Source organism: Phoenix dactylifera, chromosome 1, assembly GCF_051530095.1.
Source record: "Phoenix dactylifera cultivar Ajwa chromosome 1, Ajwa_hap1_PhDact_Kaust_v1.1, whole genome shotgun sequence".
In the NCBI taxonomy this organism is placed as follows: domain Eukaryota; kingdom Viridiplantae; phylum Streptophyta; class Magnoliopsida; order Arecales; family Arecaceae; genus Phoenix; species Phoenix dactylifera.
Window position 1 is genome coordinate 47947068 of NC_143190.1, and position 60948 is coordinate 48008015.

General features: G+C 38.5%; 4 protein-coding genes across 14 annotated transcripts; 1 reads left to right on the forward strand and 3 right to left on the reverse strand.

Annotated features, from left to right (window-relative positions):
- The first annotated feature begins 820 nt into the window (after window positions 1-820).
- On the forward strand, window positions 821-6783 carry LOC103715942 (ATP binding microtubule motor family protein). Of its 3 annotated transcripts, none has more exons than XM_008803742.5 (7): window positions 821-2045; window positions 2716-2989; window positions 4128-4178; window positions 4270-4362; window positions 4461-4823; window positions 5532-6212; window positions 6514-6783. In XM_008803742.5, the coding sequence occupies exons 1-7, from the start codon at window positions 1186-1188 to the stop codon at window positions 6553-6555; spliced, it is 2364 nt and encodes a 787-aa protein (XP_008801964.4). In that variant the 5' UTR covers window positions 821-1185; the 3' UTR covers window positions 6556-6783. The 3 variants fall into 3 exon arrangements, with proteins under 3 accessions (XP_008801964.4, XP_017700400.3, XP_088560349.2); XM_017844911.5 differs by having other exon boundaries at window positions 882-2045; window positions 6447-6783; XM_088704223.2 differs by lacking the exon at window positions 6514-6783 and having other exon boundaries at window positions 882-2045; window positions 5532-6218.
- Window positions 6784-15052: 8269 nt separating this feature from the next.
- LOC120110367 (MIZU-KUSSEI-like protein (Protein of unknown function, DUF617)) lies at window positions 15053-26028 on the reverse strand. Its single transcript, XM_088704227.2, has 4 exons — window positions 25624-26028; window positions 23210-23598; window positions 23014-23088; window positions 15053-16437 (listed from the first exon to the last, which is right to left on the reverse strand). Exon 4 carries the CDS (start codon window positions 16177-16179, stop codon window positions 15391-15393), a length of 789 nt encoding a protein of 262 aa, XP_088560353.1. The 5' UTR covers window positions 16180-16437; window positions 23014-23088; window positions 23210-23598; window positions 25624-26028; the 3' UTR covers window positions 15053-15390.
- Window positions 26029-28154: 2126 nt separating this feature from the next.
- GEX3 (gamete-expressed 3) lies at window positions 28155-41518 on the reverse strand. 6 transcript variants are annotated; one of them, XM_088704254.1, is made up of 12 exons: window positions 41397-41518; window positions 40133-40352; window positions 35473-35536; window positions 35349-35385; window positions 33969-34298; window positions 31523-31769; window positions 30966-31250; window positions 30745-30831; window positions 30083-30115; window positions 29931-29990; window positions 29716-29858; window positions 28682-29589 (listed from the first exon to the last, which is right to left on the reverse strand). In XM_088704254.1, exons 2-12 carry the CDS (start codon window positions 40266-40268, stop codon window positions 28954-28956), a joined length of 2058 nt encoding a protein of 685 aa, XP_088560380.1. In that variant the 5' UTR covers window positions 40269-40352; window positions 41397-41518; the 3' UTR covers window positions 28682-28953. The 6 variants fall into 6 exon arrangements, with proteins under 6 accessions (XP_026663845.1, XP_088560380.1, XP_026663843.1 ...); XM_026808042.3 differs by having other exon boundaries at window positions 40830-41460; XM_026808044.4 differs by lacking the exon at window positions 28682-29589 and adding an exon at window positions 28155-28438 and having other exon boundaries at window positions 35349-35536; window positions 40830-41460.
- A 1667-nt stretch (window positions 41519-43185) lies between these two features.
- Window positions 43186-59059, reverse strand: LOC103715946 (putative isoprenylcysteine alpha-carbonyl methylesterase ICMEL2). 4 transcript variants are annotated; one of them, XR_015968778.1, is made up of 12 exons: window positions 58682-59005; window positions 57834-57910; window positions 57539-57608; window positions 57328-57408; window positions 57124-57198; window positions 56913-57014; window positions 55438-55575; window positions 51178-51243; window positions 50846-51073; window positions 49235-49325; window positions 46401-46583; window positions 43186-43534 (listed from the first exon to the last, which is right to left on the reverse strand). XR_015968778.1 is itself a non-coding variant. In XM_008803746.3 (12 exons), exons 1-11 carry the CDS (start codon window positions 58912-58914, stop codon window positions 46422-46424), a joined length of 1239 nt encoding a protein of 412 aa, XP_008801968.1. In that variant the 5' UTR covers window positions 58915-59003; the 3' UTR covers window positions 43186-43567; window positions 46401-46421. The 4 variants fall into 4 exon arrangements, 3 of the variants coding, with proteins under 3 accessions (XP_008801968.1, XP_008801967.1, XP_089780875.1); XM_008803746.3 differs by having other exon boundaries at window positions 43186-43567; window positions 50930-51073; window positions 58682-59003; XM_008803745.4 differs by having other exon boundaries at window positions 43313-43534; window positions 50930-51073; window positions 58682-59059.
- Between the last annotated feature and the right edge of the window lie 1889 nt (window positions 59060-60948).

Consider the following 60948-nt stretch of genomic DNA (forward strand, 5'->3'; position numbering starts at 1 on the left):
CTGCATGAATTCTTATATACTCCCTCCATTTAAATCTTGATGTCGTCGCCAGACCAAGGGTCTAAATCTATATAAATCTAATCACAAGCACTATGATTAACCCCCTGGTCAGTCTACATGAACCTATGTTGCAGTGTTTTCAAGTCCATATAGGTCATGGACCGAATTTATTCTGATATTATTTATCACAACTTAGGACTTCACCCAAAAAAATCTAGCCGGAAGGTATTATTTAGGTTCCTTGATCCTATATAAATATCCAAAATTTACTCAGTGCATAGCTAATAGAAGATAAAATGCATGCCTGCATAGATCCTCATAAAAAATATATATAAATAAAAAAAATATATTTTAAAGTTCTCCGGTTTATGCATCAGTTGATTCCAATCAATAGTTATAGTAGCACGATATCTGTTTGAGAAAATATAATAGCATGATACTATGCGTTGATTTCCAATAGATTAAGAAATCTCCAAAATACAGGATATTTTGTTTATAGATGTCCTGAGAATTAATATATATTGTCACATGAAAATTAAATGGGGATTTCTGAAGCTTATGGGCAAATGTCAGTCAAGGCCCACTAATATAAGGCCTACTACAATCGCAATTCCTCACACAGGTAAGTGGCCTACTACTACGAACATGTCTACCCAGCCCACTGCCATCAGAACCAAGTATCTTTTACATCAGCTTAAAGCCAAGAAGACCGGATCTATATGCCCCATTGCCCCCTTTATTTATGACGGTTCACTGTAGCAAAATATATTATTTTAAAAAGAAGATTTTGAAAAGCACCGACCGTTAGAAGCTGACACCCAGTTTCGACCGTTGCACCGTCTCCCAAATTTCAAAGTTCTCTCCCACCTCCCCTTCCAGCCGTCCGTTCCCACCGCAATCAACGCCCTAGATCGACCCCTAAAGATCTTCCCCGAGTCCATCCTCTCTTCGAAACTCTCCTACAAGCTACTGCACTTTGTTCTCTGCTACTGGTGCGAAAGGGCAAAAATCTCCCATCTATTTCCTTCCAAGAAATTCATTTCCCTGGATCTCCACACAAAAATCTGAATCTTCCCACAAAAAAGATTGGATCTTGGTTTTGGGGCATTCGAGAATTCTTCAATCCCATGCCTGAATAGCCCAATTCTTCCACTTCCCCTCCCCCTCGTTTTCTGTGGGTAGAGCATGCCGGTCTCCACCCGGTCGCAGATCTCCGTCAGCCGCGATGAAACAATCTCGGCAGACCACCGGTCGCGGCAGCCGCCGCCGCCGCCGTCCAATCAAGAACCGCCGCTGCACCCGGCTCATGGTTCAGCCCTCCTCCGGAACCCGCACCATGGACTCAAGGAGAAGATGCGGGCCCTCACCCTCTTCTACGAGCAGCACAAGCAGCAGTTAGCCTCCTCCAAGGACCACTCCTCCCGATCGGAGTCCCGGGTTTTGGCGACCCACCACCGGAGCGTGGAGCTCGTCGACTCCAACCGCAAGAAGGGAGAAGAAGAACAAGAAGGTGAAGAGAAGCGGAAGAAGGAAGCTGATGGAGGAGTAGAGTTGGTGATGAAGGAGAATATCGTGATGCCAGGCCAACCGAAGGCGACGACGAATCCCATCGTCTTCCCAAGAACTAACGCCAAGGAGAACCAAGAAGTCGATGGTGGTGACCGCGTCACTGCGTACTCCTGCCCCAAGAAGCCTGCCGCGACGACGACGGCAGCGGCCAGGAAGCTCTCAATGGGGGGCTTTGGTGCGCAGTCCGAAGGGAGATTTACGAGGAGGAAGGCTGGTGGGGAGCTGGGGGCGATTTCAGAGAATAGCCAGTCAGGGAGCCGGATACTTGTGTTTGTAAGGCTCCGGCCTATGGCCAAGAAGGAGAAGGAGGCCGGATCTCGGTGCTGCGTCAAGATCGTGAACAGAAAGGAAGTATACTTGACAGAGTTTTCATCGGAAACCGACTATCTCCGGCTAAAGAGGCTCCGAGGGCGCCATTTTTGCTTTGATGCCTCGTTTCCTGATTCCACAACACAGCAAGAAGTTTATGGTACCACGTAAGAATTTTCGTCGCACTGGCTTTGTTGGTAGTAGATAAGATGTTGTGATATCTCCATTAAAATCATGTCTGTTATTCTCTTCGCTTTTCTTGATGGTAATGGATTCCCCAAGATTTTTTTCAACAAAAACTCATGGATTAGGATTTGTCTTTGGGCATGATTATTTTTGGAAAAAAGGTTGTTTCTTGTTATACAAACAATAAAATTTCCTAATTAGTCATAAATATCTTTTAAAATATTAGGAATTCTTTTTTCTTCTCAAATTTGACCACTAAAAGGTTGTAAAATGTGTCCTTTTGGATCTAAAGTATATGGTTGACCTTTATATAGTGGATGGTCCCAACATTTGTTAACCATCAATTATGGATGGTCCCATCATGTGAACAGCTCTTAATTTTTTTCTATTAATACCTACTTCTGTGCATCTATGCTGCTGCATTCAATTGCCCTCATGCAAATGACTAGTCTTTCTAACTTTCGCATCAAACAAATCTGTGAAAATATCATGACATTTGGTTGCATACGTTCGATTTGGTCAAAGTCTCAATCTTATTTATATTTCAATTCAAAGAAAAATATGAATTATTATACCACATACACTATTAATCTCCTCTACTAAATGCCAAGGTTTTCATGGATTGCTTTGTGAGTGCTTGTATATTTGCAGAACAGCAGATCTTGTAGAGGGCGTGCTACAAGGGAGGAATGGGTCAGTTTTCTGCTACGGGGCAACAGGAGCTGGCAAAACATACACAATGTTGGGAACGGTAGAGAACCCGGGGGTGATGGTGCTGGCCATCAAGGACCTCTTCTCTAAAATAAGGCAAAGGAGCTATGATGGAAACCATTCAGTCCAGCTTTCTTATCTTGAGGTCTACAATGAGACTGTTAGAGATTTGTTGTCCCCTGGTAGACCTCTGATCCTCAGAGAAGATAAACAGGTAGGCTTCAGCTGCCTACTTCGTAGTAACCTCGACATAGTGCAGCTGTCAATTTTGCACTTAATCAACATTTTTTTCTGATTGGTTCTTTCAATTCATGAAATGAAAGTACTTTTCTTGGAATAAACATGGTAAAGCGAAGTCTAATCTCAGAATTCATTCACTGCCTCATGGAACCTATCTTTTATGGTTTTAGTGATTCCTGTGGTTAAGTTCTACAAATTCTACATTCTGCTCTACATTTTGTTGGTTGCTTCAAGTCTCAATTTGTCGAAACATCTTGCTCCTTTCCCAGCACATCATGTGACTAGTTACCTGACTGAGGTGACACTAGGCTGATCATTTTGAACATTTATGTATGGAACTGGCATCTGATGGTAGCTTGGTCCATTTCTCTTTTCTTCCTTACCACCTAATATATGTACCAGAAAATGCTTATGCATTTTCTTTGGAACCTTCATTTGTAATCCTGTGCTTGACTGAGAAGCTTCATCAAACAGCATTTATGAGTTTTAAGGGAAAAAAAAGAAGAAGAAACAGTTTTGTGCTCATTGCAATGCAGCAATCAGTGTTAATTTGTTCTGATCCTGAATGAAGATTTTGACATTTTTTCCTGAAGGATAATTGTTGTCTGTTATCACGCTGTTTGCTTTAAATGTAGAGAGATTGTTTTCTTTATTTTATTATTGCAAGTGAAAACATTTTTGTTGAAATTTTGCTTCCAAAATAGGAGGTCCATAATTCAAAATTTTAACTTGCTGTTATATAGAATAGATTAATCCTTTTTTCTTTTCTTTTCAAATTCATCTTTCTTGTTCTTTCTATTTTTTTTTTTTTTTTTCAAAGTCTAGATGGAATTCCTGTTCTTTGCTATATGCTGCAAAATTCGAACTGCTCTTATTTGACTAAATATAAGATGGAAGCTGCTGAAATTTCTTGTTCAACATGGCCTCTTGTACATTGCTGTGATGTCAGATAAAATGGAAAGTATGATTCTAGGTTGGCTGTTTCATGAGAATAAGTTCACATATTTTGCCACACTTTCATCTAATAAGCTTAGGTGATGCATTATGTTATCGATCTTTTATTTTAGTTCATGTGCTAAAAGAGAAGACAATCTGGTCTGCAAATATTTCAGGGAATTGTAGCTGCAGGCCTTACTCAGTACAGAGCTTACTCAACAGATGAAGTAATCTTCCTCTTCAGTATTCTAATTTCTCAGAAGCTGACTTGCATATAACAAAGCTCACCGAAGATGGTGCTGTTTATCTCTCTTATAGGTTATGGCATTGCTTCAGCAAGGCAATCAAAACCGAACCACCGAACCAACTCGAGTCAACGAGACCTCTTCCAGGTCTCATGCAATACTGCAGGTAATTTTCTTTGTAATTCTCTATTTTTCCATTTGTTCGAATTCCTCAAATATCAAACTCAATATTGATTATGTCAATTGATCTTTTACCCATTGTAGGTCGTTGCCGAATTTAGAGTCAAAGAATCAGGTAATGTTGCATCCCGAGTGGGGAAGCTCTCGCTCATTGACTTAGCTGGATCAGAGAGAGCACTAGCGACTGACCAACGTTCTCAGAGAACAATTGAGGGAGCCAACATTAACCGCTCCCTCCTTGCTTTAAGCAGTTGCATCAATGCTCTTGTGGAGGGAAAGAAGCACATCCCCTATCGCAATTCCAAGCTCACCCAGCTACTCAAGGACTCACTAGGAGGGTCATGCAACACTGTTATGATTGCAAACATAAGCCCAAGCAATCTCTCATTTGGTGAGACGCAAAACACTCTTCACTGGGCAGACCGTGCCAAGGAGATAAAGACGAAGGTTTGCTACTATTGAAATCTCTTGACTAAAGCCTTGAAAAGCCTGTCACGTAGTGTCATTTTGAAATAACTTACACAATCCCACTTCATGAAAGTACGAATTGTTTAATAATTGAAAACATGGAATCAACTAAACTGTAGACTTTCCTGGTATTGTTCGAGTAAGAAATTATACAAACACTTCAAATTGCAACAGATACAAGGAACATTGAATTGCCTTATACTATATCTTTCCACAAAAGTGACCAAAGAAATTATAACATTATCTCTTTTTTTCTTCCAACGTGTTAATAAGTTAACATACATAGATGCTAATATGACAAGCAGTATATGTAATTTAGTAGCTATATTCAAACCCATTTTACCTTAACTATAATTTCTTGCTACTCTACCAATTAATTGATCCTGGTGTTATTTAGAATATCCATGTTACAATAACTTGTGACATGTTTTAGCTGAATTTTAGATGAAAGGCAATTTTGGATTGCAAAATATAGAAAACAACAGCAAGCTACATCTTTTTTGCTCAAATTATGTTTTCTCAAATGTTTGCATCTCACTGAAAGCCATAACTATTTACTATTTTCATTACAAAGGTGGCCAGATTTGAACAATTTCTTACGTCGTCCTTATTTCTATTTCACGATGTCTTAAAGCCTTAAAGGACATGCAGAATTTGCTGAGTCTTTACAAATTCAAAACTTTTCAGGCTTGCAATGCAAATGAGGAAGTGATACTGGTGCCAGAATCTGAAACAGAACAGGCAAAACTGCTACTGGAGTTACACAAGGAGAATAGCGAGCTAAGGCAGCAGTTGGTGCGCCACCAACAAAAGCTACTTACTATCCAAGCTCAATCACTGGCAGCAAACTCCTCGCCAGCACCCCCAGCTGTTTCCTCCCCTCTTCTCTCTCCGCCATGTTCGACCCAACGAAAAGTGAAGCGCTCCATCTTATCTGGGAACTGCTTCAGCACGCCTGAGTCGAAGAAGAAATCGACCACTGATGATGCAGTAGTCCAGGAGCTAAAGAAAACAGTGAAAACTTTGGAGGCTGAGATTGAGAGGCTCAAAAAGGAGCATATGCTGCAGATCAAGCAGAAGGATGATTTCATCCATGAACTGATAAATAAAAATGGTTTATTGCCTTTGGAAGAAGGGGCAAAGAGGGTCGTCACGAGAGCTAGCTTGCGTAAGGGAGCGAGGGCGGCAACCGAAGGAGCGTTGAAGAGCCCAAGTCACCGGTTTGTATCCCCTGTGCCGACTGCTAAGAAGCGCAGCTTCTGGGATATAACAACTGGTAACAGCCCATCAGTTCTTGCGGCTAAAGGCAGAAAGACTAGAAGCCATGTTGCTACTGAAACCCCTCCAGCTCCTTCCATGCTGCTTCAGGTATAGATTCCAGTGCTCTGTAGACGTATCTCTTAGTATAAGGAGAAAAGTATGGGCTCGCTGGTTGTGTAATACATTAGATGGCCCATGTGTAAGTACAGTAGCTGCTGTCAATAATGGCTGTTGGTATACATGGAGAATCTCTTGTATTTTACACCAACTGTTTTAGTTGGAGTCTGCCCATTCTCCTTATCTTATTTACTTCAGTATGTGAGCATTCTCCTACTGATGCAGCTTGCATATCAATGTTTCTGGTTTGTGTTCTTGTTGGGGCCTCATATTGCAAATCACTTCATTTCAGCCGGGCTTCACTCGTCCGAGACCTGATCCTTCCAAACGTTGACACAATATGGAGGAGAAAGATGCAGGAGGAGAAAGAGAGAGGTCTATTCTTTTCTTGTTTGTCTCGCATGCCCCATGTAGTTTGTCAGGGTGATTATTTCTTGCTTTTTTCCCACACCATATCCGAACCTTGTTCCTTGTTGTTCTCGGCTTTTCAGTGTATTTAACCTAGATTCTTCAACATGTAATGAATTCATTTCATCAGGAAAGGCTCACAATTCTTTTGGCATGACTGCACTTTGTTTGTTTATTTAATTTTTTATTTTATTTGAAGAGATGCACAGATCAAAATGAATGTGGAAGCAAAAGGGACACAATCTCAATCTCTGTTATCGGCTGCTGACCAGAAAGAATCATATTTATTTATTCGAGTTCTCCACTTTTATGATTGGTATTATATATATATATATATGTGTGTGTGTGTGTGTGTGTGTGTGTGTGTGTGTGTGTGTCACCTCTTTTCTGGGGAAGGTAAGATGTTTACTGACTGATAAGCCATGATACTACAGTTATACACTGTTTATATCAGAACCTCTCGAACGTAATGAGCTTTTATCTCGTGAAAGGAAACCAAACTTCTGATTTGCATTGATCCTTCATTTCATATTTTGATATTTGTGTGTAAGATATTTTATGTCCCACATGACCAGAAACATTGAATGACTTTTGGTTTATTTGACTCTTAAGTCTTTTGGCTCTTTCAATTCCCCATAAAGTGTGTTAATAGTCTTAAAGTGTGTTAATGGTCCAATTTATGATGAGTTAATTTCCTTTTGAAACTCCCACTATGATGGCGGTAGAGAGTCTTATGGTATGTAAAAGGTTGGAAATGTGATTCTCTCTTTACCCTATAAATGAATACTATCTCCATCATTTTGGTGTATCTGAATTGAGGGCTAAGTGAGAGAAATCATTTTCCTAAAAAGTATCTGCTCTAAAGATTTCAACAGCAACAAGAAGACTTGGTCCAGGTATGTCTTCTAAATTACTTAGCCTTATGTTTATATTTGTGAAAATCAAGATAGTTAAAGGTCTTGGGGTTTATGTTTATTAGATCTCTTATGTATTTAGATCTATCCTATTGATTAACATTGTGGGCAAAAATGATTCGAAAGATGGGCGGAAAAATTGGCAAAAATGATTTGAAAGATGGGTGGAAAAATCATTAACTTAAAATTTTATAACATGCTGTATTTATGTCAGTTTTTTTCTTCTCCATTATGGGAGCTTTCTAGATAACTTAATGGCGATGTAAATATTCAAAGTTTCAAACAAGTCTCAAAGAATTGTAACGGAATTGAGGTATTGGTAGTTTTTAGTGCGTGAGCTCCTATAATCATTTCATATCAGAATAAGAAGATTCAGACATGGTTACGGAGAGTTTAGATTCTCTCTAGTTCTTGGAGTACTTCCATTCTGCCAAACACTACAAAACCGACGTATAAAGATCCTCTTAGCGCTGCTACATGAAATCTCTGCCAACATATATTCCTACCGAGCTTTTCTGCCTTTGAGTTTTCATTTTTTTCCACTTATGTTTCATAGATGTTTTCTTTCTAGCCAATTCTCATTCATTGTAACCAAAATGTGCCTAACCGAGCCAAACCATTCAGTTCAGACAGTACCGAACCGATCCGGTGCGAAACCAAATCGATTCTCCATTTCAATTCGGTTCCCACAGGCCGGAACCACAAAGGGATCGGCTGGTTTGATGCCAACTCAGTACGAACTGGTCAGTTCGCACCGAGTCAACCCAGTTTTAAACTGGATTGTATGGATTCTGGTACCGGTTCGATAGTTCTTGGTTGTAATACTTGTGACACCCACTCTTTCTTCTTCAAGTTCTTATCTTTGTGATTTATGGTAATAAAGTTTACATCTTTTTGGGGGAAAAAGAGTTTGGTCAAACTACTGCATCCTTAGGAGGGCAATTCAGAGCACAACTAAGAAGTTCGAATTCTCTTGCTACATACGTTTTCGAAGCTAGGAAGTTAGATTCTTTGGCAGTTCAAATGTGAATTGTGACAATAATCCCCTATCCAAAGTAATAATGTACACTGACCAATCCTTATAAGGGTAGGCATGTGATTTATCTTGTATTGCTTGCACGTGATGCACTGTTTGTCATTAACTTATGGCCCTCAAATGACTAAAAGACTTGAGGGATTGTGATAACAAAGGTCGTAAGAAAAGTTAATCCTCATTTGATCAAATAAATTCCATATGTTTACTGAGTTTTCTCGCTAATCTTATTTTTATCTCTTGTTTCTTCAAATTCACCATCAACCACAATTTTCAGAATATTGTCAAGAAGTTAAAGAACTAGTACAGAATGATCTATATAGAAAGAAGTCATGCTCCTGTCACACATAACAAGCTTGTTCTAGAGGAAAAGCGTGTTCGAGTTCATTTGTGTTGGATTGGATTGATTTCCACATGGTTGGGGAATCTAAATATTCATTTCCTAACACCACATCATTTCTAGGTTACTAAGAACATTACAGTGGTGGAGGTGGCAAGGATCCGTTCCTGTTGAACTCACCTATCATTGCATACGGCAATAGGAATATTTTAACGCCTAGGAGTGATCCCAGGCGGCATTGTTAGTCCAACGGGCCAAATCCATTACCATACTAACTTGCATTCCACTTAACAAGTTGACATCATTCTCTGACTACTTGAATATTTGGGACCTTTGTATGAAGTGTTTAGTCCTATGTCAGTATGCACTAGGTAAATCTTAATTCCTTATACAAGACCAAAGAACCTAAAAAGTACGTTCTGACTTGCCTTTTTTTTGTGAAATCCTAAATTGTTACAAATGGTATTAAAGCGGCGGATCTGGCCTATGGCTTATATGGACTAAAGGACACTACAACATGGATTTATAGAGATCGATCACCAGCTGATCGTAGCATTTGTGATTAGATTTAAATGGATTTAAACTCCTAACGCGACGAGGAGCCAGAATTTAAATGTAGCATTTGTACATATCTTAGGTATTTATATAAGATCAAAGAATCTAAATAACACTTTTTGATTAGTCTTTTTCATGAACTTTGGAGTTGGTACATTTGTACCCAAAAAGAAAATATCAATTTAATTTTTTTATCTGAGAGGGGGTACTGGCATGTCTTGAATCTTGATATGGTAGACAGCATGATAATGGGCTACCCAAATTTTTTATGAGGTTTGGTGAAGCAATAGTATTCATGTAGCTGTAATCCATCTACCAAAAGAGCTGAGCTCGGTACATGAAGGCTTCTTAGTATCTTCCACATAAAAAATTTTCAATACTCTCAACTGTATGAATTTAAAACCTTTTAGTGCTGCATCATTATAAAGTCCGATTAAGCCAATTAAAGACTATATGAATCCTTCCTGTCCCTCGAATCTTGGTATTTCAATACCTTGGTCGATTTGGAATTAAATATGGCTTAAATTCTGGTATAAAAGAGAGTTTCCTCATCGGTTATCGTGCTTTGCAACGGCAACTTTGGTCATGATGGAGAAATTTAGTAGGAACCGACGAGAGACAATCCACTGCTACGCTGTGATATAAAAGCATCCAATATAGTGTTATTTGTGGTGCCCATTATGATGTTAAATTCTCTCCTATAACCCTTAATTTCGCCCCCTCTTTTTGGGCTCATTTAACCTTGAGTCGACCCCACAGACAAGTGCCAGCTATAAGTTTCATGTTTTCAAGAACTTGATGTTTAAATGGTTGATTTTTTCCCCTTATTTTCTTGAGTGAAAATGTGGCAGGTTACCATATTTATTAGAGACATGTAATAAGAGTTAGGTAGTCGGTCCAAAAGTTGGAAGAATTCATAGCCAAGTTACGTGGGTTGGGTTTTGGATTAAATTATTTGGAGGATTTAGACTTTTTTAAAGAATTTATATTGGAAATAGCACTTGATTATTGAATCAAACTGAAAACCCAACCTGAGTTTCACATTGGGACGAGTCACTTGGCTGAGCCTAGATCGGCAAACGTTATTTGATGTTAATATACCACTTGATTCAACTTAGTGATAGAGCATGGCCAATTTTAGAAAAGAATAAAAAAATATTAATTGAGGCAATCCAAAGTTTTAAGTTTTGAGCGCTTATACAACAATTCGTTAGGATGCGTTTGATTGGAGTAATCTAGTATGGAAAAATAAATCTTATATCAAGTTACCATATTTGGTATAAAAAATAGATGAAAGAGATGGTAAAATAAATGCTAGATCCTAAATCTATTTTTCTGAAAGAGAAAATAAAATAAATATCGCCAGAGTGGTATTTATTTTTCTACACTAGATGACAAAGTGGTGGTTATATGAAAAATATCATTTTACGAAAATGCTCTCACTTATATTAATTACACTAATATATTATATTAATATTATATTAATATATTGACTAATAATATTTATAAAAATAATATATTTAATATATTTATTAATAAAGATTAACTATTAGTAAATAATAACACATATTTATTAATTATCAATAAATCTAACATAGGATTTATTAACAAATAATATATTTATTTGTATATCCAAATAAACTAAAAATTATTTATAATATGAAATATATTTTTAATATATATATTAATTAATTTAAAATATTTATTAACTCATGTAAATATATTTAATAGTCGAAACAACTAATATTGACCGTGTTTATGTAAGTAGGCCATAAATGGCCAATTAATAGACTGAAAAAAATATTTTACTAGAATTATTTATTTAAGGGTATTGTTGAAAATTTGACAATATTTTTATATAAGCTTATCTCCAACCAAACATAGTAATTTTTTTCGATGGTATTTTTTTAAGTATTTTTTCTACAATCAAACATGGTAAAATATATTTTCTCACGTAATTATTTTTTTAGATAAATAATTTTTAGAAATTATCAGATGACTCCTGATCTGATATCCCAACCAAATGAATATTTAGCATCCATAGATTCTTTCATGTAGGTGGTGTAACTCTTAATGTAGGAAAGTCTGGAACAATTGAGGGCCTGCAGATTCTCCCTCTGTATGTGTGTCTGCTGTATCTTTCTGTGTGCAAAATTTGGACTATCACTTATATGAAGAGATATGTCACTCTTAACTGAAGTGGACTTCATGTGCTTCCCTTTGACAATAGAGTAGCTCTAACACATATAATCATTTGAAATGTTCTATGTCTCTCTCTCTCTCTCTCTTAAAAAAAAAAAGATTTCTAAATCAACTACTGATATAATATGAATTAGACTAACTGGTTAGGTTAACACTAATTTATTTTAAACTCAAAGACTGATGTTTAAGGCTTGCAGAGGTTTGAGTTTGCCAATTTTCTGTTTCCAAACCTAAATCGGATACACAAGATTGAAACTGCACTCAATTTGCAAATATGCATCCGTACTTGATTGTTTATCTAATAATTATAGTATTGGGCTTGGACGTGCAATGGATATGTGTGGATTTTAAAAGCTCTCCTGTAGCTCGATGGCTTAAGCTTGTTCCATACACACAAATTAGTTCGAGTATAGACTGAGCTAAGCTTAAAACCAATTTGGCCTAGAATATCTTACGTGTGTCCCTCTAGATAGAGAAAAATCCCACTCAATTTGAAGTAGAGCAACAAACTTAGAGAATTCTGTAATTTTATTTTCAAATTGAAAGGAACTTACGAGCTAGTGTTTCATATAAAGGTCTCGAGGGAGGTTTAGAGAGAGTCTGATGTAGAGAGCTTTTGCTATGATGGTATATATAATGAATGACCTCATGCTGCCATACAGTAACATCCTTAATAAGATGGATTTCTATTGAAGTATATAGTTTAACAATATATAATTTTAAATTTTTATACTACTGGAGCACTTCACATTGTTATACATAAACAACTGATGCTAAATTTTTAAGGATCCATGTGGACATGTATTTAGTCCCACATTGGCTATACAACATATATATTTTGTCAAGAAACTTAAATAATATCTTCCGACTAGTTTTTTAGGTGAAGTTTTCAATCATCACAAATAATATCAGAGCGGATCCAATCCGTAATCTATGTGGACCAGAGGGCACTACAGTAAGAGTTTATGAAAGCTAATTGTGATGCTTGTGATTAGATTTAAATGTATTTAGATCCTTAGTTTCGTGAGAACGTTAGAATTTAAATGAAGAAAGTATGTAAGAATATGTGTAGGTAGGTATTTAGTTTTATTTTCGACCTTAGACATCTGTATAGGATCAAAATTTTTAAATAGCACCTTTCGCTAGTTTTGAGAGGGTTTTTCATGCAACGAGGCAACGTAGATACAGTCGGATCTGATCTCTCCCTCACCCAAAAAGTACGAAAAAACAAAACAAAAAAAAATCGCTCGTCTGTTAACTCATTGGCTAACTAAAGAATTCGAGACTATAAGCCCTTTCCTGCCTCCTAGCTTCACTCTGGTCAGAATTAGGATCCAAGAACTTATGGATTCCTTTATAGGAACTCGTTCCCCCATTTTATCGTTATGCGACACAAAGGTACACAGTCATGATAGCTGCGATAATAACGATAATAATAAACTAATGATGGCCCAACATAGCAAAAGCAGCAAAAGCCTCCAAAGTGGTTCCATGTTCCAAACTTTAGCTTTGAGCCCTTTGAACGACAGTATGAATAAATCCCATGTCTGATAATTCCAAGGGCTCTCCCAACGAGGTCACAATCCATCTAGATTCTCATGTCCCAGCTGTAACCAACACTCTCTGAAATCTCCCTCCCTCACTCTCTCTCTCTCCCTCTCCCTGCTTTGCTTTCGCATGCCTCGGGATGGCAAATCTGACCAAGAGTCCAAATTCCCAAAGACCACATTTCAACACCTCCTTCCCTCTTCCTATTACCTTTCACCCCCCCCCCCACCCCAAAAAAAATGTTTGGCTTAGAGCACCCAACACTGCTCCACAAGTGACAGGATATTCCACTCGAAAGCTATAGATGGGGCTGCACTGTCCCGCTTAGAATTGATTGGTCACATCTATGGTGATGTGAGGATGATGGGCTTGGAGTCATCTTGTGAAAATTGAAATCACTTAACATGAACAAGGAATCCACACGCAACTGCTGATTGATCAAGTTTTGGATGGTTTGACATGATTTAATCCTGACAGATTGATTTAATTTAGTATTAATAAGTCGCTCTAAGGGAAGGTGGCTCTCCTTTTCTAAATCAGCAACAGTTGCCTTCATGATTTGCATCAGCGATGAGCTTCTATGGAAATTAGCAGAAGGTTAGTATGAAAATCCATACCACACATCCATACCCAAAGCCTTGTCCACAAAGTAAGCCAGAGGTCTTCACATATAATTCTCAAGGCTTAATTATGTTAAAGAAAACTTTATTCTGAGCCACAACATAAAACTAAATCTACTTTTATTACTTGGATAAAAATCTCTTGATATGTAAGTTAAAGTGCCCATTAGCTTATAGAAGTTTGCTCCGATGGAAAATTATTAAGAACCATACAGGTTGATCAGCTATTTGCTAAATGGATCCATATATCTATATTGTTAATCAAACAACCAAGATAGCAAGGTTGAAGAGAACCAAGACGGAATCTTTGGCCGGAAGACTTGTGTAGTGTTGCACCTTGCTCGTATTCCGGATCATTATGGAGTACTATAACACCTTAATCTTTCTTCTATAAAAAGGATTACAGCTAAGCAAGAGTGGAGCAATATCTCTATGCGATTGGCCGATAAACCAATAATGGCCAACGCTGAAAGCACAGCATGGGGCATGATGTCGCACGAGTTGCTCTCGAAATATTAGTTTAACTAAGGGCAGTGGTATACATTATTGAGGTATACTTGGTCTACATTGAGTAGGCTGTCTATTCTTCTTGTGTCAAACATGTCCCCTCTATGGCCTAAACCATCATAAAATGAATCAAAGCAAATGCACCAAAACCCATCTTTTCTATGGTTTGTCCTGTTTGAATATAATAACACGGACATCACTTCCAAGTTCAATCCACAGACCAACGAATTGAATATTATTAAGTACCTTCACCCGCTATCATTTCGCCTGCTGTAGGAACCTTGACTACTGGAAATGACGATGCACCACTATCTCTCACGGTTTGACTATGTTCAGGCATTTATATGTCCGGCTATATTTAAATCCTAACCGTTGCAAAAAAAGGACAGTTCATTTATTGGTTAGCAAAAATTAAGAGAAAAGTTGGCAAACACAACTATTCACCCTGTTCATCAAACAACAAAATAGACTTTAAAAAAAAAAAAAAAAATCTCCTCCTCCTGGTGTTGCTGCTCCTGTTCTTCCTCCCCCCCCCCCCCCCCCCCAAAAAAAAAAGAAGAAAAAATCATTTAGAAAAACTAATCCATCCCAAAGCATGGGATGAAGAAATTACTTCTGAGAGATCCATTTAGAAACACTTATCAGAGTGGATTCCTTACCTTGGATCCTCCTATTCTCCAAATAGAAATTATAAGAAAGAGATATAAACACATAAATAGCCAACTACAATATATACTCCCAACTTATACGATGTTACAACAATTGTTTTGACAAACCTTCAAGCCAACCACTAGTTTTAAGCATTACCAGTAGAGCACTATACCGCTATGGAACACCTTATCTACTAAATCTAACAAAACAGTCCCCAAAGCAAACGAGTTTATTACCAGCAGAATGGACGGGGAAAGAAGAAGAAGAAAAAGAAAAAGAGGAGGAAAAGGGCAAAACAGAACCAACCACCCAAAGTACCATGCTTACCAGAAAGAACCTAAATCTTTTTCCATGGCCAAGGAGAGAATAGGATCAGAATCCATTTGGATCATCAAACTCTTAGCAAGTAGATACTGAGCTCAGGGCCGCCATTGTTATCAGGGTTCATCATGTAGAAGGCCTCGGAGTCTTTAGATCCCACCACCCGCTCGAACCTCGCCCTCATGTACATCATCTCCCCCTCGGAGCTGGAGCCGCCATCCCCCGGCAGCACCCCTGCGCCCATCGACACCGGCTCGACCGCCCGCAGCACCCTCCAATCCGCCGGCCCGCACTCGCGCCGCACCGCGTAGCCGCACTTCTTCCCGTTGCAGTACGCGCGCCAAAGAGGCTCCTCCAGCAGCTTCCCCGCCGCCTTCCCGTCCCTCCGCTCGCACTCGAGGGCAATTCGCACCAGCCCCGATGCCATCTCCCTCACGAGCGTGCTCGTCGGCGTCGCGAGCTCGATGAGCAGCGCCGGGCACGACCGGGGGTCCACCTGGAATGCGAAGTGGACGTGGCCCCGGCGGTGCCCGAACAGGGTGCCGGTGACACGGGGACCAAGGCCCCCCAGCCGATGCCGCCGGGCAATTGCCGCTGCTATCACCGACCGGAACCTCGAGACGGCTACGGCAGCAGAGGAAGCCCCCCTTTTCCTTGCAGCCGGTGGAGCAGCCCCCACGGCCTCATCCTCACAACCATTCGATGAGGAGTTGGAGAAAGCGAGAAACTCGTCCTCTGCCTTCCCATCTCCATTCTTCCTCTCCTCACCCCCACCTCCCTTTCCGATAATCCGTTGGAAGTGCCTCTTGGAGAAGGAGAAGGATGACTCATGGGGGGTTCTCGCCATGATGGTCCTCATCTGCAAGGGAGCTAAAGACAACAGGAGTCAAAGAAACGAGAGGGAGGTGCGAAAGAAAAAAAAAAAGAGTGGAGAGCGCGCTGAATGATCGAGGAGTAAAGACAATAGCGAGATTAGAGATTCCCTTCTTGTGTCTCCTTTTGGGCTTGGGGCTCATTTATTCCATGCTTCTGGTCCTTTTTGTCAGCCGCTGGGGTCCGTACTGGGAGATGGCTAGAGGATACTGACAGCAGGAGGGAGGTGACCAGACCCACCAAACTGTTTACAAGAAATAATTAAAAAAAAAAAAAAAGCAAAACAAACACAAACAGTACCAGATACAAGAGAGAGGAGGAAACAAAGGAGGGGCGATCGAAAGTGAGATAAGACCGTTGGTGTGAAAACCTTGGGATGGGTGGGCGGAGGTGGGCCCAGAGATGAGGGGAAAGTAAAAGAGCAGCTTTGACTGGCTGAGGTGCATGGCAAACACCTTAACTGCAGGTGAAGACACAGCAACCGTACTTAGCCTATGGGAGACAAACACCACAGCTGCTGTCTTCCTTGTGCTGGTCTCCGATTTGATAGGGGTCGGCTGATGGTCCCGGGGTTTCGAGGGAGGGGCACTTGGAGGTGCGGCACAAGCATATGACATGTCTAATGTATCCATATATAGAATCCTTTCTCGCCGAAGAACCTCTAAACTCTTCAACAGGCTTCTAATTTGAGGTCTGGTCTCGAATTTGGAGTAGATTGCAGTACTACCAACCACTCATTTAGATGCAAAAGCTGTCCTCCTTTCGCATCTTTGTGCATGCTATGTGATGCGAGACATGATTAGTTTCTCATTGTGCACTGTGCACAAGAAGACTGGTGTAGCAATTCATCAGCAACCATCCGATCGGAGACGATCGGTATTGTCAAAATTATTGTAGGTCTATTGACTTATTTGTGATTGATTGTATCAAATATAGCCGTTCTTATCAAATTTCATCAACTTCTTACTACTGTTCTTATAAATATAATTCTCTTCTCAAAAAAAAAAGAAAGCAATCAATGATCCTACAGCCATCACCAAAAACATCTCTCTCGTAACTGGAAAGACCGATACAGGACGAACCGTTCATGACAAATACAGCTAATGCTAAACCTGGATCAATAATTTTAGCAACAAAAAACTTGGGAATATGGGCATGGATGGGAATAAGCAAACATAAGCGGCACTAAGATGGCACGATACACAAAGGAGTACTGCATCCGAGTACCTATCCTTTTTCTGTTGAAATCCTGGTAGGCTTCCATGGCTACAGTTATTACAAACAGATTAATGAATGCAGGCTCATTCATACACCGTCCCTCTTTGTGATTTCGCCTCTAGTCTGGGGTTGCATGGACAGGAATCCTTGGGGTCCAATTCTTGCTACCAGTCTATGATATCAAGGTGATAATAGAAAGCCATGCTAAAGAAGTATGAATTGGGGCAATGTCAGAGAAATCCATTTGAAATTTCGCCGGGATGGACTTCATCGTTTCGATGAAGATGACCTCTCCGAGCTCGTAGTTAGTAGAATCAACTTGCAATTGCGAAAGATAAACTCTAATGATTAGCTGATATGGAAGAAGTTTTTGACACACCTTGAACTGGAAAGCCATCATAGCCGAAGTCATGAGCAACCGGCGGTCCTGGCAGTTCGCCTAATTTAGGGTTGGAATGTTCCTAAAAGGCAAAGGTACATTGGTCCATGGAAACTCAATTATCCTCTTCCCTGGAGGTTCCAGTCAAGCACACCCTGTTCATTTATTTTAGCCTACTAGTTGGCATATCTAGGCTGATCTTACACTACATAAAAAAGACATTCTCAGAGTTAGCCAACACATGCCACTAAAAGATTTAACGAATATGCACACTGATATACATAATATAGGAAATTGAGTAAGACTCTTCATTTTTAAGATTGGGAGACTGATTCAGACATTGTAAAGATAATTAAGAGTACCTTCCGAGCATTCTTTGAGGTTGAAATCAAAATATGAGATGGCCTTTAAATGATCTAGCAGTTCTGCTGCTAAGAGTTATGGAGTAAAAAGGATATCTTTTATCCCCAAAGGTCGCAAAACAGTTTTTCCAGCACCAAATTGATCATTAAACAGTGCAAAAGGCCGTCGTTGCAGCAGGGTTCAGAAGTTGTTCGACCAGGTGTGAGCAATGACAGGAGCATGATGCAAGATACATATAAAAGTTAAACAGTACATAGAATAAAAATATGGAAGCAAATGGCAATGTTTCTATAAATGGACTAAAGCCAAGAGAAGGAAAGTTGATAGGCTTGTCTGATATTGTCCGAGTATAGTTGCTCCCCAAACACAGTCAGCCTGATGTCCTTAATGTTCGGAACGAAACAGAGATATTTAATAATGTGAAAAACATAGTAAGACAATGGTACGAATGGACAAGATCCTAGTCAGAGCAATATGTTGGAAAAACGACCCAGATTCATGAGCCTACAGGTGAAGGAAGACCTTCAAACCTTGCACAGACTATTGACTGATTTTTGCATCCACAATGCTTCTCACTATTTTTGTTCACAAACACCTCCTTTTCCCCCCCTCTTTTTAGAGAAAAATACCTGCATGTTTGGACATGCAGTAAGGTCACAGATTCTGTCCAAGTCTAGGGAATGTTTAAAGGATTACTCTTGCACCTCAGTTGCATGAGCATAGACTATGACCGATAATGTCAGCCTTCCTAAATGTCAACCAGCCTTCTAGGTTCAGCATAGGCCCTCTTTTGTCTAAAGTTGCATTGGCCTGTATGCTGAGACCCAATTTTAGAAGGTTGATGTCAGGTTGACCACTTAAAACAAGAATCAGCTTAGACATTCCAAGGAGCCTCTACGGGTTAGAATTATGCTTCCCTAGACAACCTATTTTGATGAAAAGGTTGGATGGTAATGACCATCTTTTTGACACTGTTATATGAGCTTATGCTGATGACTGCCTACCATGTTTTAAGTTTGTGGATATAGGGAAGAAGAAAAAGGAAATGCATGTCCAACACTACAGTGAATTTGGATTTATACATTAAGTTGTTATGGAACTTTACAATAGATAAGATATCACATAAGACTTTAGGAACATAATCATACCTAAACTGAGTTCGGGTTATCATTAGGGCTTCTAGATCACTTTCATGGGAACTTACTCCCTCAAATCTCACGCGTGAACAGAAAAATGGATGACAAATATCTGCATGGAATTAATACTGAGAAAAGAAGAACAATAAGATCACAATGGCATGATTCATATTGCAGGAGGAGATACTGCAATTCTATTGTGATTAAGTTGTGATTTCCATTTGTAAGGTTGGAGATAATATCGTTGTCAAAGTACCTGAGATCTTCTCAACAGACAAGATTTGAAATCAAGATGTGCGGATCTTTGCCTTTTTGATACACTAACACTGCCTGTGGTATAGCATCTATTAGAAAATTCCCCTACATTCTACAACCTCTCAGAAAGTCAAAAAAGTGTCTTGAACTGTGGAATCAATATCAAATCAGTGGAGAAGGCAGTGCAATACAGCAAGATTCAGATGTTATCAATCCAAACTTGAAAGACAAGGGGGAAACAAAAGATAAAATAACATTTTGGAAGCAAATGATATGTTTCAGAAATTGGAAAAGAATTCAGGATAAATTGTTCGAGCTCTCTTATGCAATTTAAAAGTAGCTATCTCCTTTAGTCTACATGATTAGCATGATATAAAAAAGCTTCCAAGTACGGAGAGAACTATATCTACAAAGTAAAGGCCAGCAATGACAGAAGAATAATCAGCGAGATATTAAAATAAGCAAGCAAAATCCTATCATACATCTCATTAGGGGTTAGAAAAATGACATTCCTCGTATTTTTTGCGGATATGTCAGCTGAAATGTGAAAACAGACCTACACCCTGATTGTTATTGTCTGCATTGTTTTATACTTTTAACTATTTTTAGAACATACATCCTAACTTTGTTAGACATTTTTGAGATATATGTGTGTAAATATACACATATATTAAATGCTAATATTTTCTTGAGAGAATAGCTAAGATGGTCCTCTCGCCTTCAAAATCAATGATAGACCATCCAAATTCAATATCTAAACTGCTGAACATGATCTACACAATAAAAGATATTCATAAACCAAATCATGTGTTTTGATAATCTCTAACCTACGCATTATAGTAGTACAAAAACAAACACTATTAATTGCACTAGTGTGATAAGATACACAATAGGACATATAAATTGAAAATTCACTTTATGGATCATTATGCAGACATCTGAAAACATGGTACATATAAATTTAATAGGTCTTAATGGATTAGATCGTAGTAAAACATACATGGGATAGGAATTGTTGATAAGAGTCTCCTCATCTCTAGAAATTTGTGTCTACAAAAACATGAGACAATTCTTCTGTGATTGAACATGTCAATAAAGCACCTTATATTTCCTACAATTTTCAAATATTGTTTTAAATTTTATTTCAAGTGTTCTACATGGATTTGAATTCATGAGAGCACCCATTATCATGATTCTATCAAATGATTTCCTAACTATGATCTCCCCTTGTTGCCCAAGATGACAACCCAAGAGGGGGGGTGAATTGGGTTTTTCTAAATTTTTAATGCTTTAAAAGTTTTCTTGTTAAGAGCTGTGGAAGCTTTCTTAAGTTACTTGTGTGAACTTACCCTAGAGCAAGAATCAAATATAAAGCAAGAATAAATACAAGAACAAGCACAACACAAACAAGACAATGTATAGTGGTTCGGTGCCCTCCAAGCACCTACGTCCACTCCCCAAGCCTCTCCTTGGGAATTTACTATAATTCCTTGGATTACAGTTGGATTGTTTTCCGGGCTCACAATCCAAAAACCTTTACATTTTGGTTTTCCGGGATCACCAAAAATCTATGTTGGTTTTACGGGCTCACCAACGAACCTTCACAATTGGTTTTACGGGTTCACCAACAACCTACGTTGGTTTTACGGGCTTACTAACAACCTACGTTGGTTTTACGGGCTTACCAACAAATCTTACAACAAGAGTAATAAGTAAAGAATGAAATCTCCTAAAAGAGCAAATAAGGCAATTATAAACTACAAAGAAGAGTTTAGAGAATGTTTATCACTTTGAAGGAGCTATTCTCTTCTTTGTCAAGCTTGCTTCACTTCACAAGGGTTGGCGGAGCTATTGATGACTCTTTGAAACTGCTCAACCACTTCCTTTTGGCTCTTAAGATGAAGCAATTGAATGAGGCTTGCTTTTCTAGGGTTTTCTCTTGAATGTGCTTCTTGATTTCCAAAAGCTTACTTCCTCTGATGAATATTCCCTCTTAAATACTTCTCCAACCTCCAAATAGACCTTCCTAACCGTTGGATTGAAGAAACTAGCCGTTGGGAGTCCAAAAAGCACTTCTGCACAACTAGCCGTTATGCTTCTGCCCGTGCTTGGGTCGACCCAAACTTTCCTGGGGTCGACTCAAACCACTGTTCATCAGACTTGGGGTCAACTCAACTTTCACTGGGGTCGACCCAACTTTCACTGGGGTCGACTCATGCTACATTGGGGTCGGCCCTCTCAGGAAACACAGAACCTTATATTTCAGCCGTTTTTCACTGGGGTCGACTCAACTCTTTTTGGGGTCGACTCAAGGTTGGGTCGACTCAAGTTCAGTTAGGGTCGACTCAAGGTTGGGTCGACTCAAGTTCAGTTAGGGTTGACTCAAGGTGGGGTCGACTCAAGTTCCATTGGGGTCGACCCTCTCAGGGATTTCAGAGACTTGTTTTCTTGAAGCTTGAGGATGGGGTCGACTCAACTTTCACTTGGGTCGACCCAAGTACTGTTCATCCTTGCCATTAATGCTAGAATATTGCAGAATTTTTCTAAACGTGCCAGGGTTGACTCCATCTCTTCTAGGGTCGACTCCATCTCTGTGCCAAGTGTTCCAAAGGCGTGCCATTTCGTTCCAAGGCGTGCCAAATGTATCGGGATCGACTCCAAACTAATTGGGGTCGACTCTAACCATGTTTTTCTGCACTTTAAAGGTTAGTTATGCACATTGAAACAACAATATGATATTCCAAGCAAATTACGATGCATGGCACAATAAAGTTTCATACCCTTAACAGTAGAAATTACAGAATTGCCCTTTTAGGTATCTTTAACGTGAAACTTTGCCAAAATAGATTCTTGAGCTTTCTACCATTCTCTATTACAAATTTTATCTCGTTATCAATTCTTGAGAGTGGTTTTGACCATATATTCTTAATGTATCGTGAATATATCGAGGGTGTGTCATTTATCAATGATGTATCGAATATTTCTTCCTTACTCACTTATGTACTGGATTAATTGAGTTAATAGCATTAGCACTTCTATATGGCCTCAATGGCTTTGTAAGCATCAAAATAACACTAGGATCCTCACCCCTGTCTTATAATCTTGCCAACAAGCCGTTAAAATATTTATGACAATTGATGCTCAAAAAGCCTAAAAGTGCTAAACTTTCTGTATAAATATTTTAATTATCATCATTATACAACTTAAATTGATAAAAAATTCTGAAAGCATCATTGAATGCTTGTTTCTATCTTCTTAGATGGATGGGCACAATTATTTGTTCCTGTGGAATCTACAGGCAGGCAGATCTCATGCACAGTAACTTTTGGAACAGGATGCAGCAACTCACTTCTCTTATGATTTAATAGTTGAGGATATTGTGCCAGTTCATGCCATAATGTTCAATTTGAACAGATATCTTGCTAATCAGTGCATGAAACTTGCAGCAGGAAGGAGGAACAAGCCTAACCTTGGGGTGTTTCTGATACTGGTGCAGCAGTTCATTGACAGCCATCCAATGGAAGTTGAATGCCATCAAAGAAATCTGCCAGAAATGTAGACAGGATGAAAAATACAGCAATAAGATTTTCACTACAAAGAAGAGATTTAACAACCAGGAATTCAGATTTCAATAACCACAAGTTTTACCTACGAGAAAGCTTTACCTTGCTGGGCAGATACAACCATATGAATATGACGAGCACTATACTTCTATTTGCGGCTCCATGTGAAGAAACAACAACTGTCCATACTACCCTTCCTGACTCCAGATTTAAGTCTGAAATTGAACAGAAAATAAACCATTTCACTTCTGTGATTTTCCCAGTGCTTTCATATGACAAGGGTTACCATGGTATTGATGCTCCAGATGGTTGTTGGTCTATGGCAGCACTTGGAGAAATTATAAAGATTTACGAAAAAATTTTGCATGCCAAAACCCTTTTTGTGCAAGTCTGCAACTGATGAGCAAATGCACCTCTTCACTTCTACCATGTTGCCTATTGACTGGACTATATGAGCTTCTGTGGCACCATTCTTGAGACAGGCTGTCACCCTGTGCCACAGAATGAGAAGTTATGATGGTACAAAAGGAGGGGAAAAGCCAAAGACTAGCTGTTTGTTCCCCTATAGCAAGTTGCAGCACATATGAAATAGCCATTTTACAATTGCATATGAAATATGGCGCAGCTGCTTTGAAACCTACTGAAGAATATCCAAGAAAGCAAGAAGGCAAGAAACAAAGTGTTGTTGCAAGTTGAAGTGCAGAAGCAGATAGTAAAAAAGCATTTAGAGAGATAACACCTCAAAACAAGATTGAAGCATGTAGGCTCAACATTCATATATACCAACAAACTTCATGGAAGAGAGCAATGTTCTTGATAAGACAGAACAGTTATTTTATTTGCAAACCAAATCTAAGATATTATACATGAAAGTATGCAAAATGGGCCAGATTTACCATTTTCACAAATACAGGCACAAGACAATAAGAAACTGTTGCTTAGATAATTCAAAATGCATGTTTTAGAATTTGCAAAATTAGCTCTCTCTCTCTCTCTCTCTCTCTCTACACAAATGTGTGCTTGAAAATCAGAACTAAACAAGTAAAGGAAAGTTGGATCATTAGTATAGGATTGAAGGATTTATCACTTCCCTAAAGTTGTGGTTGCCTCCATATATTCAGGGTCATACAGTTCATCTTACCAAAATTCAAGAGCCCAATCACCAACACCAGTGATCTCAGCACACAAATTCAAAGCAAGACAAGCCCTTCCATCTTTTTGGCAAGAGATTGCAAAGTAGACAAAGGAAGCAATGAATTTTTTTTTTGCAGATTTTGAAAGGCTTAGGATGCAAAAGATCAAATGGAAAAAGTGCCCACAATCCTCCATCAGGTAATTGCTTAGAAAATCTGCAGAACATAATAAAATTAATTAAATAGCAGTAGTTGGCTTGGCCGAACCCTAATGCACCTGCTCGGCTTGGCTCAGCACCTCACAATCATATGAAAGGACGGACCAATTGGTGCATGTGAACCTTAGTCAAGAATCCCTTGCATGTACAACAAAGTACAGAAAGGAGGAATTAGTTTCCTAATATGAGACTGAAAAAATGCAGCAACATGCCAATAACTGTTAGCATGGTACCTCTCCCCTAGTGGGCTTGCCCTTGGAGGAGGTTGGGTGTTTGAATCCTTGGTATTGCTCAAAGAAGAAAAAGGAAAAACATAGAAACATTAAGAGACATCATTATTTTGAAGCTTTATCAGACTTAAGGATCGATATAATAGAGAAAACGAACCCCAAATAAAGCACTCAATTGATCATCATAAAATCTAGAAAAATTGTCAATACATTCATAGAAATTCTTAAGGCACAACAAGCTCTCTCTCTCTCTCTCTCTCTCTCTCTCTCTCTCTCTCTCTTGTTTTTCTGTTGGTCCTTGGAACTTATCAATTTGAGTTAGCAAGCATAACATCCAAAACTTTATAATACCCGTAATAACTGATATATAACAGCAATAAATTATAGCAATGCGCTCCTAAAACATATGGACGCAAACATAAGAGATCAAGCAATGACGAGCCCCATCTTTCTCTCAAAAAAAATGGAAGAAGTACGTGGAAACAAAGACATGAAAAGCATACACTTTGGAAAGACTGCTAAATACTACACAAGTCAACCAAGTTAGCAAATCCACACTTTGGTGAACTACGAAATTTAATAGCTCAATTAAGCAACACTTTTCTTCTCCCAGAATCCTCGACATAGTAATTCGAATCTGTTTGAAGTATAAGATAATGCCGGACATCTCAACTACTACAAAAATTTAAACAATACACGTTAACAACTTTCAGTAACACGCCTAGAGAACCAATTAGAAAGATATTAAAAGGGAATTCGAGCACAAAATTAAACATCTAGCAATTAGAAACAGATTAAAAAGGAGAATTCTAGAAACAAAAATAAGCATTTAGGAATTTTTCCAAGAGTTATGAAGGAGTAGAATCAAGACCTAAGCATTTGGTCCTACTGTTTGAGAGAGGAGAAATTAGGTTTCGGAAGCGCTTCTTCCATACCTGACAAGCTTGAAGCCATCGACAGATAGAAAGCGAGGAATTTGGGAGCTTTCAACGTCGACAATTGCTCCCGCCATTCTCCGGGAGAAAGAATAAAAGCAATGAAAGTACCCTGAGTCGAAACTCACGAGTTCTGAATGCCGCGTTTGCCATTTTTCGTACTGGCTTTGGGAGGTCAACATCTCTTGTTTCTCTCGACGGAGGAAGCCCGCCCTTTTCAAAAAAAATTTCTCTTTTCAAAATTAATCTATTGATCAATAGGTAGGAGAGCATGTTTATTTTCTTGTATAATGTACTATGCTACCGTGCCATTCCAAGTTGAAATCAAGTGCCAATAGCTCGGTGGATTGTATTAAGAATACGTTCCGTTGGGAGCATTGAATGGGAATGGAAGCGAATTACTTTACTCCTATTACGGTTTTTTGATTGGGAGAGCCCTGCTTCGATTCTAATTCCAAAGAAGAAATATAAATCACTGAGGTGGTAGCCCAATAGAAGTGTGACCTTACTTCCAACCAAGTGGTTTCGAGTTCGAAACGCACGGGCGTCGATTAAATTGTGGAGACCGGATGCTCGCTGCTCGGACACGGGGTCTGGAAGGACGTATCGCTCTGCTAGCAGCTTCGGTGGTGCCAAGTATGATGTACCCACATGTGGTATTCGCGCCGGAGTCCAGGAGGTAACCAAGCCGAGCCCATGGGTGGGGAGGATATGAGTAAAACCGACCGGGGTGCCCAACACACGGTCATTTCTGCCCGCATCGAACATTCTTCTGGCGGGGTGGGGGCCCAACGAGGACTGCTACGCCGGGATGGGCGTGTCCCTTCCTCCCCCCTTCCCCCTTTTTAAAGCAAAAAAAAAAAAGAAGAAATATAAATATCCTAACTTTCTAAAACTCAATCCCTACTCTCTCTTCTAATACTCAAATTTCATTCTAATTCTGATTCTAATTCCTACTCTCCCCTTAAGGCGGCCAAAATTGGAAAAGAAATCAAAATAAATTGGAATATAATTTGGAATGGCTATGTTCTCCAACATATTTAGTTTTTGACTGAAGTCGAAATCAGAATCAAAATGAGAATAGGATTTCCATTCCCGAACCCAACTCTTCCCAACCAAATATCCCCTAAACTTTAAGTTCAACAGGATCCAAAACCCGAACCTACTAAGTTATGGGGTCTGCTTCATATGCCCCTAGGGTGCTGATGTGTTGGATCACTAAACTTTTAGATAGGCTCTCTCGAGTTAGTTATTAGTGATGATCTAGTATTTGGTTCATGACTGGAATCAGAATCAGAATTAGAATTCAAATGAAATTTGAATATTAGGGAAGAGTTGGGATTAGATTTTTAAGGCTAAGCATTCTCATTCTCCAATGAAATCAGAATGGGAAATTGGGAATGAGACTCCCCCAACCAAATGGTTGGAATGAAAATCACTCATTCCTATTCCAATTTCGGAGGCCAACTCTTCCCAACCAAATATGACCTAAACTCTAAGTTAAATAGGATCTAGAACCCAAATCTACTAGTGCCCCGTTTAGCATAACTGCTGGTGGGTCAGAAAATACTTTCTGACTTTCCAAAAGTACTTTTGGATAGAATAGAAGTATTTGGTAAAAAAATTAAAAAGTTGTTTTAGTGTTGCCAGAAAGCTAAAATAGTTTCTTGGGAGAAGCTCTAAAATAAAGATTTTTCGGAAAAGCACTTTTCGCATGTGTCGAAAAACTATTTTTATTTTTTATTTTTTTTCTCTTTGGACCAAAATACCCATAATAAAATATTATAATTACAAAAAATGTCTCTTTATATTATAAAAATCTACAGAAGCCCCAACAAAGAAACCAAGAAATCCAAAAATTAATTCCTAAAAGTATTATATTAATAAAATATTAATATATAATGATAATAATTATAATATTTTTATATCTTTATTATTGTATTATGCTATAAATATAATATTATATTACATTACATCATAATACATTGATATGTTATATTATATAATATTAAATTATGTTATATTATTGTGCTATAGTATACAACATTATATTACTATATTATAATAATATTATATTAAATTACAGTAATTTTATACTATATAATATCTTTATATATTAATATATATTATATTTTATTATGCTTTATTTTATAATACTATGATCATATGATCATACCAAAAGTTCTTTCTCAATTTGTTTACCAAATACATATTAAAATTTTAGAATACTTTAAAAATATAGTTACCAAACAACAAATAGCTTTTTATAAAAGCTCTATTTTCGAAAGCTTTACTGCCAACAGTTCTGCCAAACAGAGCCTAAGTTATGGGTCCGGTTCTTGGGCCTCTTGGGCACTCACGTGCTGAATCTCTAAACTTTTAGATGGGCTCTCTGAGGTTAGTTGACTAGATTAGTGGATGACCTGTAATTTGATAGGTTGGGTCCCGATCTGTAGCTGTAGCTGTAGCTGCCGCTTTGGAGCGAGCTGGCTGAGTTTTGTCTTCCCATGACGAAATGGCAAAATGAATACTGGCAACGTGGGACTATGACAATGCCTTTGCAAGACTTTGATAATGCTTATGACTGGTCGAGACCTCCTGCTGGCATCCGATTCCAATTGAGATTAGAGTGAATATAATATGGGAAAAAAACACCAATTCACTTGGAAATACGATACATTTATGCTATATGGATAGCAAATGGAGATGAACACCAAATTTCCAAATTTCCAAGTCTTGAATCCCTTCTTTTGACTCTGTTAATTGTATTAATTTTCTTCCTGTATGCAAGGAGTTTTCCAGTGTTGGGCCATACCTGCGAAAAAGAAAAAGGAATTTAAGATATATCCTTCTTGCCACCAATGAAGGATTTCCATCACTCTGAAGTAGACATTCCCAACCCTAGAGCTACCACAACTCTAGAGCTGGAACCAAACTTCAACCTCAAAGAAGGGGGGGAAAGGCACCTATATCATATATAATAAGTAAAAAACGGTTTTGAAATATACATCTTTGTATCAATAATACATTTTGTGTAAATCAACAATTTGTGAGATGCATGAAGACAAACTTACAGTCATTAGACAAATAAACATCATTCAAACATAATGTTGGCACCTAGAAACCATCACTAGTAGAAAAGAACACATCAAAGCAACACCTAACTGGATTAGATCAGTTTTCATAATTAAGTCTGGTTCCCCTTCCAAGTTATCCAACCAAAACAAGAAAGCAAGCGATCAAAGTAAAATATAAATTTAGGAGTCACTGAATACGAGCACATGGTGTATTAATCAAACATACACGAAAAGTTTCTGTTGGTTTCCCATTTCAGTTAGTTGAAGACAGTGTCCTCCTCCTCTTTAACCACGTTCTCCTACCCATCCCTACCTGCATGGGTTCCATCATAAGCCCCTCACCTGTTGAATGCACGTTACTGTCAATCCGGTGTTCAATGAACATTGGATTCATGAATACCCTTGACCCCTCTGTGAAATCTGATGACTCCTCCCCACAATCCCCTCCAGGTGTAAAAATTCTGCTCAAAGACCCAGCTTCCACCACTGCTTTAGCTTTTGTTGCTGACTTCATTTCTCCATAGCTATGCCCATGCTCCTCTTTCCTGCTACTACTGTTACTACTATAGTCACTGCCACTGCTGCTTTCTACTGAGGTAGAAGTATCGCTAATTGTGTTAAAGATGGTTACACTCTCTTTCCTAGAACCATGGAATGAGTGGCTTTTGGTCTTCCCATCATATAAAGGCAATATAGAACCTCGCTGTGAACCAATCCTGTCCCTACCCAAACTATAAGACGTAGACAGTTTTCTCTCCACTCCTTCCTTAGCTCTAACTATTTCTCCCAATTGATCCAAAGCTTCATTGGTCGTGGCATCCTCAGCTGCCTTTTTCTCTAGCTCTGAGATCATCTTGCTGAACATTTTCCTCTTGCTATGAAGAGATCGCTGCAATTTTTTTTTTTTTTTTTTTTTTTTTTTGGGGGGGGGGGGGGGGGGGGGGGGAAGGAAAACACATTAAAAACACAAAAATACCAAAAAAGTGGTGCTGGTAGTTTTTTTTCATGCATTTACCCTCTTCTCAAGGAATCTCCCAAGGCCATGATCTTGAAGCTTCTTCTTCCTCCAAAAGATGCAACAAAACCGGACAACTCCAGCTAATGTTATAATGATCGCAAACTGGAAGAACAGGAACAGCAGAATTGCTCTTTCATTGCCTAACATAAACAGAAAGTATAAGAAAGTGATAGCAGAGTATCGAGGAAAGAGCAAATTCAGAAATAATTTACCAGTGTCCATGCTGACAAACTTTGGTTTTGCCTGTGAGCAGGTCCAGGCAATTTTTTGACCTGGTAAAACAAAAGGAGTAAAGCATAAAATGCATATGAAAGTACTGGAGCATAAATCTAATTAACCATACGATGGGAAAATTGATAGTTACCTGTTGTGTAGCATGGCAGTCTATTCCCAATCCCTGAATCAATTTACATGAGCAATTTTAAATAATACCATTCTATAAGTGGAGTAATCTGTGAAATCTGTTGTTAAAAATTTGAAGTCTGACACTGTTATTGTCTCAAATATAAGATTGATCATTCCTTAACTAGTGTATAAGAACAAACTTATAAAATTAGATGGATAGTTAACACCAAAAAGAGTGTTTTGAATATTTTACATAGCATCCGCACTGATTCTCACAAAATTTTAGAGTACACATAAGACGTTGGATGAATGCGAAACTTTCATGTAAACTGTTCAAGGTTAATCTCAGTTTTAAAAACACCCTGACTCTTATGTGTTTTAAAGCTACATAATCATAGACTGAAAAGATTCAAAAATACAGAGTTGTAGTGCTGATTAAGGGAAAAAATGAAGACATGATGATGAAAGTTCCAGAAACCTAGAAATAGCTCAATCTGCTTAATTACATCGTCCTAAGTAGGTAATTTTTATGATTGGATTATTCTGAGTGGCTAAAGTATAATGCCAGTAATTTTCAGATTTTTGTGTGATAAACCTGCTACACAGAGTCATGAAGAACAAAGATCTTAGATAAATGCATGCATAGAACATGAAATCAGTGTAACGAGAAAAACAACTCACGCCCTGCAGAAAGAAATGTGAGAAGAATCCTCTCATCTAGCATGAAGTAGCGTAGATGGCTCTTGGACAACAAAGATGACAATTCCCCTGATACATGCATACACAGTAAAGAAACAGACAATGCTCATTACTCCTGAGGCATTTCATGCACTGGAGCTAAGTACAAGTAGGAATATATCAATAATATAAATGTAACAAACTAACAACCAACTGACATTTACCAGGATACTTTCCTGTCCAGTAAACAGTTCCAGTAGCAGGAGCCAACAAACTGAATATAATGTTTATTGGCTTCATCGCAGATATGTAGGTATAATTACCAATAATTCGGCTTGATTTTCCCTCCATCACTGTCTGAGAGATGTAAACTCCAAATCCAGAGCAGTCCGCGACTGGACTAACTTGAATCACAGAGTTAGGTGCAGTTGTTTCAAGAAACTTCTTCAGATCCCCATTTGGTGAAAATGAATACAGAAATCCATCCAACGAGCCAACAGACATCCAACCTTGTTTATGAGTTAAATTAGCAAGCTTTCAGAAGTATGCTATGATGAATTCTCCAAAAAATAAGAGAGAGGGGGGGGGGGAAGAGAACTTGTTAAGACTAGAAATCTATGAATGCATGTAATAGGCACAGTAAACTAATATATTATTAAATCAGTTCTGCAAAAGCAGTTTTCTTGCGACAGATTAACATCAACAGAAGCATTCTAGAAATAAAAGTTTCCACATGAATTTACACAAATTGAATTTGTAGATACTATGAATGGTTGTTTACCATTAGAATCCACGACGGGCGAGCAGTTTTCTGTACTTAAGGGGCCAACATTATTTTGCCACAAAACATTTCCAGTAGAAACATCGAGTGCCATCACTAAAGCCTTCTTGGGAAAAATTACATACAAATGTCCATTATTTCCAGATGTAATTGTCAGCAACTTGTCGACTGAACTAAAATCTTGGATCCATCTAAAGTGTGGACTGTGTATATATAAAGAATAAAGTTGTCCTTCAGTATTTGCAATCTGCAATTGCAAGTAACCATTCAAACTCCATAAGCATGCAAAAAACAAAAGTTCTTGAAATTTAAGGTGAACTATTTCATCAAGTAAATAGCCAGTAACATCTTACTGTTTTAACAGATCTTCGATTTGTTAAGATATCATCCTATCATATTAATTATCACTGAAGAACATGTCTATCAGGTGTAGAACTGCAGATATCAATGCCAACGATGAGCTGTGAGACCAGAGACGCGTTATAAATATAATGCCATGCTTCTTCATTTCAGTGATAAATATATCACTGTTTTCAGCTTTATAACTCTTCTTTGATACTCCACAAAGCCAGGTTAAATGCTAAGTCAATCTCATCTAACTTCTATCTGAGTCTTTTACATGTCCTACTATTCTTTATTTTTTTTATAACTACCCAAGACTTTCTTCATGCAGTTGTTTCCTATGATGGATTTGAAGACCCAGGATTGCCTGTCATGCCACTGTTCTTGCTTTTATATGTTGGATAGGCATCTACTGGCAGGATATAAGGAAGGTAGTGCATTGTTTCCTAGTTAAATAATTAAAAGAGAATAGAAGAATGAAAACATTGTGCAAAGTTCTGTTTCAGCCAACCACGTTCTCATACATAGTTGCATTGTATCAAATTTGCTATGAATAGAGCCCTAAATAGCTAAATTCATCATGAAAGATACATTAAAGGAAAACTGAAGGAAAGAAAAAGAACCCAACAAATATAATAATTTGCATGGTTCACTAACAAGTGGACTTAGCTCATATTCCAAGTACACAAGATTCAAGTATGTAGCTGTACCATGTCAGGTACACTAATAACTGTAAAGTATAACTGCTTTTTGTATGGAAATTTTTTTTTCTAATTTTTAAGAAAAATCACTTCTCTAAACCAAGAGAAGCACAGGATGGATGGGCCCATGACAACATCCAAGAAATGCACCCAGAAGACATTCCAGAAAAGGCCACCAACAGGGATATTTGAGAAACTCCCTCAAATGGAACACAATCTAACGCAGAGCATGTGAAGGAAACAAGACTCTCCCTTTTTTCATGGTGAATTCCACATTTGAATAATGGCTACCATTACACCGGCAGTATCTGAATTGCTGAAAATTTATGAACTTAAAACAAATCCATCGGTTTTACAATATATTTGTATGTGTGGATCCTGCAAATCAAGTCCCGTAAGATACATATATCAAGTTGATTATTTCTGTTTCTTTTGTGAACTAGATATTAAATTATGACACTGAAAGTTGATAATACCAAACAATTCATGAACTGGGTTTTGCCCCAGTGATCACGCCCCTCTGATAAGCAACCGGATGTTCTGGGATTGACTCTTGGGTGGTGCATCCCTAATAATTTGGACCTGGTGGCAGGTGGGTCTCCTTCCCTTTTTCTCAGAAAAATGTCACCAAACAGTTTATAATATCCTACTATTTGACACTAAACTTATGGCACCTAGAATGCAGTTCATGATCTTCTCTAGTCATGCATTATATAACTTAATCATGTAGTTTCGACCACCTGTTCAATTCACCAAATTAGATATCATACTGTAAATCAACCTTTACAGTCATTTCTCTTCATGTATCTTGTTCTCTGTAATTTCTATTCACTGACATAATGTAATCATTTGGTGCAGCAATGTTTCTTAGGTCGCAACAGCATGCTCTCGGTTCATCTTGGCTGCCTTAATGCTCTTTCCAGGTCAGTAACTTATGCTAACAAGTTGCTCTTAAGGCTATAGATTGACAAAGTTACCTGGTTTATGAATTTAAAGAGTATCTAAGTTTTATTTCGCCTCTGAAATGGGCAACTTTGCAATACAACTAGAGAAATATTTCTCAATAATTTCCTTAGGAGTACATCGCAGTACACTTTAATTTGATAACACAGATGCATTAAATGTTCGCCGAAGTTGAATTAGAATTAGATTGATTTAATAACTTGGAAGTGTAATTAAAATTCTAGAAATATATGTCCTCAAATTCTCCAAGAAAGAAAAAAAAGAAAAAGCAGTAGAAAGTATGTTGCCAAATTCTCAAATAAAGAAAAAGGAAAAAGATAACTAGATGAAAGAGATCCTCATGATCAACAATATTTGTGAGATTAGGAAGCCAATAGAATTAAAAATAATATTTATAACATTAATCCAAGAAGTTAAAATAAGATAGATAGAGATCTTACGTAAAGGGCCCCCTCGCACTGATCAACGATAGGAGCTGAACTAAAATAACAATCTGTTATATTTTTCTTACAGCCCTGACGGTAGCCAAACCGGTAAAGTACTGGTCCAGCACTCCAAAGAAGTTCCCCATGAAGAAGGATTGCAAAGAGTCCACGATTCTTTACAGTAACGAAGAGAGAGGAATACAATATACTAATTGAAAATCCAATAATTTCCCCTGATCCCCCAACAGTTGAATTCTGACCAAAGAAAATTTTGACCCTAGCTTCAGAAGTTCCAATATTTGAGGGTATTACTTGCAGAATCCTGTCTTCTGCAATCAAATATATCTGCCAGGGTTGTACTCTGTCAGAATCATTACCTACAAAAAGTTGTTGTGAAATTAACATATTAACTACAATACGAAAGGAGACAGTCAAATAACATGTTGATTTTTGGACATATATATAGATGACAAAAAGTGGAACAAGCCACTGCACAATTCATTCACAAAGCCTAAGGTGATGAAACTAAAAGAACTCATCATCCTTGTCAAAATAATAGACATAAAAGGAGGCCTCTGCTAGGAATTCTTGCATATACACATGCGGTGCATTAGAGTAGGATAAGTTATAAGTATCAAAAATAAGTCCAAGTAAAGAATGATATTCTGGTCAAACTTAACACTACTATACATCGGACTGGGACTTTTGGGTCCAAGCACAACCCAAATTTATAAAACTTCAACCTAACCCTACCCAATGAGCAAGTTGGGTTGGCAGATTTCAGGTTGAACGCAACCCAAGTTGCACCACTATTCACATACAACCCTGTATCTGAAATAATCTTCACTCTAAATCATCTGCAAACAAATGAAGTTCCATTGTCCAAATGTAAGGTAAAGGGATATATGATGCATCGCAACGAAACACATAAACCTTGAATTTTTAAACAAGCCTTAACCCATCTATAATGGACAAGGCATGATCCACTAAATTTTGATGTGTCACAACCTGCTCTCAACCATGCATACAATTAGCTTGCAGATGGATACTTAGAAATCATAAAGTATCATGTATTTGGAACTACATCTTTCAATGGAGGGCATATTTGCTTCTCAGAGCACGGTATAGTTTCCAAGCTTGGGTTGTATAAGTGATTCAAAAAAAAAAAATGCAAGAAATAAATGCCCTAAATGCATACTTCTCAAGAATATTTTACAGTTCACACATTAAAACAGTTGTTATTTCACAAACCAGACTACATCAGAACCCTATTTCAAATAATACTAAGTCTATGAAGCACAAAGAGAAAAGAAATTTAATTCCAAATGCATTTGAAGCTCTACTTACATATCTTTATCCAAGTGATGCATTTTTAAATACAACCAAAGAGTTTACCTTCCCTCTTTCATCAGCAACAGGGGTGATATCTGTTCTGCATTCATAATGAAGAGGAATAACCCATGCAACTGTACCATTCTTTTCAAATGCAAAAAGATTCTTTTGAGAACAAGCAATAAACCTTCCATCTTTTCTGATAAGAGGATTTGAAAGCCTTTTTTCAGTCTTCACAGAAGGCATTTCAGCTGGGGGAAAATCATAACATCATATGTCACCATAGTGGAATGTACTTTTGAGTGTTCAAATGATGATTGAAGTGCAAGAATGATTAATCTGAGAAGACATTCTATCTAGAAACATCATACAATATACTCAGTTAATTCACACATCACAACCATTCCATCTCAAAAACTCTTTTTTTTTAAAGTGAATCAAATCTCAAAAACTCACAATGTACAAAAAGTTGCACTTTCATGTCAGTTCACTATGCTTTTACTTCATTGTACCAATTAGGTCGAATTTTATGTAGAAAATTAGTAGGCTATACATTTTGACGTTGGAAAACAAATATGATGTCTTCAAGTAAAAAGGAAAGGCATATAAAAGAAATGGCCTTCCATCTTAAACCCATTAAACAAACCTAATCCCCTAATTGTTTGAAGTTAATTTTATGAGTTGTCTTCACCATGTATCAGTTAAGGCTACATTCTCTGTCAACTTTTCCACATTTGTTCTCGCAGCTTCAATTTCTGACATTTATGGTTTTGCCTCTTTAAATATTCCATTCAAATAGAAACACATATAAAAGAAATGGCCCAATCTAATGCAGTTTCCTTGAGTTGCTCGGTGACCCAACAAGCTGGCTCTACACATCCGAATGTACAGTCTAACATGTGATGTTCAAATTCACTAACTAAAACTAAATTAAAAACCTACTACATACATGACATCTCATGAACCAAATAGTTACATAAAAGGTTCTGTATTGCCCATGGGTCAAATTTTAATTAAGTTTCTTCTAGTTTAAATCAGTTCTAATCTCAACATGCTTGAAAAATTATTAAAAACCAAAAGCATCAATTATTTTGGAGAGAAATAATAAAATAAAAATACACATGGATAAGCCACCAAGGCACCAACATTTTTTTTTCAAGGAGACTTGGAAAAAATGAGATGATACAAGGAGACTTCAAAGAGGGAAAGCCTCAAAAAAACATAAATAAAAAATGAAGAAAGGAGAAGAAGAAGGAAGGAGGAAGAAAAAGGGGAGGCAGGAAATACAAGCCCAAGCAAAAACCAACACAACCCAAATAAAAAACATGATTACAAAAGTTTACTGAGAATGTTCATATTGAATATCTCATCAACTGAAACAGACTTGGAAGAAACAACAAAAGTTTATATTATCCTATTTGTTGAGCCAAGCTTTTGGACAGCCAAGTAAGGTCCAAAGAGAAACCATTAAATCTACCGAAAAAAAGAGCAACCATTAAATCTAGCTAAAAAACAGGCAATCATTAAACATGGGTTTATCTCTTCCTCACCCTCCACCCCACAACCCCCCAACCACCACCCTTGGCTTTTAGAATCTGCAACCATGAATCCATTTTTGTACTCCTAGCTGGCTTCCTAAAGGAGAATGTGAAAACAGTCGTACATGTCTATGTTTTGCCAAATTGTCTCGAAACCATATTCAACCTTATACCAATATACGCTTCTAATGCTATATGCATCAAATTCCACGTAAAAGCCTCCAATAGCTAGTCATTATTCCGTTCCCTCATGCTACAATTATTCAACCATCTTTGTTCTCAGATTTTGAATATAACTAGCATATAACCTGTGCAATGCGCGGGTTGCAGTTTTTTCTTTCTTTTTTGTATTAGATATTAGATTGTAATGATCGTCACAGTGAATTTAGAGAGAACCCTAGAATTTGTATTGGGCTTGACCAACCCATTTAATTACAAAGTCAGCAAGCCAGCCAAGGTTGCCTCCTCGAACCCACGTAAACTTCATCACTGCCTATGGGTTGGATGAAGGGAACCTCGCATATATCATAAAGGAAATTTAACTTTGTATTGGAGGCAAAATGGAATTTACTGTTCTTGCTAAGTTTCTTTTTGGTTCATCAATCATCACACCATCATCATTTCTTGGAGAGTTCACAGTCTAGGTAGATATCTTCACAGCATAAAAACACATGTTGCTCAATTTCTGACTTGAAGTTGCCCATATCTTTAGACCTTCCTCTGATGGAAGGCCTTTGTAGTTCACGAGGTGAACTAATGGCAATCTATACACAAATGAGAACATCCATTTAAACCATCGTAGGATGACCCGCCTGTTACCCTACACTTACCTGATGGGAGCTCTCGGTCCCCAAGCCCCACACCATTGCCTTCCGTTGTCTCTTGGCTTCTTGCCGGATTGCAATGCTGCCGTGGATCGATAGGAAGGTAAGCGCCAAGGTTTAGCTCGTAGGAATTGGAAGTGGCAACAAATTCCTACGCCTAAATAAATTGGATCACATACTCGGATGGATGGAAATTGATTGCCCAGTGGCTATTCATTTGAACTAAAATGAGGATTACTAAGTACAAGTACAGATAAATAAATCTAGTGGGGCATACAAGATTTCCGCACTAGCCCAATCTAGTAGAGGTAGACATTCCTCTTGCTAGCCTAATCTAGTGAGAACTTGATGTGGTTCTCCTTAGCCCAAGCCCTAAGGCCGAATTTTACAAGTGGACTCTCCACAGGTTTCTTCACAATCTGGATGCCCCGCACTTCTGCCTTTCAAGGGTATTTATAGACTGCAAGGTTGGATACAGTTGCTGGGATGTAGTTGCCCTTGGCTGCAATTGGCTGCGATTGGCTGCAGTTGGCTCGTGGGATCCGGCTGACCGGGCCGCGCATCCTGAAAAACTGGGCGCGCACCCAACCGAAGTTCTTTGCAATGCTCCTCGGTCTTTTGGAACCCTCGGGGTGGGATTTGGGCAGATACCCTACTGGTATAGTAGGGGGTCGCTACTGTGGTGCGTCTTCCGTGCCACACACACCCGCACATGGCCACAGCCATGGGCGCCCGCGCACGGCCAAGGCCATGGCTCGGCCAAATCCATTTGCAATGCACCTCAGACTTTGGAACCCTCGGGGTGGGCTTTGGGCAGATGCCTTGCTGGGTTGGTAGGAGACCGCTGCTGCGGCGCGCCCGCGCACGGCCAAGGCCACGGAGCGATCTGGCTCGGGCCAAATCCATTTGCAATGCTCCTCAGTACTTTGGAACCCTCGGGATGAGCTTTGGCCGGATGACCCGCTGGGGTAGTAGGAAAGGAATGCCTCATTGGGGTCGAACAAGAGAGCACGCCCTTACGCGCGCGGCTGGATGGGCGCGCAAAAACTTGTGTGTTGCGCGCTTGGACAAGAGCGCGCACGAGCGTGCGCGGCTGGTCGAGCGCGTAGAAGTTTGTGAGTTGTGCGCTCGGCCGTTGCCTCATTAAGTTAGCACGCGCGGCTGGCCGGGCGTGCAAACACTGGTACATAGCACGTGTGGCCGTTGCCTCGTTTGGCTAGCACGCGCGGCTGGCCGGGAGCGCAGACACTGATGCGTAGCACGCTCGACCTCTGCTTTGCTCGATTGGCGCCCATTGTGCTGATGGGGCGAATTTTGGCACGCGGGCTGGTCCTATGTGTTGCTGCTAGTGTTGTTGCCGCGCACAGACGCGGGCCTGTGTGTGTGCCTGTTTGCCTTTGCCCCTTTTGGCCACCTAAGGCTTGGTCAGCCTCTAGGCTCATCAGTTGCCCGATCTGGTCTCCGAGTGTTGCCTGAACCTCGCCTGACCGAATGCCATGGCTATGCAGTTTTGGGGGGTTTCCATCAACCCCACTCCATCTTGGCCAGAACGTAGGCTCTCGTGTAGATTGTCAAAGCACTCAGAAATGCTTTGGTGGTAATGTAACTCTTAATGTACTATTAACAACCCAAAACAAATAGTAGGATGCACAATTGAAAAGGAAAAATATTAATTATAAGAGTTGAACACATTGATAAGATTCAAATTTGGCCTAATCTAACATAGATTTCAATGATTTCATCCTATCTTCTCTATGTCCCTATCTGGCTATATGCATTGTGAGCTCATAATAAAAAATTCTTTATCAAAACGTGCATATTGGGCCAATACTTTATCGTCACCCTACGTCCGGGTGATGTTTGGCCCTTGCACAAGAACATAACAAAGGAAGATTGATTTGGAAGATGATTTAAATCCAAAAACTTTTTTTGATGCGATGGCAAGAAGCCTCTTGGGACTCGAACTGGCAAATAGAAACCTCCATATGTTTAGGGCAGTCAAAGCAAAGGCTGAGCGTAAGCACTTGCCAAGTTTCCTTAGACATTATATGTCGGTTGAAGATGTGAATTCAAGGCAATATGCTAACTCTCCCACACCATTACATGTTGATTGATTTAAATTCAGGTGCTATAAGTTTCCTGGACTATTATAAGTTGATTTTTATTAACTTTGATTAACTAATTCTAAATAACGTCTTGCAAATATCAAACCAAAAATTTCTATGTTGTATGCAACCATCGTGCATATTTTTTATTCAAATATCAGAAATGAAACCAAAATAATTATGAAAATTAATATTATTTAAAAGTTAAAACTATTGAAAAGGTGCAAAGACAAAAGTAAATTTGACCATGACACAATATTGAAGTATAGACAATCTATCTTTGAAAAAAAAAAATATGCTTGCATGTCCCTGAACCCTCAATACAGAATTTACACATGGATGCCTACTAAATCAAAATGGGATTGTAGTCTCAATGTCACCTCGCTTCACACGACGGTCGGCAGAAGTGACCGAGGAGGAATCACCCAAATGCTTAAACTCTTGAAGCTCCTTGAAGTTGAGCCGCGGCTTGACCCACACCTTCACCTCGTACAACTTCTTTTTCCCTGCTTCCATCACCTCCAGAGTCAAATGGTGGAGAGCGCCCGCAACCACTTGCTCTTTCGCCTTCACCACACGAACAAACTCAAGAAGCGCATTCTGCATCAACATCATCAGAAAACGTGATCCAATTAAATGCTACTGGAAGATTTTAAAAAGCACCAAAATGTTAATAAAAATTTAAAACTGAATAATAATAATAATAATAACAACAACGAGCCGCAATAAATCAACCGAGCAAACAAATAAATGGTACAAAATTCTTCCATGGGGATATACAAAAGCGGAAAAAATTCAATATTAGCCTGAAGCATTTTTTCTTCGTGTTAAAAAGAGAGGAAATGCAAATGATCAGAATAAACAACCTATACACATTAACATTTCCCGAAAGGGTTAACTTCTTAATAGTCCTAAAACGGCCCCAGCACTGGATCATGATGGGACTGGTTTTTTTTTATTTTTCAAAGAAAATTCAAACTCTGGCCGAGAATGGTATCGGCATGCGCACTGGAGTAGGTGTTATAGAGGATGGAGTTATTGGATAAGAAGGAAGAAAGAAAAGAAAGATCGGCGAACCTCCTTCTTATTGTGTTCTTGGACAGCGAAGCGGCCGAGCTCTTCGATCTCGATGCTGTTCTGGTTGCCCTGCGAGTCACGCATGCCTCCGAGGGTGGCCATCGTAATCGAACCATCCCCTCCTTCGTGGAATCCAAAGGACGCAGAGAAGATCGACGAAGAGCAGCACAGGAGGAGGAGTAGGAGAGCAAAGAAACGGGGGTTTGTTTTAAAAGAAACCATCATCCTCTGCTCTCTTTTTATCAGAATTAAGAATCAGCGTTTCTTTTTTATTTTAACGGTGCATTCGATGCAGCCTCAAAAAGCGCGGGATGGTAATTTTAAAAATTTCAATAGATTTCGGGGGAGGTTGCGAGGTGGTGGGGCCGGATGACATCAGACGGGCGGGACGTGGAAGAGTGGCGATGACTGTTTCCACGCACGCCCACTCTTCCACGTCCTGCCCCTCGCGTTGAAATGGAACCATATAGCCCGAAAGATCGAGATGGATCGAGATCAGAAGCAAGAACCACGAAGGCGGAATTGATTCGGAGTTAGAGATCGGGGGACGCAGAGAGAGACGAATACCTTGGATCATCGGAGAAGCGAGGAGGAGAAGCGCGACCAGGAAGGAAAAAACCCTAATCCCCATGGCTCGAAGGGGGGAGGCGATGGCGGGGGTTTTGGTCGCTACGAAGGACAGGAAGCCCAAAAGTCCAGATTGTTGGGCCGGCCCAGGATCCAAAGAACGACGCATTGGGTCCTCGAGCCGTAAATTCCCAGCTGTATGGATCCAACGGTGTCAGCGCTTGACGGGGCCCATGCTGCTTGCTTGGCGCACGAATCAGACGGTGTCGTTTGCTTTATTGGTTGATAAGGTTAAAATAATGGGCAAGTTAGTACACAGTTTTTTTTTTTTTTTTTTTTGCTAAAAGCGGGTACTTCATATAGTACGGGTACGAATACACCCAATAAAGTCAAAATACAAGACCTCACGGAGTGCCAATAGCAGCTCCGCCTCTCCTGACCAGAGGGCATACCCCGAGTGGTGGGCCACATGGCCAGCCACCCAATCGGCTGCCCCATTGGCCTCCCTGAATACATGTTTGGCCAAGGTGGCCCCTCTAGTACACAGTTTCGCCGTGGATTCCATAAATAAATAAAATAAACACTGCTATGAGCTTATGACCATTTTTGATTTGCTAGAAGGGAAAACATGAATAGGTGTAATATAAATATGATAATAAACATGAAAATATTGATTCCGATAAATATTTGATTTTTCATGAGAATATACGTAGAAGTTTGATATTGCGATGGATATTATATACCATAATATATAGTATATTATTCGTTTAATATATTGATAGCATATTACATTAATTTTGTCATAACATGATATACTGATATTATAGTGTATAATAATATGTAATTATATTGCACATTTATAAAAAATATAATATATAATTATCATAGCATTGTAATTTAATGCGACACATAATTTATTGCATATAAGAATTTGAACGTTGTATTTTATTTGAACTTTATATTATTAAGTTTTTACATCATGACATAATATCTATTAAATGAATGCTTAATATATTAAACTGAACATAATGTGGATATAAAACATTGTTAATATATTATGATTATTGAAAATTTGTCATTATAATTTTAAATTAAAGTTACATTGTAGGATTATTTCATACTATGATATGTAAATATGATCATACAACATCATAATTATATAATATTTTTATGCATTGAGTGAGTTATAAACTCGTGTATGCGCGTATGTATATATATATATATATTAAAAATGAAAGCTCTAAGTTGGCAGTCTGTCGTATGGGCATATGTACGTACATCCGCCACATATGTACATCTATAGAATAATTGGGAAGCTTTAGTTTAAATCGAGAAGAAACAAGCATTTTGCTTCCATCTCTCCCATGTTTCGTTTGCTTTGTTCGTCCCTGCACTCCCGCCATTAATGTTGAAGCTTCCTCACTTTTGATCTCAACCCTCCCTTCGACGGCGGCACCGACTCCTGATCTTTGCCATTAAGGTTTCTAGTCTATGTTTTTCTAGTCCATCTTTGCCATTAGCTTTGGCGGTCTGGCGCACAGCGCATTCGGCTATGTAGAAAGCCCATGGCTAGAAGAATTAGAAAGGGCTTGAAATCCTGAGCTGAGACACTCCTGGAGAGTATAGGTCTATAGGCTACATACGGAAGTTGTTAAACGATAGCTTTTTCAGAAGAGGGAACAAGCTCAGAAAACAGTGAGAGCAACTGAAGCAGGAACATTGTGTCTCCCTCTGACGGTGGCCAGAACTCGTTGCCAAGCAAATACGCTGAAATAGACACCCACAAGCATACACAGCAACGTCATCTAGAAATTAAAATGTATACTGAACCAAAGTGGATTTCAATCCACCTACATCAGCGACAAATGGTTTTTATAAGAGACTTCTTTTTCTACATAAAATATTGCAAAAGAAAATGCCCGCAATAGTCAAATCAAATATCCTCATTTTTTGGCATCACCATCATTCATGCTGGCCAAAAATGGTTTACTTTCATGTTCATGCATCATTTCACTCGGCATCGTAAGCGTCATTTAAGTGTTGAGAGATGATTGCGTTTTAGTTCAGGTTCCTGTGCAGCTTCTTCCCAGCATGGTAGCAATGCTGCAGCTTCTCTTAGTCCCATGGACCAGTTGAACCTGCTCGACAGGCAACCTCTCTGACATAAGAAACTAGAAAATCAAATATGAAGAATTCATAGTCAGTGTCCAATGTCGTCATGGTGTATTTCAAATTACAGAGTGCCTATACTATCGCATTTATAGTAAGTTTAGAAACAAATGCCTTTCTTATATAACCAGATAACTGCTGAACAGGAAAGAAATAATTTTCACTCTTCATCAATATCTCTACCTATAGAACTATATCCTATATCAGAGACCAATGATCAAGGTAAACCTTGAGCTATTCATAGATGGAATGATGTGCAAAAAAGTTGTACATAACTGAAATTTTCCCCAAAAAAACTAATATGTGTTGGTCATATACAGACCCTCTTGCTCATCAGAAAACCTTAACCATTCATTTAAGAACAGGACACAGAGAACAGGAATACTCTGTTGTTCAATTGGTGTAATATGCATATTTGGCGATATATCTGCAGCCTATCCCTAATAAAATGGAGATAGTCTAAGGGTTTGGCGATATATCTGCAGCCTATCCCAAATAAAATGGAGATAGTCTATGTTGTCTCAACATGCATACGCTCTAGTCCACAATGAAATGGAGGATAAACCTTTTCTATAGGTAATGCAAAGACAGACAAACATACAGCCATTCCTATATTTTAAAAACAAACAAACAAACAAAAAACACAGGGGGAGAAGACCCATGCGATGGCACTAAAATTAGACATTATGAAGATTTAGTACCTCCTCCCACTTGTAGAAGCACACCACACTCCACAAGCTATATTATGAAAATCCTTGCTCTGTGTCAGCCATGATCTGAAGATATTCTAAATTTGAAGGGTCAAATTTTCTTATACCTGTAAAGTTTATCATCAAGTGTTTTGTCTCATAGCTATTTTGACAACAAGATGCTAGCACTTAACCGGTTGCACACCATAAAAGCTAATATAAGAGAGCTGGACTATGTTAAGTGGACATGAGGTATCTAACAGAACAGACACTAGCCTTAAAGTAAAGTTTCGTGCAGCAACATGCAACATCATATTCCTAAGACACAACTGCTCAACTCCTCAAGGTTGTAGATAGAATACCTCAAGTTAAATTTTAGAAGTTCACCAACAAGAAGGCAAAATGAAAAATGAAGTTTCGGGAAGAAGATGAAGAAAATTCCATGATGAGAACAAGGCATTTGTGAAATTTTGAGTCTTTGAACATTAGGTGAATTATTTTCTTACTAATAAACCATCTAAATTTTTTGAAAATATTATCATTTAACATAGTTAATATCCCATTAGATTAAACAGTTAATTAACTGAGAATGTTTTGGACTGTGAAAGTTGGCTATCTCTCAAGAGATGGGAATCAAATAAATATAGATAGAACAAAAAATGTAAGGGCTAGGCTAGTTGGGGAGCCAATTGTACATATGGCACAGTCGACCATGCTATGCCATGAGTCTTCAACACTCAAAAGAATCCTATAAACCAAGAATTTAGTCCCGGTGGGATGGCAAGGCAGCAGACTACCCCAAGTGTCAGAACAGGGCACCATCTTGAGTGTTGGAGCGGGATCCAAACAGGACAGGGTCTGGGATGGAAAGGGACATCACCGTCCAGAGTGTTGGGATTCGGCAGTCCTATCCTACAGAAAACCTAGGACGACCCCATCCCACAAGATTTAAAACCCTTGCTACAAACATGAGACAAGTTAAGGAAATGGGGGGCCTCTCTCTTCTAGCAAACCAAGATTCTCATTAAAAGTAAAATATAAATGACAAGAAACTCATTTACAAAACATTAGTTACTAAAAGGTTAAACCAGCTGACAGGCTGCAACCAAGGCATGCATCATATTATGACAATATGTCAAAAGTATCCAGCTTTCTGAGTGTGCCTAAAGTTCCCTTGCTAGGAACTCAACATCAATTCTTACATGCTTGATTTCACATTCATAGCGAGCTGTAAACAACTGCTCAGTCCTTCCATGGAGACTTCTCAACAGGGAGAACATTTTAATTAGAAAAGTCTCAGAGGATTACGATGATGAATTGATGATATATTATATCCTTGATTAAAGATTGAATCTTTCTTTTTTAAAAAATTTGGAAACAGAAAATCTGTTTTCATTTTCTTTTCAGATTTCTTACAATAGAAAATATGTTTGGTTCCCTCTCTCTAAATTTTTAATAATAAGGGCACGTTCCTTGATGGACAAATATTATATTATAGTTATAATGTTATATAATACTATATATAGCAATAATAAGTTTATATTATAATTATTATATTATATTATATATAATAATAATAATATACATTATAGATAATTATAAAACTAATTATAATAATATAATAACTAGCTATAATATTATATATAATATAATATACAGTTATTATAATAATATTATAAATTAACATTATAATATATATTCTTATTATAATAATATCTCCTTAATAATTATATAATAATTAATATAATATTTATTATATTATAATAATATCCAACAATTATAATGGATATTATAATTATATTAATATAATTATATATTATATAATGATATTATTATAATTAATATTATATAATCATTATATATTTTTTAAAGAAACAAGAAAAAAAACGATACCAAGCAGGGCCTTAATTAGCCAACAACTTAACAATTTAAGAGAAGAAAAAAATAAGGACTATAATATTCCTTGTATTATGTACATCCATAATGTATTAAAATGTACCATTAAATATGTGATTTAATAAATCCACCAATGCATGCGTGCACATACTCTTCCTTGCAAGGATTGCACAAACAATAGAAAAATTAACCCAAAAAAAAAACATCAATGTGTGTGTGTGTAGATATAATGGCTAAAGGGCCATCTCACCTGGAGATCACTCCTGAGCACTCAAAAGGGACTTATTTGGCGAGCCATCTTCAGTTGCCACTCAAAAGCCAGTCGTCGTGCTCGAGGTGCTGCAGCATCTTTGGCAACTGCAATTGCATCACCAGCACGAATAACTGCTACTATATCTTCAAGCAGCTCATCTCTACCACCTCTAAGAGGATCCTACAAGTGCTCATCAATGAATTTTTCTGTTAGACAAATCCCTAGATAACAAGTTCAAGAAAACAAATATTAATTAGTGATTGGTCATGCTTCATCCATTCTGCCAGAAGTAAAAGGAAAAGCATTGAGATATGAAGGGTACCAAAAAGTTCTAGTAGTGACCTATACAACAGCATCAGAGAGCACTGGGCAATAATAACCAAAATAATAAAAATGGGAGAGATTTTCTAATTAGATAGGTTGGATTTACTAGGTTGTACTTAATCATTTGGTCTATCTAACATCAAGTCTATCAAAGCGGAAGGTAAGCACAAGTCATTCCTTGCTATTTCCTTACAAGTTTTAAGCTCTCTTCTCTATTCTAGCCAACCCAAATTATAGATCTGCTCCCATTGGAGTCGTCTTTGGCCAATGTTCCATGTGTCCAGACCATTTTTCTTACTTTATCCTTTAAAGGTTTCTTTGTAAACTGAGACATACTACTTCTGAATTTCCTTTTAGCTAGTAAGTTCTCTCGTTCTTCCTTAGTTGTTTGGAGCTGTGTTACACATGCCCCAACCAACTCAACATTTTTCCGCACTTTGTCCCCTACAAGGACGATTTGCAAATATAGACATGTTGCCTCTAAATATAATTATATGTAGCAGGTTCTCTTTGTTCTCCCTCGCCAATATACAATTCTCTAGTATCTTCACATCCTATGCTCTCCATGGCTCAACATTGTAGACCATCACATCTTACTCTAACAGCTCAAATCAATACTCTACAATGGCAAAGCACCCCAGAGGTGCTTTTCAATTTCTTTGCATTGATTTCCTATTTTTGGAAATCCTTTATACACTTATATAATAAAGAAAACTAGCACAGAAAAAAGGAACATATGATGAGTAAATATACAGCCAATCATTTCTAACTGTATCATGCTTCAACCGACCTAAACTAGTATCTTTAATGATTCCAACTTAACAGTTCACCCCTTCCCTCTTCCAAATTCATTCAAGTAGCTCATAATGTCCAAAAAACATGTACGAAGGGCCTCAACACAGATTTTGAGCAATTAGTACATTGGTAATATTGCAAAATCGTAAGAAAAGAGGACATACTTCCCAAGTGCCATTGGACCGATCTATCTGAAACAAGGTCACTCCATCATGCTACTAGTCTACCTTTATTTAGGTGTAGTAAGGGTCATATCTCACTTTGTGTAGAGTAGCAATTTTGTCTTGATGGAGCTTACACTCGTGTGAGTCAAAAGTAAACATGGGGCTCTATTTCAATTTGACTCTCTGGTTTCTAATACAGATCTAAGAGATGAAAGCAGTTCCCTATATCAAAACTTGTCATCTTCACTCTTGGCTTAGGTTTTCTACAAGTCAAATGTTAAAGGGTTGCTCCCCAAATGCACAAACCTTTAATTAAAGGAATAAAAAATAGGTCATTGTGGACCCAAAAATTAGCCTCTTTGGTCTCATGGCAGGCTCCTATAAGGCCTGTTGCATAAATTTGCCTTGATTATGAATTGGGCATTGATTTGGAGGGTTGATGTCAGCTGTCAAGTAGTAGTAGATGTATGTTCAATCCTTCCATGCAGCCTTATCAACTTAGTAAGAGGCAATGACTTTCTGATGCGAATTGCTTGGATGATAATGATGATGAGAACACCTCTCCATCCAACTTCTTGCCAAACCTGAAAATCCTTATCTGGATAATAAGTTCAACATTTTCAACCCAGACACCCCATTTCTTTCTCATGGCACTGTTATCTTGCACAATGACATTATCACCTATACTCGCACATGGAACTACTTCAAACGTTCCAGATATTTCACCTCCAACAACAACATCATCATCATTGTAGATCCTCCTTGAGGACACTTCTGTACCTGTGCAAGCTTATGGGTTCTGCCAGAAGCCCTTTTTCTATGTTTTTTGAAGCTTGTATATTTGAAATTTTGGATGATTCTAATCACGGGCATGTAGCTATATTATCTCACTTCTCTTGTATGATTGGTATTTTCACTAAAGAAATTTGAAGATTTACTGCTTCCCTAAATCTTTGAGAGTTTTGTATATCTTTTTCCAGTGCTGAGTCTCATGTTAGACAGCGTTGTATATCCTTTTCCAGTGATGAGTCTCATGTTAGTGATACCTCAATACCAAAGCAAGATCTTGTTATTACAGAGGAGACTCTTCATAAATCTTAAAAACTGATGTGAAAAATTGTGTCATTAACAGCCAGCTGATGTACACATCACAGTCTCTGTCTTAAGACAGTTTAAGAGAGTCATATAGATCATAAGGACAAAAATAAAACCAATTAATTTAGCATCTATACAAATTTTAATAAAAAATTCGCAGCTCAAAAATATGCTAAGTCCATGAGGTTACAAAGTTCAATGACTCCATCAGAGAAAAGGACCAGCAATCAACAGTATTCTAAAATGCAGATTACCAAGTCTGAACTCATCTGCCATTAAGAATGCATGTAATGCATCTTGCACATAATGACTATGAGGATAGAGAGAAGAAAGAATATAACTACGCAAATAAATGCTGTTCAGATGAATTATGAACCAGAGGAAAAGTATAAAGAAGTAAACTACAATATCGTAGTCATAGAACAATACAATGGCTCTTGCAAAAAAAATTACCTGTAAAAACAAATCTGTGTGTGTTTTGCCTTCATATAATACTAATTTAGCTTTAGCACCAACCATCTGAAGGGCATCCACAAAATCTTTGCTGCATACAGAATCAGGTGAGTAACCAGTGACTGCCAACAACTAGACTTTGGCTTGGGAGGGGAAAGCTTCATGCATGAATTATATACAAATACAATGTAATGAATAAGATTCCCAACAATAATGAAGAGAGAAACAAAGGACAATCAAAGTTTAGAAGAGGAAGAAGAAGAAGAAACGGACATATGATTCCCAAAAATAACGAAGAGGGAAACAAAGGACAATCAAAATTTAGAAGAGGATGAAGAAGAAGAAGAAACAGATAAGGAAAAATAGGGCAAGTGGCTGCATCATCTGTTGCTAATAACATAACTGATAAAAGTTTGGTCAGATTGATCAATATTAACTACTTATAAACGTTCATCTTTCTCATAACTGCCTCGAGATAAATGTTATTGTTAAGCATTAGAAATTTTGTTAATTGTTCCATACAGCATGCAGATTAGAAAATGCTCCAGTCAAAGCAGAGCTGAAAAAGCCGTGATTAATCAATAAATATCATATCCAGATGTCAGTGACATAGGAAAAGAATCAAAAAAAGCTTGGTTTTGTTGGGGACCTTCATTGGTCAGTTTAAAGAAATTGTAATGTCACTAAATGCTTTGATATACAGACTATGCAAAGAGTATGTTCTGATGTGGTTTGCTCTAAGGATTAAATCAACAAGAAAACAGCTCATACTAAACTGATCTAAGCAATAATATATATAACAAAAAAATTCACAAGGTAGCAATAGGAGTTTTATTGCTAGAGGGAGATAGGGAAATTTAAAGAAGAAAGAAGAAAGAAAAAAGGAATATAAACAGGAAAAGAAAGGGAAAGGAAGAAGTGCTAAAAAGAAGACATATAAGCCCATGCCAAACTGAGCCAGATCAGTGCAAAGCAACAAAAATCAATACCCTGCAATTGCAGCAGACGTGCATGCCAATGCTGGCACCAGACTGACAAGGCATGGTCGCCATGTAGTAGCACTTGAATCCTTAACTAATCGTGTCAGCAGATGTAGCCATTAATAGATATAAATAATGAATAAGGATTTATAGAGTCAAAAATTGAAACAAGTTGTCGAGATATGGCTTCATGGTCTATTTAAGATTTACCATCAGAATATGGGGATAGAATAAAAACGAAGGTTTTAAGTGCCTGCTCATGTCAGGCCAGTATCAGACTCTACCAGGATGGGCACAAGGTCAGCAAAACAAACATTAAATCATTCCTTTTTAAATATAGCAAAGTTTTCTAAATTTTAAAACTTTTTAATATTTTGGTTTCTGCAGGGTTTGGCAAATGCATCTGCAATGCAGTGCATGGTACATGTCATGCCCACTAATGACCGACACTCCCCTCAGCATCAATAGCTAAAACCTTAGAATAAATAAAATATTGCACGTCATAACTTGAATTTAAAAATGAAAATGATTAATATACATAATACTGTTTTTCCCCCATACTTGTACACTAAGACTCATGTTCAATGGTTGTCTGATATATTATAATGATTTTAAAAAGGGAAAAGGATACCTCTTTCAGTCAAGACAATTTTGTATCCCTTTTGCATTTAAAGACTGCATACTCCAACATCCTGATATATCTAATGAGACCAACCTGGCAGAAGATGGTATAGAATAGTCGGCTGTTCCATGGAAAAGAATGATATAAGGAAGTTGAGGAATTGCTTGTCTGACACTTGAGTCCTGTACAACAACTTCTGGAGAATAACGCCTTAAGGATTCCTCCCCTTCCATTATGCTGATAAAATTTGATATAACTTTTCTTTAGTTCAATCTTATAAGAGAAATGGAACCTTAAACAAAATGCATTATCAGAACTTAACGAGGCAGTGGAATAAGCACCTGAGAAAGATGCTGCGATACAGACCACGTTTATGGAAGTGATCGACCAGGTTCAGCATGTTGTATCTGTTAATAGAACTACTAAATTGAGCCTCAAGAATGCTGATTGAGGTGTATAATGTATGGCTTAAACTAAAAATAAAACTTATGCAAAATTCATGGAGCAATAAAATAGAAAAATATCCAGCTATTTCTGCTTGGGCAACAATCTAGGATATCAGATGAGGGAAGAGTCCCAGGAGGGAAATACCAGCTTATATTCGAGACACAAGTTAATGAAATTGGATACCAAACATATGCTGAATTAGGACGTAAAGGCATCAATTTATTGTTTGTCAAATATTTGCAGTGCTTCAAACTTATCATATTATGATTTATCATACTTTTATTACAAAACAACATAATAAAGTATCCCCTTCACCAAAGATTACAATAATCATGTCACTGCACATAATAAAACTAATTACAGAGTAAAATTTTGCACCCGGTGTTCTAGATAGAAATTATAAAAATAAATATCAGCTAACTAGGCAATTTCATCGCACAGTATTGGCACTATAACCATGCAGAGACGTGTCCACATACATACATAGATGGGGGAAAAGTTAATAGCTGTGAAGCAATGTTTAGTCTAAACATTTTCAAGTGCATTATATATCAAGAAGTATTATAACAATATTGTGATGCTACTGATATTTTTCTAAAGCAACATAGACCTCAATTCCTACAGTAAATAGCAACTACACACAGAGTGAGATGAATTCATGTCTGCTGGAAAAGGAGGTGACAATAAGTACTATCCTAGCAGTATCCTCTTTGGACATGTTGGAAAACAAGCACTTGATAAATGAACTTTGTATTCCTGGGCTGCCTAGAGTCCAGCACAAGTCTTATTGCTCCACAAGGCAGACCTGTTCACTCCAACCCGCAGAAAGGAAGAATGATTTTCAAAAATCAAGTCCAACAGAGCTACTCCAATATAATCAGAGTTAAATATCAGATTTTTGGAGTTACTTAAAGTAAATGTAAGATTATTCAAGTGAAAAAGGAACTTTCTTAATAGTCTTAGCATGTGAAAGTTGCAAGGTGCACCTTTCAAAATCTAGGCTGAAAGGTCCTATAATGCACTCACAATTTATGGTTCCTCTTCTTTGCTCTTCTGATAGTGGGAAGGTAGAGTCCACTCGACCAGAATTATATGGCTAGTTTCAGAGTGCCGATGGACCACTTTGCATGGAGGCAGCTCAAGGTCTTTTTGAAGATATGCAAGATGACCAACTCCATAACTTGGTTCTTGTTGATAATTTTCATGAAATGAAGGCAATCTATGATAATAACCCGTAGAATAGAATAAGGGAGAAGGTTCCATGAAAAAAATATTTATTGCAGCTGATCAACAAAGACAAAAGTGCAGAAGAAGCATTTGAGTTGAGTAATAAAGAATGGAGAAAATGATCTGCTAATAGTGAAATTTCAAAGGAGTAATCCATGAATTTTAATTACGATCATGGGCCCCAGAGATAGGTCTTTGTTATGAAAGTACAGGAAAAAGACTCTATATAAGATGCCTGTGCTTATGATTTAACACCCATAATGTGTTTCAGTAGTTAGAGAAATAGGGGCTGGATTTGTGGATCTCATATATAGCAAAGTGAAAACCAGCAAAAAGGAAGGCTGTAAAGCAAAATAAAGGGCTAAAAGCATGAAAAAATATTGACAAAGAAGAAAAAAAAGTCCAATAATGGTTTAGCAAGGACTATGATTATTGTCTATGAAGAGTACACATGAACAAGAACTATGCAGGTAGAGGAAACACCTCAAAATCCTCAACATGGTGATAGGGAAAGAAGAGGAGAGAGCACTAGAGCTAAAAAGTGCTTTCTCAGCAGAAAGGTAAGGAAAACTTAATTTCTTTCTAGATTAGGAAGAAAAATAGCAAATGGAGGAGAGAACTAACATTATGCTTGTGGGAGGCCTTTAAATACTTTTGAAGATTTTCAAGGAGCAAAGAGGTCTATGCAAGATTTGCAGGGAAGGACAGTACTGTAAAGTTAGGGAGGGAAAGGAAAAGAAGTCCCAAAATGCCCAGCCAAAGAACCCCCAGGGCTCTGATGTTTGACATCTATCTCTGATCAGAAATCAGCAATGGACTCTGTCCAAAGATCTTGCTGAAAGCCTCAGAAATTTCTTGATTGCATGTCCCATTTGTCGTCAGCTAATGGTCACCAAAAATTTGGCAATTATTCAGCAGAAAGGACATGACATTCTCATGTAACAACAGGTTCAACCAAATTAAAAGATGAAATTAATGATGACCAAGTTTCTCAGATGGGTCCCTGAAGCTTCAAGATAATAATCCAATGGTAGTTTGGTGACTTTTATAGATTGAAATTTGACAAACAAATATAATGAAATGAATTACCTTATTAGGGCATATATTCAATATATCCAAACCAAAGACTTATACCCAACTAACCTACCAATCCACTAAGTTTTTAGTCTATACAAACTCCCAACATGTAATCCATGTAAAAGAGTAACATAAATAATTTAAACAAAAACTTTTAACCATGGTCGGTGGAACCGTCCTGAACCACCTAGTTCGGGGAGTACCGAGCCATACTAGCGGCAGACCAGTATGGTTCCGACAACCAAAACGAGAAACTGGTGATGAAAGAGGAGAAGGAGAAGGAAAGGGAGGAAAAGAGAGAGAGAGCAAGGAAAGAAGGGAGAGGGAGAGGAAGGAAGAAAGAGGGAGGTTGGCGGCTCCCTAACCCTCCGTTGACCTCCGCCACCCTCCTCTCTCCCTCCCTCCCTCTTTCCGTTTTCTCTCTCTCTCTCTCTATTTTTCTCTCTCCAGTTCTTCCTCTCCCCTACATCATCTATTGTGTCGGTATGGGCCTGGCACAAAACGGCATAGGGGTGTACCAACCCGTGCGACCGGACAACCGGTCCGAGCCCCAATTCCAGTACTGCAATTCTTGCTTTTAATAGATCAAGGACTATAAGCCCATTAACACAATTTAATTGCACCAGGATCTGCTGAACCGGTCGTACCGTATTGGTACCGGTAGCACCGGTACGGTACAGCCATAGAATTCGATTCCGACCCCAAAGTACCGGTGCGAACCGATCCAGTTCGAACCTGTACAAGCCCGGTACCGGCACCGATGAAGAAGAAGAGGAAAGAAGAGGAAGAAAGAGGAAGAAAGAGGAAGAAAGAAGAGGAAGAAGAAAAAGAAGACGAGGAAGAAATAAAAGGAGAAGAAGAAGCCTACCTGTAGCATCGGGCCTTGGGCCGACCTCCTCCCTCGGGCCGACGAGGATCATCCATCTTGCTCGCGGTTCCGGCTCCTTTTTTGCTCGCGGGAGAAGGGGGGAAAGAGAGGAGAAGAGAGGAGGAGAGAGAAGAAGAAAGGAGAGGAAGAGAGTTCGGAGAGGAAGAAGAGAAGGAAAAAAAAAGGCGTCCGCATGCAGGGCAGCGCGCCCACGCACAAGGCAGCCCGTGCACGATTGCACGTGCAGGGAACCATGCCCGCACGCGGGGCAGCGAGCTCACGAGGCACCGCGCGCAAGCGCGAGCCCACGCAGCCGCATGTGGGCTTTTAATGCCACAGAGTGGCATTAAATGCCACTGTAGCTAAAATACGCACGCACGTCGCAGATTTTTTTTTTTTTTTTTTTTTTTTTTGCGGTTCACCAGTTTGGTACCGGTTGGTTCGGTAACGGTCCCCACCGGTACGTCGGTTCGGTCGGTTCCGCGTACCTTGAATTGCACATATTTGGATGCTGACATGATGAGCTATAAGTACTCAAGTCACATCAATTTCTGAAGATGTTAGCAATCTGGCTAATGAATTGGCAATGTGAGCTTTCATTTGGACCTTTCAGGCAGCTTGGCTAATGAATTGGCTACTGACATGTATCTCCTAATAATGTTTTGTACAAACTAGAATGTCATACTCCAGTACTGCCTATTATCATTTTGTACATGTTGGTTGCAGAACCAGGCCTCAGAAGTAAATATGGCAATCATGAAAACCATATTTTTCTCTGCAGTTGGTTTTACTTTTATCTTAGAATTTGAAATTCAAACATGGCAAACAGACAATTTTGATGGAATGCAACACAAATGCTAGTTCATGTCTGTGTTTGTTACATTTGCAAGGAGGTGATTTCTGCAGGAAATCAGACTTGCTCGACAGCAATGCAAAAGGTTCATCAGATAAAGACAGAAAGTAATAAATTTTGAAAACCCACCCGCCAGATAAACCAAAGTATGCTTTTATTTGGGAGACACTCCAAGTAATGCTCTCTCCAGCAGATTCTTTAATTGCCTGATCCAAGAGTGTGCAGGCAGCGATATGTGCACCTGCTGATTGTCCCATCAAATATACCCTACACAATTAGTTATGGAAAGTCAACAATAAGCAAGTGTGGTGGAAATTAGCTAACTCAAGAATGCAAAAAGCGATACTCCTTGGGCAAGTTGCATTCTAGAATACCTGAAGGTTCTATCCAGAAGCCCACCAATAGAACTAAATCATTAGGTTTTCTTTTTAAAAAAGTTGACATGAAATAACTATTGAGATTAAACCCATTAGCTTATGTAGTTCACGCCCATCAATCGACCTAATCACTGACATTAGATACGGATTAACTACTTGGAACTTGGTTTTCACTCTGGTGTATCCAAACATCTATTCATTTAAATCGCACACCTTTTTAACTACTCTTCTTTTGGAGAAAATTAATACAATTTGCAAAAACAGTTAATTCCTAGGCTTTTAGAATCAAACTGGGGCCAATCAAATTAGCTATTCCACCAGATAATGACCTAGGCTGTATGCCAGAGGATCATTTAAGCCACAGGCCAAATCAGTCCATCACCTGGCTCAACTGATTGAGAGATGGCTTGACATTTTGGAAGATGCTTGGTTGGGCAAGCCCCTAGCTTGACTTATTCAAAATATAAATGGTCTCCATAGCTCCAACCAGAAAAACCTCCTCTCTCTCACACACATGCACACCCTAACACACATTCAGATAACATGGAAAAGGAAGATCATACCACTCCTCCATAAGCTTATGTATTCAACTGGTGTGCTTTTTCCCTGTCCTAGATACATGCATATCCCATGCTTTTATTCTCTCAAGATCCCTGAAGTCATGTACTCTATTAAGTATATCTGAGCTTCTCCTTTACTACAAGGAAGCGATGAGATCTTCCATGGAGTAACCAAACTGAGATAATCCAATGAGAAGATTAGTGAAAAAGTCATTTCCTTTTCAAAACATTCAGCATATTTTTTTCACTCGGTTGTTTACTTTTTGAGGCCAAATCTGGATAAATAAATTAGTAATGGTCTCAAGAAGTTAAACTTGAGTTTTAACCTGAATTAGTTTGAATTAGGATCCAGATCCTTGATTCCTTAAATTCAATTCTTCCTATCACTTTACGATCCAGAGCTAGGCTGAGGTAGGGCTAAATCAGATCTGATCTGCTGGCAACTCTATGTTGATGTTGAAAAATCACAATTGCTAAGCCTCCAAAATGAAGTTTCATATGACTGCCAGTTCACATGACTCCTTGCAGCTTCTTTAATTAAGAGTCCAAAAAAAAAATCTTTTTAATCAATTTAGGAAACCCAATTATGCAAATATATCACAAATAACTATCATGCTTCATGACCCTCAGATAGCCTATCTGATGCTACTAAACTAAAGATCCATACCGCTCAGGGTCACCTCCATAGCTGGCAATGTTATTGCATATAAATGAGATTCCTTCAGAAGCATCTTTTATCATATCGCTTATGGTCCCTTGAGGAAAGTTTCTGCAATAATACACCAGCCATAAGAACAATGAAGCAATAAAGATCATGTCCCATGTCTAAGTCACATAAGTGCAGATGTACGTTTATAATTGTATTCCAACATCGATACCTATAATCAATGCATGCAACTATAATATCTCTTTCTGCCAACCGCCTCCCTAGAAGAGCACCCCATGCTTTGTAACTGAACCAAAAAAAAAAAAAAAATGTTTCAATGCTACTGTCAAACAATTGAACAAGGAAAAGATACCAAATGGTTTGCCACAAAATTTCCTAGAATATACTATTGGATACAAGGTATAATTCCACTCACCCAATAATCCAGGCCCCACCAGTTACAAATGCCACAACTGGCTTTGGTCCATTGCTATCTATTGGCAGATATAGATCCAACCTGCAAAAAGAAAATTGCAGTCGACTCTCACTCATAGACAAATAATAGGAATATATATGCTTGTGCAAGTAAATCTTAGAGCATGAATACACAAAGGATATAGCATTCAGATTTCAGTCTTACAACTTACCGATTTCTGGGCTGTTCACCATAGACTACACTTCTACGGACCTGGGTTGAAAAAAAATAGTAATATCCAACTGTAATGTATGAAAACGTCAGCTAAATAGATAACAATATATGAACCGGAGGCAGTTATCTAAAAAAGCTAATTCCAAGATAAGCTATTAAATGAAACATTCAATTGTAAGTTCTCTTTAAGAAAAGCAAATAATGATTAGTTAAAAGCCGCACATAGATCAAGAAGATTTCAGAAAACATTTTTGATGAAATCACATAAGATCATCTTTAATGAAGTCACAAACCTTGTAGGAAACCTGGCATGAGTAAGATAGCATAACACGCAAGGGCAAGAAATTTTGTCATCCACCGGTACCCTATCCTGAACAAAGTCAAATATTAAAAAAAGTATATAAACCATAGTAAAAAAAGTTACAGATATAACATTTTGCATTTATTGTAAAATATATTAGAAGCAAAATAAGCTAAGATATCCACAAATTGGCACTTGAAGTAATTTGAAAAAAATAGCTATCACTAAAGAGATAAGAAAGAACATATATGAAGCTTTAAACAATTTTGGCTTTAAGAGCATATTTTTAATGTTTATTACTATAATTCTCGCAAGGTAGTTTCTTCCACTTTTCTCTGCTTTTTTTCAAGCGCTTCTTCTGTCTCCCACAGCATGCATGTTGAATCGGCATCAAAGTTGATGCAAAATTAAATAATCGAAGTGTGGCATCTATAACCAACGAAATCGTAGTATGCACATGATTATTCCCATAATACACTTGGAAAAGTAGTTAGACACTTGCGATCATCCAATTCGACTAATGTTTTTTCTTACCCCCCCTCTCCGAGAACTATGCGGACAACACTTATTTAAGAACAAGTCGGCAGCATATTTTCGTTTCTTCTTTTTAAGAATTGGCATCTGTCATGCCCGTGGGGAGGAAGAGCCACGGAGACGGATTGGTGGCCGAAGAGCAAATCTACCCAAATAGCTTTACGAAGCCCCAGTAATTGTCATGTCAAAACATAATCTAACAAGCAGATCCATTATCTAGAACAAAAGGCATAAAGAAATTGAAATGGGGATCAAAAGAAAACCCAAATATCTTATGTTGGAAATATGGTGTAAAAATCTACGTACCCGAGGTATTTCAGGAGAGTGAGAGCGAGGCGAGTAATGAGATAAGTCTCGGCGGCGGCGTGGCCGACGTCCCGGCTGAAAGAGGGGCGGCGCGAGGGGGAAGGGAGCGCGAGGGAGAGATCGCCGGAGGCCCTCCGCCGCATGCTGCTGGAGGGGCTCCAGCGGAGGAAGGGTTTCTCAAGATTCGCGTCCTCCATGGCGGCCGGCCTGCCATCGCCGCCGTTTTCGGCCATGGCGCACGAGTGAGGGAGCTTCGATGGAATCGAGGCTCTGGAGAGAGATGAAAATGCGGAGAGAGTTTCTTTTCCGTTCGTGTTATCTGGTTTTTTTGTTAAAAGTTTTAAACGGACGAAGAGGCGGACGGAAAGAGCAGTAGGACCCACACGGGACAACCGAATACTGGGGAGACAAGGGGGATGTTTGCTTTTTGTTTCTGGACCTCTTTGGAGGGAAAGGACGGGCTTGCTGCTTTCAACTACTTGTTATTTCCTTAAAAATAATAAAGAAAGGCCAGACATACGCCTTGCACTCGTCGACTTTATTCTTTTATGAAATATTATGCCTAATTCAAGAGACTTTGTGACGACGATTTTATTTTGCCATCATTTAATTTTGTTTCTTTTACTTATTTATGTGTGAATAAATATAAAAAATTAAGCCATGAATATCTATATAGAGACAAACAATGCCACTGATCTCTGTGGCTCATCATTTTGATGATTCTAGACCAACTATAGTTCCATGCCAAAGCTCCTACATAATTTTTTTTTTAATTTTATTGGCCGCATCTATACTCGTATGAGTCGTCATTGTACCCAAAAAATAATATTTTATTTTAATAACTGCCTAATTTGTTTTCAAATTCCGAATTTATAATTATGGTTAACATTTATTAGTTTATTAAAAAATAAAAGCTAATGTAGGCAACTAATCAGTATTTTATTTGCTAATCTGAAGGCTGTCATGGCCAGGTTACAATTTTATATTAAAATCTCATGGGATGCGTTAGTGGATGGACTCGTGCTTCTTCGGAGGGTAGAGCTGATGGTGGATGTAGTGCCGGCATAGACTTCTCTACGCTCCTAAAGTCCTATTTGCTGGTTTCTTACAGAAGCCATGGTACTTCTCAAATCAAAATTGCCCTCTTCTCCGCACCGAATTGTGGCTGGGGGACCAAATTAGAAGAAACTCGAAGGTGCTACCAGCCAAAGGTGGCAAGGTGGCCTCAGATCTGGCATCATGTCTGCACCTGGATATATAAAAAAAAAAAAAAAGGAAAAGGCATCAAAAAGACACGCGTAACGTGAAAAAGATGAGGCCCACCGCTTGCCCCTAGTCAAGGGCCGAAGGGGGGAGAAGGGAATCACAGGTACCATCTAGAAGATAATATATATCGGTGAGATATAGATACCAAAAGCTTTTCGAGATCTTTTTTTTTATTATTTTTTTTGGATGTATTTATATTTGTTGGGGGGGAATAAGATTTTTTCCCAAATGACATAAATGCCCCTAAGAAGCCGTACAACTTCCGACCCCGGACGGCCGAAGTCGGCGTCCGACTTCGGAACGCCCGACCTCGAGACCTCCGACCTAAGAAAAACCCCGATGTTCGAGGTCTACTCTTGTCAGCCACCTACTACGGCCGTGCGCCTCAGAGGTCTGGCCGAGGACCATACCCTGACGCCCCTCTGGCATTTATTGCGCATGGTCGCTGTAACCCTCCGGCTTACTCCACAATAAATGCGGATCTCCGGCTTACTCCACAATAAATGCGGATCTCCGGCTTACTCCACAATAAATGCGGATCTCCGGCTTACTCCACAATAAATACGGATCTCCGGCTTACTCCACAATAAATGCGGATCTCCGGCTTACTCCACCATAAATGCGCATGGCTCCTGTCATCTACGGACTCTCAGCTCTCCACGGCAAATCAGCCCAGCAGAGTCTAGTCAACTATGATAAGTCTCCGATCTCGGCCATACCTCCGACACCAATGCAATAATTCGTCTGACAGCGTGCTAGTTCGGGTTATACGACGCCCTCACCGCCGACATCAGAGCAATGATTCGCCTGACCATGCGCCGACCTGAACAACATGCCGAGCCGTACTACGGCCTCGCCCTGTTACATCGCAGGTAAACCGACCCCCGCCTATAAAAGGGAGCCTTGGCCTCTCAGGAGGGGGTTGGAAGATTGATACACTCTACAGACATTATTTATCTCCCTTTCTACACTATTTGCCCCCTCCCTGACTTGAGCGTCGG

What these genes read in the sequence shown, in the direction of transcription:
- LOC120110367 (XM_088704227.2), bottom strand. Translation starts at nt 16,179, where the DNA reads ATGAGGACCATCATGGCGAGAACCCCCCATGAGTCATCCTTCTCCTTC.
- GEX3 (XM_026808041.3), bottom strand. Translation starts at nt 41,054, where the DNA reads ATGATGGTTTCTTTTAAAACAAACCCCCGTTTCTTTGCTCTCCTACTC. An exon ending in TTGCTGATGAAAGAGGGAAG is followed by an intron (nt 34,299 to 35,348) that starts GTAAACTCTTTG and finishes CAACCCTGGCAG; the next exon opens with ATATATTTGATTGCAGAAGA. An exon ending in CACATTTCTTTCTGCAGGGC is followed by an intron (nt 30,116 to 30,744) that starts GTGAGTTGTTTT and finishes AAATTGATTCAG; the next exon opens with GGATTGGGAATAGACTGCCA.
- LOC103715942 (XM_017844911.5), top strand. Translation starts at nt 1,186, where the DNA reads ATGCCGGTCTCCACCCGGTCGCAGATCTCCGTCAGCCGCGATGAAACA. An exon ending in TCCTCAGAGAAGATAAACAG is followed by an intron (nt 2,990 to 4,127) that starts GTAGGCTTCAGC and finishes CAAATATTTCAG; the next exon opens with GGAATTGTAGCTGCAGGCCT. An exon ending in CTCCTTCCATGCTGCTTCAG is followed by an intron (nt 6,213 to 6,446) that starts GTATAGATTCCA and finishes CTACTGATGCAG; the next exon opens with CTTGCATATCAATGTTTCTG.
- LOC103715946 (XM_008803746.3), bottom strand. Translation starts at nt 58,914, where the DNA reads ATGGCCGAAAACGGCGGCGATGGCAGGCCGGCCGCCATGGAGGACGCG. An exon ending in GGTGAACAGCCCAGAAATCG is followed by an intron (nt 57,409 to 57,538) that starts GTAAGTTGTAAG and finishes TTCTTTTTGCAG; the next exon opens with GTTGGATCTATATCTGCCAA. An exon ending in ACACAGATTTGTTTTTACAG is followed by an intron (nt 46,584 to 49,234) that starts GTAATTTTTTTT and finishes GAGCACTTGTAG; the next exon opens with GATCCTCTTAGAGGTGGTAG.